This window comes from Crotalus tigris, unplaced genomic scaffold, assembly GCF_016545835.1.
Source record: "Crotalus tigris isolate CLP2741 ecotype Arizona unplaced genomic scaffold, ASM1654583v1 scf7180000017993.1374955, whole genome shotgun sequence".
Taxonomy (NCBI): Eukaryota; Metazoa; Chordata; class Lepidosauria; order Squamata; family Viperidae; genus Crotalus; species Crotalus tigris.
The window spans coordinates 33,354-101,808 of NW_024096760.1; the positions used below are offsets into that span (position 1 = coordinate 33,354).

The following is a 68,455-nucleotide window of genomic DNA, read 5'->3' on the forward strand; positions in this document are numbered from 1 at the left end:
TATTTATGTCTAGGTGGTTTTAAAAGCATTTCCTCGAATGCAGGGGGAAAAACAAACAAACACAGCCCCTTTTAAAACCCACAGCTGGTTTTTACCTTTGTAAAAAATCTAAACACACATATTTTGCCATTTGTACCCTGAATAAAATTTATTCTGCCCCCTTCCCACTATAGCAAAAGACAAGGAATATTAACAGGAATTAAAATGCTCACAAGAGGCAAGCAGCCAACCAGGCTCACAAGAGGCAAGCAGCAAGCAGCCATGCCTGTCTGTCTGCTAGTAAAAAAAAAGAAGGGGTAGGCCTTGTTTGGGATGTGCCCGGGCATGTCATGCTCCCCGTGATCTGGGCATGCGCGATGCTCAAGGGCGTGTCATTGCAAGGGGCAGGGGAGTTTGCTCCCCCTGATCTGGGCATGCGCAATGCTCAAGGGCGTGTCATTGCAAGGGGCAGGGGAGTTTGTGCGGGCAGGGACATGCCCGGGCATGTCATGCTCCCCGTGATCTGGGCATGCGCAATGCTCAAGGGCGTGTCATTGCAAGGGGCAGGGGAGTTTGTGTGGGCAGGCCTGAACAGCTAGCGATTTAACCCCAGCAGTCTTTTGAAGATGGCAGCCTCTGATGGAGATTTGTTTGATGTAAATTTGACCCCCAAACCACCCAAGCGTGGGCGCAGAATAAGAAAAGGACCTGAGTTATACAGTTTCATTGAAGAGAACAAACTTATAAAACCTTGTTATTGCAGATTCTGCAAAACATCAAATGGTAAGTAAATATATATATATATATATATATATTAAGAAAACATTATTTTGATTGGTTGAAACAGCTAGCCTAAATCTACCTTATTTCATGCTTTAGAAACGGCGGAGTCTCAAAATGCCAGCATGCACCAGATTCTGAAAGCGTGTATTATTAAAATATTACACCACTGTTTAATGGGGTGTCTACAATCAGATGAAGACCACGTGGATGGTACCAGTGAAACAGAACATATTAAAAGCTTATGCTTTAGACTTTCTATGCCTCATGTTCTCTGGATCATCATCAGTATTTCTGACAAAATGAATAACTTATATTTCACCCAGGGTTCCCTTGATGAGGTCAAGACATTCATACAGCGCATCGAAAAGAGCAGTAAACCACTGTCATTAATGTCAAAGATTGAATCTGAATTGCCATTGTCTCTGAAGAGGCTCATATGCCAAAATGTAACAGAAATTAATTACAAGAATCTCTTAATGCTATGAAATTTATAATAAAATGGGTTTTACAAATCACATGAAATATGTATTATGTTTTTCTTTTGCTGACCCCTGTTTAACTTTGGCAGATGTTAAACACAATTTAATCAAAACTCAAGGGGTATTATTCAATTGGGTTTTCCTGATGAGGCAGGGCTGGCCAGATTTGCAAAAGTTGTGAAAAACACACCTCCTCTGATGTGATTAAGTTGTGACATCACCAGCATATACAAAAGCAGGGTCCATACTGGTCTAGTCACATTTGCTGGTTTCTGGCATATCTGTACCTCTGGAGCCATTTGATCTGCTAAGAAGACCCTTTTCAGAATGGAAGCCACTATTGTAAGTAGTTTTATGGCTAATTTTTGAAACACTTAGATGCAAAATGGAGTTTTAGAATATTCTTGTCTGCTTGCTTGTTTGACTGATTGATTGTTTTATTTCACTAGAATGAATTGACAGACTCAGAATGCTTGAGGGCTTATGAAGGTATTTGTCTTTCATACTTTCACACATTTAGATTCTGGTAAACATTTCTGCAACAAATCTGACCATAGGATTTCTCTTTTCCTTCAGAATGGGAGGATGACCAGTTATTCACTGATGTTGCTATTACTGTAGAGAACCAATTGACAGACTCAGAATGTTTGAGGGCATATGAAGGTATTTGTCTTTCATATTTTCATAACATTTTAGATTCTGGTAAACATTTCTGCAACAATTCTGAACATTGGGGGCTTTTTTTCCTTCAGAATGGGTGGATGACCAGCCATATGTAGACCTTACATTACCCCAGGAGCCCCAAGAGGCCCAGCCATGCACAAGCTACACAACACGAATGCTGTTAGGAGGTATAATATCTAGCATTTTATCCAACTACAAAATCATTAGTATTATTTTTTTTAGAAACTAAAGGGAGGGAGCGTTATTACATTATTAGGAATGTTGGTGATAGCCTTTTGTTTGTTTGTTTAACCAGAGCCGGCCTGCAAAAAAGCAAAAATGCATGGAGGTGGACTTCCCGCATCCCCAGCAGACAGTCATAAATGTGATTCCATGCCAGCATCTCAACCAGAAGGGGAGATATGTCATTCTACACCACAGCTACAAGCCCCTAACTCTGCAAACTCTCAGAATATGAACAATGTTTATTTGGATATGGTACAGGAATGGGAGAAGCCTATCAGGAATTTCAGGGCTGTGGAATATTATCAACGCTATAGATTTATTAATCTTGACCAAATCCGGTCTTTTGTAGATGCTATAGAGGCTGTTCATAATGTGATACAGCCTCTTTTGAATAATGTTGCTAGGGACATAGGTCCAAATGATTTTGTTCAACTCCGGCTGGATGCAGAGGGGTTAAATCATCCTCTCTTTTCTCTCAGGAGGAATATCAATGATTTAAATGCTGAGGATTTTCTGACCGGTATTGAAAATCTGCTGCAAAGTAAGGCCGAGATATTGTGGGGGGGTGATTTGCAATTAGTGGTTACCGTCGTGAAGAACAAGGAGGGGGGAGGTCTTAGGAAGTTAAGCACTGTGCTGCTCACCAGAGTGCTGGAGAAAAAAAGGCAGCACCTAGTAGATTTCAATGTGGGAGGTGAATTTCTATGTTTTGCTAGCTGTTTGCTCTGGCTGATTGGCGGGGATGTTAGAAATCAAGAAATTATTACCAGGGCCAGGGAACTTCACAATAGACTGGGTGTTTCCACAGAAAACAGAATTGACTTTTCTCAGATACACCTCTTTGAAGAAGCTTTAAGGGTCACTATAAAGATCTTGTTTTATATGCAGGACGGTTGGCGGTTTTTTGTCACAGGTAGCCCCCAGCAAGAAAAAATAGTGTTTATATTGTTACACGACAAGCATTATTATGGCATCAAAAATATCAAGGGCTTCCTGGGTGAACGCTATTTCTGTAAATTCTGCCACACAGCCTACCACCACAAATTTAGTCATGGCTGTCAATATATCTGCAGAGCCTGCCTCACCCAAGAATGCCAGCAGGTGGTGGGGGAGAAGGCGCGCTGCTGTAGGTGCAAAGAGTTTTGCCGGTCTAAGGTGTGTCTTGAAAGACACACACAGCTTGCTATGGAGGGAAAAGTAGACTGTAAGAATAAAGAATATTGTGAAACGTGTGGGGTTTACGTCTTTAGCCCCCACAAAAAGTGCAAGGAAACCAAGTGTGGACAGTGCTCTGAGAAGGTTGAAAGCTTGGAAGGGCATTTATGCTTTCTAAATTCGTTGGACCGGCCGCAAATTGGCAAAAGATACATCATTTATGATTTTGAATGCTGTCAAGAGACAGGCATCCATATACCTAATTATGCCTGCGCCAGGGATATGTTGAATGATGAGGATGATAAAGATGTTGTGAGGTGGGATTGTTATGGTGTTAGATGCCTGGAGCAGTTTGTAAAGAATTTTATAAATCATAAGTTTAAAGGATGTACTTTTATCGCTCACAACTCCAAAGGTTATGATGGGTACCTAGTACTGAAGCAGCTGATCCGTGAAAAGGTTAAGGTTCAGCTTATAAATCAAGGGGGGAAACTTTTGTGTATCACCCTGCCAGATTATAAGATCCGGTTTATTGATAGCCTCTCATTTTTGCCCCTTAAATTAAGCAAATTACCCAAAGCGATGGGGTTTCAAGGCAGCAAAGGATATTTCCCCCACTTGTTCAATACAATGGCCAATCAAGACTACGTGGGGCCACTCCCTGAAATCAAGTATTACAGCCCTGAAACCATGATGCCCGGGGAGAGGTTTTATAAGTTTGTTCTCTTCAATGAAACTGTATAACTCAGGTCCTTTTCTTATTCTGCGCCCACGCTTGGGTGGTTTGGGGGTCAAATTTACATCAAACAAATCTCCATCAGAGGCTGCCATCTTCAAAAGACTGCTGGGGTTAAATCGCTAGCTGTTCAGGCCTGCCCACACAAACTCCCCTGCCCCTTGCAATGACACGCCCTTGAGCATTGCGCATGCCCAGATCACGGGGAGCATGACATGCCCGGGCATGTCCCTGCCCGCACAAACTCCCCTGCCCCTTGCAATGACACGCCCTTGAGCATTGCGCATGCCCAGATCACGGGGAGCAAACTCCCCTGCCCCTTGCAATGACACGCCCTTGAGCATTGCGCATGCCCAGATCACGGGGAGCATGACATGCCCGGGCACATCCCAAACAAGGCCTACCCCTTTTTTTTTACTAGCAGACAGACAGGCATGGCTGCTTGCTGCTTGCCTCTTGTGAGCCTGGTTGGCTGCTTGCCTCTTGTGAGCATTTTAATTCCTGTTAATATTCCTTGTCTTTTGCTATAGTGGGAAGGCGGGCAGAATAAATTTTATTCGGGGTACAAATGGCAAAATATGTGTGTTTAGATTTTTTACAAAGGTAAAAACCAGCTGTGGGTTTTAAAAGGGGCTGTGTTTGTTTGTTTTTCCCCCTGCATTCGAGGAAATGCTTTTAAAACCACCTAGACATAAATACCTTTTAGAAAAAAATATCTTTTAGAAAAAAGGGGTTAAATGCAGGCTCTGGCTGCCTTTCAGGGGCTTCTTTTTCCCCAGCTTTTGAGGCACTGATTTTTAAAACTCCACAAAAATTAAAAGCATCGTTAGGCTAGAATGATTAGAAATAAAAAGCCTTTTTTTATTTTTTATTTCACAGCTCCCCAAAGTAGGGCTTGTTTCCCAAAAACACAGGCCTCTGCTAATTATTCACTTAGCTCTTTTGGGTTTTGAATGTCCATAGAAATAGTCTAGGGTTAACAGCTCCCCAAAGTAGGGCTTGTTCCCCAAAAACACAGGCCTCTGCTAATTATTCACTTTACTTAGCTCTTTTTGGTTTTGAATGTCCATAGAATTAGTCTAGGGTTAACCTAATCATGTACCCAGAGGATTGACTGCCAATCTTGATGGGATTAGGCCAAAACGTCACATCCGGAGGGTGGGGGCTGAGCACGTCACTTCCTTTTAGGGCTGTGCCCTGTTGACGTAATCAGCACGTGGGTTTGTTTACTTTGATGACGTCACTGATCAAAAGTGCTGATAATTTTCATTAAAAAAAGGTATACACTACTTCTACTATTATTTTATGCCTTCTAGCGGTTATAAGAGCCATTATAGTTGCTTTGGATATTGGTTGCCATAATGTTGTGTGTGTGAAAAGGAAGGAATTATTTTCCTCTTTAAGGAAAAGGTGGAAGAGAAAGGATCAGAAAAAGGAAAGGAGGTGAGGTTGTTGTGCAGGAATACAAACTAATTTGAGGGCTAATCCACATGGAACTCCATTTCCATATGTCCTGTTTGCCATCGTTCGCTCCCTAGAGAATAAAATGGATGATCTGAAATTTGAGCTGGCCATGAACAAGGAGTGTATATCTGAGGTGGTGGCCCTTTGAGAGCTGTATGCAATGAAATTTCATTTTGATGTATGCCAATTGGTGTACATTCAAAGTGACAATAAAGTTGTTGTTGTTGTTGTTGTTGTTGTTGTTATTATTATTATTATATACTGTTTTGAACTGAATTAACTGATACAATCACATTCACATAGTCCTTGACTTACGATTCGTTGCTTAATGACTGTTCAAAATTCTGACAGACCCCTCCCCCAAAGGTATTTACGATCCGGATTTGAAGTTCCATGGCTACTCACCCTATGGTCATGTGACTATATTTAGGGTACTCGGCAACTGGCCTATATTTATGGCTGTTTGCAGTATCCTGCAGCCATTATAACCATGATTTATATTTTTGCTAAAAACTGGTGCTTACTTCTGATTGTTGGTAAAAATGCCCCATAGCAAACAATGGTTCACTTAATGACCAGCACAAAAATGGTCATTAAATCAGGTCACTCACAGAAGTAACCCACTTTACGACATCACAACTTACCACCGTAAGTCAAGGACTATCTGAAGGAGTTAAAACCTTGGACTCTTTTTCCATTGAGGTTTAGTGGAACTTTTTTTTGTTGAAAATCTAGGCTAAACAAAGAGAAAGGACTATATGTGGGAGAGAAAGAGGTCTGATTTTTGCAGCCATTGTTAGAAATACTGGGGGATGATAACTTCATACAAAGAAAATCTGTATAAAATGTTTTATAGATGGCACCTTTCACCAGCAAGATTAGCAAAAATGTTTAAAAATATGTCAGATAGATGTTGGAAGTGTAAACATAACATAGGCACGTATTACCACATTTGGTGGACATGTGGTAAGGCAAAGGCCTATTGGAAAAATATACATATGTGGTTAGAAAAAATATTGGGTGAACAAGTGGATTTTAAACCTGAATTTTTTTTACTAGGCATTATGCCTGAAAAGACTAATAAGCAGAAACTATATTTAATTTTACACATCACTACAGAAGCGAGAATAATTTTTGCACAATACTGGAAGAATGAAGGACTGCCATCAGAGGAAGAAATAATCAGGAAAATATTGGAATGTGCAGAGATGGACAGATTAACTATGAGGTTGAAAGATAAAGAAGATACAGACTACTGTCAAATTTGGAATTTATTTTATTCTTGGTTAGAGAAGAGAATGAAGGATTAGGAATTGAACATGTATTAGCATAGCAAACTCCAGACAACTTGTTGATTGGAAAAATTAACATATGTTGATGAAAAAAAATTAATAAATTTTTTTATAAAAAAAAATAGAAATACTGGGGGATATGTTCTACTGCAACACTGCCGATACACAGATTGCCCTCGACTTACAGCAGTTTATTCAGTGACTCTTCAAAGTTACAATGGCGTTGAAAAATGTGACTTATGACCATTTTTCACAGTTTGAGGTGATCAAAATTCAGATGGTTGGCAAGTGGTTTATATTGATGACCATTGCTGTGTCTCAAGAACATGTGATCACTTTTTGTGACCTTCTGACAAGCACAGTCAATGGAGAAGCCAGATACACTTAACAGCCAGGTTGCTAACTTGCCAACTGCAGTGATTCACTTAATAGCTGTGGCAAGAAAGGTTATAAAATGAGGCAAAACGTACGTAACAAATGTGTCACTTAACAACAGAAATTTTGAGTTCGGTTGTGGTCGTAAGTCAAGGACTACCTATACTGGAACGTCAACTTTCAGGACCTTTTGTATACAACCCTGCTCACTCATATATGTAGTTCCCATTAGATGTAAAACAAGCTGCCAAATAACCTATTCTTTTCTTGGCCTGCCATTGTATTTTTTTTAAAAAAATATTTTCGCACAAAGAGAACATTCCATCAACTGAACCTTCACACATGGTCTTAAGTGTTCCAATCCAGACTTAAGTTCATAACCCCCTCCTCTACAGTTTATAAGAACTAGGCCATAGTAGCAGAGAAAGGGGGGGGGGCAAGATTGCTTTGAGAAATATGGTGCCACAGTGCCCTCGTGTGGGACTTTTCAAGCAATTCTTGGCAGCCCTGTTAAAAATGTTATATAATAAATCTAGGATGGGGTGGAAGAGTTTGCACAAAACGTTGGGTGATCTTTTTTACTGAACCAATATCTCTTTGTCATTAAACCACATACACACATTTCTCATTCTGGCAGAATAAAAAACAAAGTTTTACTCTATCAATAAGCAACTATTTTATGCTGTATTTCTAAAGACTGTCTCAGCTAAGAATGGGCAGATCTCTCTATTTTGATTTCTGCCTAGTTCTTACTGTTTTGACTGGAAGTTGATTTTGGCCTAACTCTTTGGCCTTTCAAGGACAAAGGTTGTTGATCAGTTGGTGAATGCCAAAGGCCCAAGTAAATTATTTCTCTTTTGCAGAGTAAGAGGAGAGGATCCTTTTGCTACCACAGGGCAGTGATTTGTTTGTTATAGAAATTGTAGAATATTTCTATAGAAATTATAGAAATGTTGTTCTCCACATTTTTAGATCATTGAATCTTTAAGTTGCAAGGGACAATTTAGGCTATCACGTGTAACTCCTGCTCAGTGCAAGTTACCCCAAGTAAAAGAAATCCTACAGGCATCTTTCTAGCTCCATGTTTCTCAGCCTCAGTTTTGATCTAATGCAGTGTTTCCCAAACTTGACAATTTTAAGGCATGAGGACTTCAACTCCCAGAATTCCACAGCCAGCAATGCTGGCTGTGGAATTCTGGGAGTTGAAGTCCACATGCCTTAAAATTATCAAGTTTGGGAAACACTGATTAATGGACTGAAGGAGAACACATTAAACCCGCATACTGCATGTATCCTTGTGCTCTTTACTTCTAGACCTGTTAGTTTCAGCTGTCACAGCAAATATAAGAACTCCTCCTCCTCCTCCTCCTCCTCCTCTTCCTCTTCCTCTTCCTCCTCCTCCTCCTCCTCCTCCTCCTCCTTTTCCATTTTCACCTGTGAGGTGAACTAAGCTATGAGAAAATGACTATCTAAAATTTATCTCACTAGCTTTGTTAACTAAGGAAGGCGTAGAACTCCCAACCTTCCAGTTTCTACTCCAGCGTCTTAACCACCACACCAGACATGTCTATGGATATTCTCAGTCATCCAGGTCACTGTTGACCCAAAGGTGCTTTTTCAAGGGGCAACTGGACTTTCTTTCTTGTTTTTCTTTGAATACATTTTGCTTCTCATCCAAGAAGCTTCTTCAGCTCTTTCGCTTCAGCCAAGAAGCTTCTTGCATGAGAAGTGAAATGTCTTCGGAGAAAAACAAGAAAGAAAGTCCAGTTGCCTCTTGAAAAAACATCTTTGGGACACCATACCAGAGAGGTTCTCTTTCCCTTGCTCCCTGCAATCTTTTCTTCAAAAGGCTTGTTGCGTTACTTGAACGCACCCCCTCCCCCAGTTGCTTCTATCCCTCCGATCTGGTTCAGCAAGATGGGAATGCTGCGGGTGCCATCGGCCAAGGAATGCTGGTTGTCTGGGCCCAGCAGCTGTGCCTTTTCTACTGCAGCACCTGCCCTATGGAACATTCTCCTTGTGTATTTTGATGTTTACATTTGAGATTGGAATTATTTAAATACATTTTAAGGTTGCTTACTGTCCAGAGTCACTTGTTGAGATAGGAAAAGTAGCCATACAAATTGAATAATTAAAAAGTAATTCTTGCAGATGTTTTATTACCAGACTAGATAACACTATCAGATATTGGTAATGAAATGTTTGTGACAAAACAACCATGCTCAGAGAGCACCAAAGACAGTTCAACCCTGAGCTACAAATATTCTCTTCTACTGGTACAATGTGGCTATGTCAATTAAGTCAACAAAAGTTAATTTTTAAAAAAATGCTGATTCAAAGAAGTACACAAAATACATAAAAATACTGAGAATGAAACCACATATTTTCAAGTAATGGCTGAATAATTGATTTGTATAATAGTTTTATTACATTTGTTCATGTAATAATGTAACTATCAGAGGTATCTTTATGTAAATGGGGAAAAGCAATCACTGAGAACTCCGGAAATTTCTGTACCATTCAAAATGTTTGTCCAACAAAGTAGCTGAATTAGTGATAAGTTCCACCCATCCCAGAGGACAAAAACAATTGGTATAAAATTGGCTTTACATAGTTTAAAAAACAAAGGAAAGGCGTATGCCTGTTAGCCCTTCAAGTTAGATCAGATCAAGAGGCAGGGATAGCACAAATTCTATGTATGTCTATTATAATAAGATCTTCAAAATTTTGAAAACCTGGCCATATTGAAGTGGGGTAGTTTCAAGTTTTTTCTGATACTTCCTTCCCATGAATGTGCCGAGTTGCTCATTTCTTCCCTGTTAACAAAGTCTAATTCCTAAGAATTTCTCAAGGAAAAATACCCCTCCCCAATCTATTCAACCCATTGGACATCCAAGAACTGGGGCTAGAGAGGCCCTCTAGATCAAATCTCTATATGATTCTAAATCTTGCATGGTGTTCTGCTGATCAATATCTTCCAGAGTTATGGGTAGCATAAAACGAAAATAGGAGAACAAAAGGGGAGTGGGTGAGTTATATATGACACATTGAATTCCTCAAAGTTAGGACAAGTTAAAAATATTAAATAAAATAATTTGGGGCATATGGTTGCATTATAAAGTCAAATATATTGGCATGCTATGAAAGAGCGAGTTAGTGATCAAAATGTTGAACCAAAGCAAGGGGGAATTTTGCTTCAAATCCTTACTTGCTTAGCCATGGAAATCACTGAATAATTATCAGATAGTAACCTGGAAATGGGATGGAGTTAGGGTAGGAACTAGATGTGGTTGTAGGCTGGAAAGCCAACAGTGAAATCCTTAGATGAATCATTAACTTACTAATGGACCTGGGATATTTTCCAAAATAGAAGTGGCATCTTTTCCTGATTTAGACTGAATTTTGAGGGGCATCCCAGTAGCGGCATTGTAAAAAATTAAACTGTGGAATCAGATCAAAAAGCAAGTTTGATTGAGTTTACATTTAATTGGATTATACTCCAGTAATTTAAAAAATCTCCCTCTTTCAACATTTTTAAAACATCACAATTTGGAAATTTTTGGAACACTTGAAGATGTATGTGAAAGGTCTACAGAAATGAAGAATATATTATGATTATGGTTGTGATGATTTTGCAATAAGATCCAGTCTTCCTATTAAATCCAGGAACAGTACCTCTCTGAGAATAGAAAAATAGGCTTGCAAGACTACACCTTTTAGGCAACATGGCAAAAGAGAACAATGGCTACTATTTAGTTCAACATATCTGGAGGGCAATCAGTTAAAGAAGATTAAAATATAATGATAGTAGCAATATTTTCATATTATGATAAAACTTTCTGGTTCTACATTCCTTTTCATTAACAAGGTCAAATGATGTGAAGATCAAACTACATTTTTTCACTATTTTGTGACTTGTTATCGTATTTGGCAAGGAACCTGGGCCAAATGTATCCAGTTATCATGTGAAATAGTAGACTGCCTGTTGTCCTGTTGTTACTTTTCAAAAGGATGTTTCAAAAAAATACATATATTGTTCCACCATCAAGGACCAAACTCTTGTGATGGTTTTACAAGTAATACCATGACAGGACAATGAAGTAGCCACAGGAAACAGTGATATATACATTTCTATGTATTATATTGTGGATGAATGTATACTCAGTAAAAAGAAGAGGCCTGCCAATACTAAATGTTGTGGTTATTGTTGTTGTTGTCGTCGTCATCATCATCATCATCATCCCACTGTAAATTGTCAGTATTCATGGGTTTGTAGCTATGATTGCTATAAAAACTCAGGCTCATTTAGGGCAGCAATCTTCAAGCCACATCCTTCAGAAAATCCTGCCAACATGCTGAGATAAGTCCCTTGCAATAGTGGATTGAGACCTGAGACTTTTGAGTTATATAGTAGAACTGATATAAATTGTTATATATGTCCTTATTGCTTTGCTTAAATATTTGCTTGTCTTTTAGCATATGACAGATACAGTGTAAATATTCTGAATGGACTGATGTCCCTATTAAGCCAGCCCAACCAGAAAGCTTCATAAGTGAAAAATTATTCATGTTTAAAAACTCTAAAATGTAATTCCTGGCTATATATTGAGCCCAATCAATACTTTTCTGAGATAGAGAATAAAATACTAGCACAGATGAGCTATAATACAAGATAAAGTCCTTGGCTGTTTTTCATAAGTATATAATATGTGTAGCAAATGTCAAGAGTACTGACCAAGGTCTCTGTTTTTTTTCCTATATTCCTGACTCAGCAAATTTTCCCCATGTTCCTGGCTCAGCAAATAAATAATTCACATTATCCACAATATTTAAAAGTATTGGATTGGAAGTGGGGAGACTCAGATTCAAGTCACCTCCAGCCATGAAAATTCAATGAGTCAGACAGATTCTTTCAGTCAAAATAAACAGATATGTGAGTAGGAAGGTAGGTAAGTAGATACAGAGAAACAGGCAAACAGACATGGTGTTTTCCCCTTTACCAAGGAATTCATTCAGAAAGTCAGCTATTACTGAGTCTTGAGGTAAAATCTAGGATTATGCTATGTACATTTATGGCAAGCAAGATCACTTGTTCATGTAGTAATAAAATGGAAGGATGAAATGGCACATTCTCTCATTTTAAAACTTGGTTATTCTAAAATGCTAATAATAAAATAAAGGTAACTTGAATCAATTCTCTGAAATTTGAGTCAAGGAAAATAACAATGATCATTAGTGGAGGAAAATCAACAACTTGGGTTACACAGAGTACTGCATATTTGCAAGGTTACCTGGACAACTAAGAATGTAGCATTGTTCTATTCCGTGGCACATGAATGAATTCCCAAGTGACTTAACTCTTTTATTAAGCTGAGGAGCATTTTAGCTTAGAATATTTATTACATTTTAGAATATTATATGTGTATGTGTTTGTGTGGGGTTTTTTAGCTGTAGTTGTTCTGTTCTCTAATGTCTGTTTTTAGTGATTCTGCTTCTTGGCTACACAACTTTCTTATTTTTATCTCCATTCAGATCCACACTAATCATAATAGAGAGATGTTTGATCATATTCTCCTGATTTATGGTTTTATATTACTCCAGCTTCAAATGCATGCACAGAACCTGGCAAGAGAGAAATGGGCTTTAGCCAGCTTGAAATGGGCATCAGCAGGCTTAGAATTGAATTGTTTTATTGATGGTCCATAATAAAGCTTCATTTGAAGATATAATTTTGACTGCAAAGGCCCATCTGATTTCACAAGTGCATGTTTATCCTAGCCATTTTTATCCTCTGCACATAGAAGCATTGTAGCCGATATTCATATTTTCAGTGAGAGAGGAGCCCATTTTTAAAATTTCAGCATGATTTTTAAAGAGAAAAAAAAAATCTTTTTAGTGGAACTAATTTTCTCTAGAGAAACGCTTTTAAAAACTTAACTCATAGAAAGATGGCAAAGTAAGGTATCATCAAAACATTCTTCAGCCAAATGAATATCTGCAAATACTTGTCAAAGAAACATATTTGTGCTGATACCACATCCCTAAGTGACTTGAAAAATCCTCTTGATATGTGTAATTGTGAACATGTGAGATTAAATGTATACAATCTTGGCAAATTTAAGACCTGTAGACTTCAACTTCCAGAATTCTGAGCATTGAAGTCTATAACTCTTAAAGGTTGGACACACTCCTGATGTATACGGAAAAATTCACCACAGATTAATACAAATATCTGTAGGCATGTGTGCAAATACCTGCACAAAGTGAAACAACCTTAACTGCTTTATAAATCAATATTTTTAGCCCAGCAGAGATGGTGACAACGACCAAATCAAATTCTGGTGTTCCCTATATAACTCCTATAAACAAGTTTCTTGAGTGTCAATGCTCCCTATCCTTCTATCTCCACCCACTGCTTTTCTTTTCAAATGGTTATTTTTTTATTGAAAGTTTTTACAATTTTACAGTAAAATCCCTCTCCCACTACCTCCCTACCCTCCCAAAAAACCCTCCTCCCCTCTTCCCAGAGCTGAATACAGGGTTAACTAAAACTAAGAATACAAAACATTTAAACTTAAGAAAACCTCAAACAAAAATTACATTAAAAAAAAGAAAAAAAATCCAAAAAATATATATAATAAAAAATAATCTTAAACTTTAAACTTTAAACATAAATTATTCAAAAACTAAATAATATCTTTTAATATCATACTTATACTGTATAAAGTTTATCCATCTTTTCCACACCAAGAGATATTTCTCTTGTGATTGATCTTTCAAGTAAGCCAAAATTTTTGCCATTTCAGATAAATAAGAGACTTTAAAAAACCATTCCTCCAAAGTAGGCAAAAATTCCTTCTTCCAATATTGTCCTATCAACAACCTTGCCACTGTAATTAAATTTAACATTAAAATAATTTCTTTATCATCACAATCAACAATAATACCTAACAAAAACAATTGTGGAGTGAATTTTATCCTTCTCTTAAAAATTTTTTGAATATTCCACCATATCTTTATCCAAAAAGCTTTTATACTTTTACATGACCACCAAATATGATAATACGTTGCATCCAAACACCCACATCTCCAACATTTAGGTTGCAAATTTGAATACATACGAGACATCTTTTGTGGATCAAGGTGCCATCTATAAAACATTTTATAAAAATTTTCCCGTAAATTTTGAGCTTGCGTGAATTTAACATTCCTCACCCAAATTATCTCCCATGTTTCTAATAAAACCGGCTCATCAAAATTTTGAGCCCATTTGACCATGCAATCTTTAACTAATTCTGTTTCTGAATCCAATTTGATTAATACATCATAAATTCTTTTTATATGAGATCGGCTTTGATCTTTAATTTGTTTCAACAAATTTTCATCCTCTCTAATCAAACCCGCTTTATAATCTATCTTCCACCTTTCCAATAATTGTCTATACTGAAACCACGAATAAATAATATTTTCTTGTGTTAATTCATCTATATGTTTTAATTGCCAATTCTTCCCATCCCAATTAAGTAATTGTTTATAAGAAATACTATCCATCTTCACTCCTTTCCTTATTCCTTCTATTGCATGCCCCGGGATAGCCCATAATGGAATTCTTGAGTCTATTCTATAATATTTCTTCCAAACTCGAAGTAAAGAAATTCTTAAAATATGAGACTTAAAAGCCCTATCCACCTTCTTATTATAAATTAAATAGACATGCCATCCATATAATAAATCCCACCCCTCCAAAAGGAGTATATCTACATTTGTTAAATTAATCCAATTACTAATCAGTGTTAAAACCACGGCATCATAATTTTCAAGTGATTATTGATGTGGCACTGTGGCAGCCATTTCATGAATGGACAGTCCTGATTCTCTCAAGGTAGCCCTAATAACCCATGAGATGCTTATAAAATTCCAAATATAACCATTTATCAAAAACAAACAAACACAAAAACTGGGGAATCACTAGATTAGTGAATCCAGTCAATTAAAGAGTAATTTCCATTCCTTCCATAATTATCTCTCCTGATACTACATAATTAACATTATTAAATCCACAGGAGTTTTTAAAAAGGTTCTATTTGAACATAAAATTAATAAAACATATGGATGTGAGCAACAGGATTGGTCTGGATGCCTGTCAATCAATGGTAGTTTCTTGATTTGTTAAGTATTAGGTATTTACCATTCAACAGACTATTTTTACAGTATTAACCACAATTTAATTAAAATTAAAGACATTGCTAGTAGCTCTTTTTTTCTATTACTGAAAGTAAACAGCGTTTCATTTACATTGAAATTCAGAAATGAAAATTAATGCTCTGTTCCCTAGTGTATTCTCAATCAGCATTGGCTCCTCCACCTGTTTTCATACCTGGTTCTATCATGTATGTACAAATCTTGTAAATATCTGAACAGATCTTGTATTGAAGAACCCAATTCAGAATATTGATTTTTTGGACCCAAACAAGTAATGCCCGTTTACTGAAAGATACTGGTTTCCTCAGTGTTTGCTCAGGGGAGGAGAAAGAGAAAGAGAGGACAGTCAAACTACAATGTAGCTAGTTTGACCTATGTTTTACTATATACTATGTTTATTCAAATATTCTCCTACATCTTCACATGTCAGGATAGCAATAAGAGACCAATTAATGAAAAAATGTGATAAGTGATTTAGGTGTGTGTTGGCAGTGTAAAAAAGAAATGAGAGAGACCTTGAACATTCCCAGTTCCTTAAACAAGTTTCCAATCCAGTCAACCTAGTGAATTATAACCATATATTATCTGATGGATTTTTTTTATTAACTTCTGGGTTGGTTCATTCTGAACTCAAAGTTACAAAAATTTCAACCAAACTACAGATGAACTGTATGTATTCAGAATGAATCAGCCCAGAAATAGACCTTGATAAAAATACCTAATGCTAAATATTTCTTAACAGGTATGGATACTATCAGTACATATCTATTCTAATTATCACTCTGTATGGTGGTTGTTTGGGCTTCAGAAGAAAAATAAGGAAGATATAGAAGCAAAAGAGAAAACAAGTGGCTTTGTGATTAATATTTATTAAGCTGCAAAAATGCATGTAGATAGATCAAGAAATAGATTAGATAGATGATGATCGAAAGCTATAGAAAGATAGATAGCAAGCATTATCTTTAAAAAGGCATCTTCATTTCTTTTAAAATAATTGCCATCTATCATTTAAAAAGAAAAGTATTCTCCTTTGGGATGAATTATCACTTTTAGTTACAACAGACAAAATCAGATAATTGACTAAAATTATATCATAGCTTTGATTTACAGAAGGGATACATACTGAATATTCATTACTCCATTTGCTCATTTGTTCATATCTGAACTTTTTCCCACTAAAGTCATTGTGAAAATCAAATCAACAATATAAAACATGGTGGAAATAACAGTGCTTAAGAATATGCATCAGCAAATAGTGGAAGCAATAAAAAATGGATAAACAAAGCAGAAATGAATACATGATTTTTTAAAAAAAGATATTGAAGGACTCTTTTCATGTGTGTTTCAAAATCTTGCAATTAATCAAGTTGACTGCTGCTATAATTCATACCAGATCCTGAAGCAGGCTCACTGAGGTGGATAAGATTTTATCTTTTGGAATGCTCCATCATATAACATATCACAGTTTCTTGTACTTTGTTGCTCTGGAGCAACCGAAAAGGAATACATTGTACAAATCGTGCCTTTATCAAAAGAAAGAAAAGGAGAAAGGGGGAAAAAATTAAGATTCCAAATATGATCTTACACTTTTATGTATTAGAACAACACAACATTTGGTGCACCATAACAAGATTAAGCTAAAGGCATTTTGGGGCCAGATATAGGGCTTCAAATCTCCCATCACAGGCATTGTCATGCATGGCACCCAAACACAACCAAATTACTTTCCTTGGCAGTGAAAATATCTTTTAACAATACATTGGAATTGTTGTATTATATTCTTGCTGCACATTCATGATTCAGCTCAACTCTCAGCAAGCTTCTAACTGTTGTCTAACTGTTGTCCCACATTGCTTATTCTAAGTTACTTGAATAGACATTCAAGTGACATTGGGCCATTCAGATGTTTTGGATTCCCATTGCCATAATATCCAGGCAGCATAGACAACAATTATGCTGGTGGGAGTTTATGGGCATTAAAGTTAATAATGCATGGAAGGTATCAAGAAACAGTTTTTCTTATCACTGATATCCAAGATGTTTCTTTAACAAAACATGCCAGGAATTGTCTGGTTACAAAACCGGGGGATTTTCTACATGCAAAATATGTGATGTAAGCTAGAGATCCTTCACCATTATAGTGTTATAAACATTCAGATGAAAATCCATAGTCAATATGGATTCAGCGGAGCACCAAAAAGATCTAAAGTTTTCTTCAGTATGTCATAATACAAAATGTATTATCTAAAGTAAGAATGTGCAATCACTAGTCTCTGTATCATTCATGGTTCTCAGCTTTTTTTTTTTACAGGCAACTTAATTTTCAGATTTTAAAAAAAACAGAAATAAGAAGCAAGAGTTGATTTTAATTCTGTGACAGGATTCTTCACAAATCTCAACAATTCAATGTAGTATTTGCATGGCCATATAAAATCATATAATATATGGGCATGCCAGTGGTCTTCTTCCTGAGAAGACTAGTTTTAGAGAGTGAGTTACTGAAGCTAAAACTGAGGGTAGGGCAGGGGTTCTCAACCTTGGCAACTTTACGACTTGTGGACTTCAACTCCCAGAATTCCTCAACCAGCAAAGCTGAAGTCCACAAGTCTTAAAGTTGCCAAGGTTGAGAACCCCTGGTAGAGCGTCAGTGTCTCATATACTGCTAGCTAAAACTCAGAAGAATCTTTTGCAGCTTTTCAGATTAACAATTTTTTTAATTAACAGGCATGAGTTATAACTTGCTTCAACAGATGTGATCATCATCATCATCACATTAGGCCTTTTAATAAAATGCATTAGTTGAAAAAAATGCTACCAGACTCCTAATTTTGAGCTATAATAGACTAACACAGTACAAAACTGCTGCCAGAATAATATTTCTCAACCTTATCAAGTGGAAAAGCTGTGGACTTCAACTCCAAGAATTCTCCAGCCAGTTTTGAAGTCTTCAAGTTGGCAAGGTTGAGAAACACTGCTAGAGGAAAGCACTATATTTTTTGCAATCTAATTCAAATTCATAACTGGATTACCAAGATTTCATGGGCTAAACATCCAAATGTTTCATCACCAAGTGTAACATATCTCAGTGACTCTTGTGCAAACTCTTCTGCTGCTTTGGTGATCAAATTAGGCTGTTTATGCATGATCATCGGAGTAGAAACAGCAAAGGGAGTCACTGCCTAAAATAAGGAGAAAAAAACAGTCACAGTTTCACAGTTTCACATTCCACAAGCCCCAATCTATTCAGTTGATTTAATTCAATGCTTATTGCAAAAAGAAAAAAAAAAGAAATGTAATTACCTGTATCACAATTCCTTTTGACTTATATTCTGCTTGAAGTGCTTTGGAAAATGTGTGTACAAAAGCCTAGGTAGAATTACAGAGAAACAAAGGGACAGTTTTAAAGAATATTACATTGCTTGTACACATTTATGAAATTATTTTGTAGATCTGAAGCCTGATTTCATTCAAGGCCCTTTTTTAAAATCTTTCCATTTGTTCTTCCTATCACTATTTGGTGTCATTGCTGAATACTGAGAATATAGAAAGTTGCATCCAAATTTTGTTCAGTTAATTCAGATATAAAAGACCCCTTGCAACATATCCAGGAATCCCAATCAGAAGAAGGCTGCCTATATAAAAAATTGTCATTCTTTCCCTCTAGTGAACTGGAAATTATTTTTACAACTAACATGTTCAGGTATTCCAAATGAATATTTGAAAAAAGAATATTAATTTAATAACTGGAACAGGTAAACAGGATTGCTATCATAATGGGGAAGAAAGATAAAATGCTCAAAATAAAACTGACAGTTTACCCAATTCTCCCCCTCAGGTTTTGGACAAATCATATTTGTTTCCTGGTAACATTTTTAAGTAAATTGGGATTAAAATAAAAACACACTTTAGACATAGTTTCTGCCTTTTCTTAGGTCTTGCTTAATTTGTGCTAGCAGACTAGTAAATGTGTACATGGGCTGATGGGAAGTTGTCCTATGTTCCTGTTTCATCATTCATGGGAGAAAAAAACTTTCTGTTTGGTCTTCCAGTTTCTTTAACATCAGGGCTCTGAATAACCTTTGCAGAGTTCATCACAATGGAAGTATATGATGTCTGATTTCAACTTTTAGAAATGGCAAGTATTTTTTTAATATCATGAAACCAATAACCATAGATTAAAAACTGAAGTACAAAAAAAATTAAAGTCATACCTTAGATGCAGAATAGATTGCATATAAAGGACAAGGAAAGGTGCCAATGGCTGATGAAAGATTAAGAATTAGACCTTTTTTTCTGAAATGTAAATTGAAAATAACTTTTAGGTATCTTGCATGCACTAAACTAATACACTTACTCAGGTTTCATAGATGCCAGTACTTACCCAAGCTCAATTTTCTTAGGAGATTTATGGCATTTCATTGAGTTAATAAGTACTTACCCTTACATAAGACAAAGTCTGCAAGATCCCTGTCTTTCATTTGATGTCTGGAGAAATCCACCATAAAAAAAATCCTGCCAGGGGTTATATCAGGGGTTCCCAACCGGGGGTGCGAGACGATATTCCAGGGGGTGTGAAAACTTGGGTTCTCAAAATTATAGTGTATATGCATAATTCATTGCCGTTATTTTGAACTTTTGTAAGGGGTGCAAGAATATATCAGAAGCATTCCAGGGGCGCAGGATATAGAAAAGGTTGGGAGCTGCTGCTGTATATCCTTCAAGGCCAGCCTGCAAACTGCTAGAATAACATTAACTAATGGATTCAAAAGCTGGTGAATTTATAGATCATTAGCAGGTGCAGTTGCTTAATGTATGGACAGAAGAGAATTGCCACGGAACATCCTTTCTATCTTATTGGATGGGCTGCATACATTGACCCTGTGATATGGCCTAATACAGGGGTAGGCAACCTTGGTTCTTTTATGACTCATGGACTTTAACTTGAAGTCCACGAGTCATAAAAGAGCCAAGGTTGCCTACCCCCGGCCTAATATCTGGTTTGTGATTATGACATTCTCTGGAAAATGGTGTAATTTATGCCAACCAAAATCAGCCCAAAGTTCATTAAAATCAAAAAGCTTCCCTGAGGAAAACAATAAATAAATTATAATCTGGAAAATTGCTTTACCTTGCCACCATTTGTTTCAAAATGATTCGTGTCATCTAAAAAAAAAGAAGTATAATTAGAACTAGCCCTCACAGCTTGTTTGAGACAATTCAAGAAACATTGGCAATTTAGGCACCACAATGCCCTAAACAGTATATACTGATGTCCCAAATTAGATATTGACTGTGTGTGTATGTGTGTGCGTGTGAGAGAGAGAGACTCCCCCCCCTTTTCTCTTGAAATAAAGTACTTCACCTCCTGAAAACAATCAAAGAATTGTTGAGTCAGAATGTCCCATGAAGGAGGTAAATGCAAACTGATTGTCAAATGCCCAAAATGCAATCACATGACTGGGCTGTGCACAGCAGTCATAACTTCTAGGACAGACCATAAGTAGCCTTTTTGAAATTCATTGTAACTTTGACTAGTCGTTAAACAACTGGTCGTAAGTTGAGGACTACCTGTACTCTCATCAATTCAAATGTGCCCTCCACCCTAAAAAACAGGGGTCTTCAAACTTGGCAACTTTAAGACTTGTAGACTTCAACTCCCAGAATTCCTCAGCCAGCCAGGGCTGGCTGAGGAATTCTGGGAGTTGAAGTCTACAAGTCTTAAAGTTGCCAAGTTTGAAGACCCTTGCTAAAAAACATGGATTCAAGTAGCAAGAAAAACCTCTTACATCTTTTTAAGTAAAATAATGAGAAATGATAGTCAGAGTTTTCCATGAATGTTTCCAGATAACGCTTTTGTTATGCAACTATTGTCTACTTATAACATTCAGATTTTCTTTCATATTTTTGTTACTAGAAAGAAAAACCAATTAAGTGGGGAAAAAACAAACTTGCCAATGTGGGAAGGTCCAGTTCCCTATCTCTGCTGAATGGTATTTTTGACAATTTGTCCAATCTAGAATCAAAGGGCCTGTTTAGAAATGCTTATAGCAACCAAAATATTGTGCATATTTTGTTGGTTTGTACCAACAAAAGGGTTTGAACAAATATCAAAGCAGCAGCTGTCAGATTCTGTTTAGGGAAAAAAAAAACATTTGACATCCTTTAAAGATGTTTGAGATAACTTGTAAACACAAAACTTAAGCAGCTTTTCCTGACTGCTCAAAAGGAAATGTGATAACAAAGCCTTTACTATTATATGATCAGCTAAAGCTGCAATGAACATTACATCAGTTCAAGTTATGCTGCTGTCCCAAATTGCTAAGAAACAAACCCTAGTTTTGCCAGGAAAAGAGTCAAGAACTAAATGCTGCATTATAATTCTTCTAGAAGGAAGGAAAACCAGCCAGTAATCTTTCTGCTGAAGTAAAGCTATTGTTCACAGATACGCAAGAACAGTCTTATTAGTGCCCACTGGCTAAGAAAATTGACCCTCATGTTTATATAAAACAGTGGTTCTTAACCTTTTTAATGCCGCAACCCCCAACCGGTCGTAAGTAGAGGACTACTCAACCGGTCGTAAGTCAAGGACTACTCAACTGGTGCAGCACTGTTTGCAGAATGGGACTTTTGGCGGGCTCAGCAGGGCAGAGACAGCCTGGACAATTCCTATTGGCTTTTGAAAGCCAATAGAATTAGACTCTATTCAAGAGAGTCTATTCTATTGGCTTTCAAAAGCCAATAGAATAAAAGGGAGTAGCACAGCTAAGGAAAAGGGGGAAAAAATGGCGGACTGCATTGTTTGGCGACCCCCATGAAATGGTCGTTCGACCCCAAATGGGGTCCCGACCCACAGGTTGAGAACCACTGATATAAAACATTGCCGATTAAAGGTAGGGACAAACAATTTTTCTATTGAAGGAGACATGTTTAAAAACAATCCAGTCCTTTTGTATGGAGTTTTGAGGTGAGGTACAGGTTTTAAGCCTGTTGGTGTCCCAAAGCACTCATTTTGTTATAAAAAGAACACAGTGAGAAATGAAAGTCTGAAAGTCTACACTTTCCTACATTGCCTACAGCTAAACAATAAGCAAGGATACTAATATACCTGCTTTCACATATTTACCACTAAAGTTGTTTTGCTTGTATGATGTGATGGGAAAGTAAAATGGTATGCCTAGCTTTAGAAATTTTGTTTTGCTATCATGCAGAAGTCATATTCAGTTTTGGTTAGCCTAGGTCAAATATGTCAAACTGCTGGCCCGTGGGCCAGATGCGTCATACCGAAACCGCACCCACCCCATTGCTGGCACTGGGGAAAAAGTTGCAATATGTCACGCGATGTCACATGACATTGCAAATTTGACATGCCTGGCCTAGATGGTTACCCATTCTGATGTCATATGTTTCAACATCCAAAGAGGAAGGGAACCAGCATACAGGCAAAGTGGAGGAGCAGAAAATCCCTGGGATGCTAATGAAACAACAGAAGGAGAAGAATTGAGTAAGGACCATTTTCACTCTATGGATGACAAAGAGTTGCAACCCAGCAACTTGGGGAAGGCCAGACATTGTCAATATCTATGTTTCTTTGCATTCAGTTCAAATGCCATGCCTTACTTTTTGGCAAGCAAATGTAAGAGCTGGTCTGGTCTGTGATACATACCTTAGTGACAGACATGATGTTGCAATTAATGAGGTCCTGTTGAGAATAACACATGGATTACATGGCAGTTGTGCTGATTTGAAGAAAACAAGATGCTCAGAAAATTCAGTTTGGCCTCAGTTTCTAGAATGAGATATTTAAAAATCTGTTCCCACCAGGGCCACACGAGCTTTCCTATTTCATGAGGATTAATTTGCTTCTACAGCAGTGTTTCTCAACCTTGACAATTTTAAGGCATGTGGACTTCAACTCCCAGAATTCCACAGCCAGCAATGCTGGCTGTGGAATTCTGGGAATTGAAGTCCACATGCCTTAAAATTGTCAAGGTTGAGAAACACTGTTCTACAGGATAACCCAAACATTATTTAACTAGATGGCTTGTCTGTAGCACAAGTCAAGCTTCCCCAGCCGGACATTTTTCCTTTCTATGAAATTGATATTTTGCTGCAGAAATAAACATCTTGACTGCCTACGATCCAAAACAACCCATTACCCTTCCTCAAACATCCAATTGTGTCCAGAAATGCATGTTTGATGCTAGTCAAAATGTCAGGCAAGAACAGGCAAATGTCATGCAGAGTTCAAGCTAACTATTATGTTTTGCCTATAATACAAGAATCTCCCCAGACTGGAAGTCTTCTCTTGGGAACAAATAGATAAGGCTCCAAGGAAATCAGGGGGAGTCAGTCCTAGCCCTTTGGCAGTTGTATAGTAAATCCAGGCTTACTCTGCACTTGAACTTTCCTCCCTGCCAGGTCAAGCACTTCCTGACACAAAACTTCATAAAAAAATAATTCAAATGTGAATCAAGCTTCAATCAAATTTAGAAAACTTGTTTATTGGCTACCTATTCAACAAAATTTAGTACCGTATTCCAGAGAAAATGGGAGATGATCATGATAGAAATACTACCTGAAACATTATTTAAGCCCTGATAAACAAGAAAAATTTTGTGAAGAGGCTCAAGAGACTCAGCCTTGAACACTGGAGTATAAGAACGAGGGGTAGTAAAGCACAGTTGTGCTTACAATACTCTGTGTTATAGCTCATCTCAATAAAGTATAATTTTATCATCCCCGTAGAGTTAATTCTCTGGTCTGGTCTATGTAGTGTGACTGATACTACATTTTGTATGAAAACACAAATACATGATCTTATTACTATTATAGAAGAATCCTTACCTCATCTTTGTCTGGAATATTAAGAAAATGGCACGGAAAACGATTAGGTAGCATTCCAACATTGTTAACTAATAAAAAAGAAAAAAAAAGCAAATTAGAATCATGAAGTACAGGGGAACCATTAGAGCCTCTGGATCACATGCAGCCCAGAGTCCCACTCTTTTGATCTCCAGAGCTCCTTGGCTCCTAGATTGTATTGGTATTTTTTTAAAAGCAAAGCTCCATTTTTCTCGGCTGAAAAATGAGAAAAGAGATCAAACCATTTATGCCCTTGCCTTTGTTTTTAATGAAATAATAGGTTCCCAACCCTGACTGAAGATGCTTTTTTTCTGAAGATAAGAGAATACACAGAATTCATTCACAGATAAACACGATTGTTGAATGCTGTTTTCTAATAACACTAATGTCAAATCAACCAGGTCTGTCTGATGAAGACAATTTAATGCTATGTACATTTAAAGGATACAATGTTTTGTTGAGTAATTTATTGGGATGCTTTTCAGACATGATTCAGGCTGAGCTGTAGTACCAAGCAGCATTGGTAGCATAGGTGGATAACTTTTGGAGGGCTCTGGATGAGGGTGATGGCTTTTGATACTATTGATCTTGTTGAATTGGCTCCAGGAACTGGGAGTGGAGAACACTGTTATGCAGTAATTCTCCTCCTTTCTCCGTGGTTGGTAGCAGTCAGTGCTAGTGGGGGAGGGGGGGTCCAATCCTGGGCCCCTATTATGAGGGGCACTTTATGACACAAGTCTCTCTCCCTCCCCTCCTTTCTAATTTCTAAGAACCCACTGGGAGAGGTCATTCCCCAACATGGGATTTGGTATCATCAGTAAGCTAATGTATGGATGATACCCAATTATATATTTCTACCCCATGCTGGGCAAGTGATACTCATCAGATGCTGACTGAATGCCTGGAGGCTGTAAGGCTTTGGATGGGAAGAAGTTGCCTGTGACTCAGTCTTAGCAAGTTGCAGTGGGATTTTGGACCCTCTGGGTCAGAAGAACAGAGACTTCTAATTCTCCTGTATAGGTAACACTCTCCTGTATAGGGAAAAGGTAAAAAGGGCAACTGACAAAAAATGGTTTTTATTAGTATCCCCAAATAGTACCACTACTACCAAAATAGTAGTTAAAAATCAAATTATTTTCACCTGTCACTGGTTTCTTCTACTGAAGGATGATTTTTAAAAAAACTTCTCAGAGTTCTAATGTTCAAAAATTGGTCACATTTAACTAATTCATAAAAAAGAAAGTCTCCTTTGAACCAGCTTAATTTTGGGTGACTTCATTTTTCCATTTTTGGTTAACTTACCCAAAATCCCAATTTCTAATCCTTGAAGGTTTTCTTCAATGTTTTCATATATGTCATTTTCTGTGAAGTCAGCTTGTATGATTTTCACAGTTCTCTTAGTCGTTTGTTCTGCATGGAGGAGAAGGAGGAGGTTTTATATTAATTTATTTCCCCCTATAATTGTATTAAGTTTAAATAGATTAAATCTATGAGGACACCAAAATAGGGACCTTATCTGGAATATTACATCCATTTAAACATATTTGGAGCCAGTTTATTGCTTATGAGAATGGCAGAATCACTGGAAAACAGTTACTATATGACTTAGTATCAGACATTCAATTAATTCATACCCAATGCTGGAAGTCACAGCAGCTTCCAAAATTTATTGTAACTTTTATTAAAATTTATATCTATTTCAGTAAAAACTACACAAATTTTGTTTACCTTAGAGGTTAACAGATGAATTAGCATATAAGCTTTAGTATTAAATGTTGGTCACAATCCTTAGTAAGCAAGACACAAAGGGATCATATGTTGTGCCATGAATAAATCAATTTTTGTCTGCCAGCAATTTTTCTATTAGATTCAGTAGCATTTGCTTGAGGAAGATATAGTGAATCATGGGACAAGATTACCTCTACTGCTGTTGCAAGATTTCTTTAATGGATGACATGTTAGTTCAATAAAAATAGCTTTGGGTCAAAATAATGCATTCTTTTGATCTATTGATCACAATGACATTTGAAACATAATATATATCGTTCTCACTTTGTGTCCATTTGTTCAATGGCGCTGAAAAAGATTTATGACCTGTTCTCAAAATTGTGGCTGTCGCCAGGTCCCTGCAGTGACCTAATCACAATTCAGGCAACTGGCACACATTTATGATGGTCACAGCATCCCACAGTCGTGTGGGTGTGTGTGTGTGTGTGTGTGTGTGTGTGTGTGTGTGTGTGTGTGTGTGTGTGTGATCACCATTTGCAGCTTTCGCAGCCAGCTTCCATCAATTAAATTCAATAGGGAAGTTGGCAGGAAGTTGCTAGTTGTGGTCAAATGATGTTGCACTTAACCCACAGTGATTCATTTAATGAACTGCTAGTCCCACTTGCCGAGTGAATGTGAGGATTATTTGTACAGGAAGCCATGATGGGTTCATTTAAAAAAAATAAAATCGAATTCCACAATTGCACATTTGAATTTAATTGAATTAAGTCTGCCATTTCTACCCATGCATTATCCTAGAACGTAAAGCTTTCTGCCTGTAGTATTAAACCAGTGTTTTTTTCCTCTATTCCCTTCTTCCAAATTAACAGTCAGTCTGATTAAACTTGAAAGCTTCCCCATTGTTTTGTATCATTTTTGCTTCATTGCAATGAAGAATTCTTCTGCTGTGAGGCTACAATGTGAACATGAGATACCTTGGGCAAAGCTCCTTCTTGTTAGATACTAACCAATTTCCAAGGCTACCTTCTCCAAGTTTTTGAGTGACCGACTTATGAGAACCACATTTAATCCGTGCTTGGCAAGCTGAAAAACAAAGTTCAGCAATATTTAAAATTTTATGCTGAATTAATGGACCACCTCCTATGTGAAAATGTGTACTTTATTTAAATGCTGTAAATCCAATACTACCATTAAGAAGAATGAGCATGGGAGGTTGTGGGTGTGTCTTTATATATTTACTGTGTAAAATTTAATGAAGAATGGTTACAGGAACTGGGCATGGCTAGTCTAGTGAAGAGAAGGACCAGGGGAGACAAGATAGCAGTGTTCCAATATTTGAGGGGCTTTCACAGAGAGGAGCGGGGTCAACCTATTTTCCAAAGCACCTGAAAGCCAGACAAGGAATATCAGATGAAAACTGATCAAGGAGAGATTCAATCTAGAAATAAGGATAAGTTTTCTGACAGTGAGAACAATCAACCAATGGAACAGTTTGCCTCCAGATGTTGTGGGAGTTTCATCACTGGAAGCTTTCAAGAAGAGACTGGACTGCCATCTGTCAAAAATGGTGTAAGGTCTCTTGCTTGGCCGGCGTGGGGGGGTGTTGGATTAGATGACCTACAAGATCCCTTCCAACTCTGTTATTCTAATTCTAAATGTTATTCTAATTCTAACAATACATTCTTTTTATATGATTTCATGGAGAAAATTAATGTGGTTTCTAAAAGTCAAAAATATCTCTGCATATAATCAATTAATCAATCTTTGTATGATTGTGTTACAAAAATGATCTCAAAATTCTCTTCTCTGTAAACTAGAATATAAAAATAATAAAGTTGGAAGGGAGCTTGGAGGTCATGTAGTCCAACCCCTTGCTCAGGCAGGAAACTCTATACCATTTCAGACAAATGGCTGTCCTGTCTCTTCTTAAAAACTTCCAGGGTTGGAGCATTCACAGGTTCAGGAAGCAGGTTGTTCCACTGATTAATTGTTCTGTCAGGCAATTTCTCCTTAGTTCTAGGTTGCTTCTCTCTTTGGTTAGTTTCCATCTGTTGTTTCTTGTCCTGCCTTAAGATACTTTGGAGAATAGCTTGACTCCCTCTTCTTTGTGGCAAACCCTGAGATATTGGAACACTGCTATCATGTCCCCCCTAGTCCTCCTCTTCATTAAACTAGGCATTCCCAATTCTAGCAACTGTTCCTTATATGGCAACCATTCCTTATATCCAAGACTATACATATTATTGGGTGACTACCCAAAATAATTTGCTTTTTAACCTTTTAAATTTTGTAAAGCTATTTTCTTTCCTGGTTTAAAAATATGGTGTCATAAAACTAATGTTAGATCTACACAAGAAGCATATTTTCACTGGTTTTCACTGGTTTGTTGTTTGCCGTGCTTCATCACATATAGATCCCAGCTTCCTTCAGCTGGAATGGCAAAATTCTGTGCAAACAGGTGGCTTTCATCTTACCTCCTGGAATCTGATGGCATGGAAAGCATCTGATGATACTATCAACTTACTGGCAGAGAGCTCAATTCACTTCCTGGATAGCTAGATTTGAAGGCATGCTTAGTAATGTCCATAGAAAACTTTATCATGCAAAACACGGTCTGCTTGTATCAAGTTATTCTAAACCTAGATAATTATTGTAGGCAATGATTGCCCTTTTATTGAAGTAAAGATAAATAGCATATATATACTGTATTCCTGTTCCTACACAACAGGGGACATGATGGCTCAGAGGTTGAAGACACGGGCGCTGCACAATAGGGTGAGCTTCCATTCCTGCCCCAGCTCCTCTCCACCTAGCAGTTTGAAAGCATGCAAATGCGAGTAGATTAATAGGTACCACTTTGGTGGGAAGGTAACAGTGTTTCATGAGCCTTTGGCATATAGCCATGCTGGCCACTTCACCACAAAAAATGTCTTCAGATCATGCTGGCTCCCTCAGCCAAGAAATGGAGGTGAGCACTGTGCTCTAGAGCAGTGTTTCTCAACCTTGACAATTTTAAGGCATGTGGACTTCAACTCCCAGAATTCCACAGCCAGCAATGGCTGTGGAATTCTGGGAGTTAAAGTCCACATGCCTTAAAATTGTCAAGGTTGAGAAACACTGCTCTAGAGTCAGACAGGATTGGACAGGGAAACCTTTACCTTTTACCTCTTATGCAACTTGATGGAAAAGAAATTAGCCGTTGGAAAAGAATCCAATGCAAGTAGAAATTTAGATGAATTCTCACAGATAGGGGCAGGGTTAGTTTATGTTATCCTTTAGCAGTGTGGGTGAATGGCAAATCTTTCACTCTGCCACCCACCATCCTGCCAGTCATCTGTAGCCTCTCTGGTTCTCAGATGTCAATTAAATCTGAAGAAAAGGGGCATTTGTTTTTTTTCTACCACTCAGGTACATGCACGGGCATGTACCAGAGTGCTAAACAGATTGGTGGAATGATATACAACCCCAAATACCATTACTGTAGCAGCAGCAGCAGCTGCTACCCCCTTATAACTATAGCATTAGTATTTCAGCAATGAAGTAAAACTAAAACAAAAACCTGACACCTCTTCAGAAAGGAAAAAAAATATTTCAAGAAGTTGGAAGAATAATTTTGGCACAGTATTAATGATAAACTATTTACACAGCACATTAGAATGTATTCTAAACTATCTGAGCCCAATATAAACATGAAATATATGTTTACCACCTCCAATGAGTAGGCTCTTCCAATTCCACCTCCTGCTCCAGTGACCACTAAAAAAAAAAAGAATATAATGTTTAATTATCTTATTCCTTTTATAACATCTTAATATGTATATATTTTCCTCTCACTTTCATCTTTAGACATAAGACATGTAGGGGCCTAGCAAATGCATTTGAGCTAATTTATATTAGAACAAAGTTTTTTACTACATTAGTTTTGAAATAGCATGGAAAGCAGCAACTGGGGAATTTGGTGATTTGGTTTTGTTATAATAATAATAATAATAATAGTAAAGTTGGAAGGGATCTTGGAGGTCATCTAGTCCAACCCCCTGCTCAGGCAGAAAACCCTGTACCATTTCGGACAAATGGCTGTCCAGTCTCTTCTTAAAAACTTCCGGTGTTGGAGTATTCATCACTTCTGGAGGCAGGTTGTTCCACTGGTTAATTGTTCTAACTATCAGGAAGTTTCTCCTTAGTTCTAGTTGCTTCTCTCCTTGCTTAGTTTCCACCCATTGCTTCTTGTCCTGGCTTCAGGTGCTTTGGAAAATAGCTTGACTCCCTCTTCTTTGTGGCAGCCCCTGAGATATTGGAACACTGCTTGTAATACGCATCAATCAAGTTGCTTGTTTAAAATCTCTTTAAATTGTAGTCCAGGGCTACTCTTGATGGAAAGTGGAAAGACCAAGTGAGATTACTCAAAAGGCTGTACTTTAAGAGAGTTTGAAATTAACTAAAAATAGTAACAGTCTGGATATCAAAAGTCAGAAGGAGGTAAATTATTACTTAATTTCTTGGACCCTGCTTTAGGAAAATATGGACCCAGTAAAATTCACTGAAAATTCTTCACTTGGACATAATAACAGATCTAAGCTAGGAGCTGTACAGTAGTATAGAAATTCCGTGCATAATTAAATTCATGCAGAGAAAATATTGTTTATAGAAAATATAAGAATAAGATATCCAATCATGATATATCTAAAAGTAAAAAATCTGTTCATTTTCACTGAAAAATAAATATTGGTGAATTTTATGGGATTTTATATAGACATAGGAAATAATATCTGCATAAATGCTCTAATGTTTCTTAATTACCAAACATCAGAATGTGATGCTTTCAATAAGACTTGTTCCTAGGGGAGAGCACTTAGGATTGCAAATTAATTTCACAATGCTTACATTGCTTATATTTGTTTCCTTCCAAGAGTAGCAAAGTTCCATACAATGCAGAAAATTGTAAGAGATTAGGAAAAAGAAAACCTGAGGCAGTTCAGCAATCATAAGCCTAGTACAGTTGTGATACAATCCTACCAACCTCTAATAAGATAAGCTGTTTGTTTGTTTTTTCTTCCAAGGATACTTGCAGGTTCAAATGAGAAATTAAAAAAAAACCAACCAGTGGTTCTCAATCTTTTATATCTTCTCCATCCAATCCCTCTAACAAACAATCTAAATCCCACTACTGTAATAAAAATGATCATCTCTTCCCAAGAATGGCAGTTATATGTTTACAGGTGATCTAAGATAATTATTATTAATGGTTAAAATTCCAATCTTATTCTGTTATGCATCCCACCATTAAAGAACTACACCTAGGCAATAGAAAATTTATCTGCATGGACAACATGAGGACAGCTACAGAATCATACTGGAATAAAAATATACACACGCATACACACAAAATAGCAATTGCATTCTTGAAAAGCATAACATTTAGTATTAAAAATATTATGGAATTGCATAACACAAGCAAATAGTCCGTTTGTAACTCTCCATGCCATTACTTGCCCATTTTAAACAGTTTCCAAATAAAGGAAAATAGTGTTCTATACTCTGCAGTAAAAAAGAAAATGAACAATGTCTCAGAACAATGAAACAAGTTCCTATTTCTCAAATTTTTTTAGAGATAAATGATATGGAAAACTGACTTTCCAGCACTGAGCTAATATCTTTCCCCTCCACATTGGCATATAAGAATAGCAAAGGTGCCTTTACCTGCCCATTCTCCCATTGAACGAAAATAAGATGAAGGCAAAATATTCCATATGTAAGGAAGAAAATACTTCAAAAACCAAATGCACTTTAGCAGGAAAATGGAACAACAGATGCCCCCAAGGAGAGCAAGCAGCAGCTGGAATTCATCCATGAGAAATTGATAAATGGAGAGGTTGGACAAGTGTTGAAACGGTCCTCTCTTTCTTCCAACCAACAACTGCTTTGAAAGCTGAGCTGGCAGAAGAGAAATAAATATGCCCAATCATAACTTCTCAAGTCATTTGAATCTTGTTCGATGGAATACACTCAGAATAATAACAAAATGATGTCTTCATCCTGTTATGCAAGAGTGTAGAAGACAAACAAACCAAAACATTAGTTCCAGAGCCAACTTGATAATTTTCTTCTTTTACAAAAATAACATGATGTTTGGGCTTCTTGGGATGAGCTCACTCCTAACATATGGACGCTGTCATGATGTCATCATCATCTGAAGATGATGATCTGGTCTATCGATTTGTTACTGAGGGTCACTGTTATCTCCTTGTTTATAAATGCATTAACCCTATGTAAGATTTTTATATATCATCATTGAATTTGCAGTTGTTTCTGGCAGCATGCTTTAATAGAGACAGAGCAATCTTCTACTCATTAAATACACGAGGTAACAAATATAGGATTGCAATCCATATGTCACCTTTCCTCCAAATGGAATGATAAGTAGCATTACTGTTACTACTAGTATTATTACAACTAGCACTGTGGATGAGCAGCCAAATGGACAGGAGCACAGTAGAGAATATGAATTTGTTTATTATTATTTATGAATGTGTACAGAGATGTGCATGGGTGTTTGTGCATTTGATAAATTAGCTCAGCTCTCAAACAGCATGGATAGTATGGAACCCAGAAATCCACAGTTGTTTTCTTACCAGCATGGACTTATTATGAGGAGGGCCCAGAGTGGAAAATGGGCATCAATTTTGATACGAAAAATAATATTCTATTGCCTTGCCAGAGCTTGACTTACTGATAACCTGTTTTCAATTGATTAAAAACCACAACCCCATACACAATGTGGCAAATCTGATCATGGATTCCCCCCCTCCCAAATAATGCTTATCAGGCTCTTTTCCCAAAACTGGACAAGTTCTAAATATGTGGATTTCATTTCCAACATTTCTAAGCAATGGCCAGGCTGTCTAAAATGGAAGACCACACATCTGGAAGTGGCCAAGATTGGAGAACATTGTGCTAGGCTAGTGTTTCTTACACTTTTCTCTATCAGGACCCCTTCCCATTTTTAAAAATAATAAAAAAATAATGGAGAATATGTTTTGTTTTTTGTTCGTATGAGTTATATTTATCTATATCAGTATTAAAAATTAAAATTGATGCATTTGCTGCCACTACTGCTTCTCACAATTATTTAATGGGACTTTAATATTGTATTATTTTTCAACATAGGCTGACAAATAATTTTGGATACCTGAATCTTGGGGAACCTCCAGAAATCATAAGACCACTTCCAGATTATGAAATTTAGCAAGAAAAGGTGAGTAGGTAGAATGTATGGACCCGCAGGATGCTTGGAAATACATCCCACCCAAAAGGTATCGTCCCAACAAAAAACCCACTAGACTGTAGTTGTAGCATTTCAATATTTTTACAAATGTTTTAATAGGTAATGGTGGTGTCCAAGTTGCATTCTTGTAAATAAATACAATTTCTTTTGATTTTCCAGTGTTATAAGTCTTTAATTAAACAGTTTAAAAATATTGAATTCAGGTGGGACAGGAAGGCTGATAGACAGCAAAGGAAGTTTCTTTGGGGCATATTTGTTTTGCCCTGAATGCTCCATTGCCTGCAAATGGTGTGGATAAATTGAGTAATTCAGGTTACAAGTTATATTGTTTTTGGCTGCTACTTTGTGGTTCCTTTCAAGTAAGACTTATATACCACATTGTCTTGCTTCCTTCGTGGACTATACAATAGGTATGTATTTCCTGCATATAATTGCAGATGAATTTAAGATACAATGCAAAATCTAAATAGACTTTCAATAAATATGTTTATAGAAGAATATTTCTCAGGAGCTTATTCTAGCAAATAGAGTTTTGTATAAAATTAAGCTAGCATAGTCTTCTGAAGGATGACCTTCCTACACAGAAAATAGATTACATTGTAATAAAGCGTCTAAAACAGGATTAACAAAGGCTAGCATTCATAAATTCACTGCCTTGCCTATTTAAACAATGTAAATCTCCAAGCTATTGGTTCAGTAAGCGTTTGTTATATTTGCAAATTTTCTCACCATTTTGGTTTGAAATCTGTGCAAAGGTTCCCTACCATGTTCTATCAGAAGAAATACAACATTATCACAGTTCAAAGATGAAAATAATCAGTTCCTGGGAAACCAAATACCCTCAAACCACTCTATTTTGCTAGCATTGATCTGGAGCCTTAACTGAAGCTTCTTGATGATCTTGTAGAGCATATTGCAATAATACAATCCAATTACTGAACCAATCTTTTCTGCTGCCTCAAGGTTTGGGAAAAAAGCACTTTGACAACTGTGAGGAAAAGCCTTACATTTTGTCTCATTCTGTTATTTCAGTTTAAATTTTAAAAAGTGGTCCAAGACACTGACTTACATTTCATTCACTCAGTAACAATGAAGTTATGCTTTACAACAAGTTCCCAAATTAAGTTTTCTTTCATGTAATCTTCTTGCTATTTAGGAAAGGCATTAAAAACATATAAAACCTGTCATGTTTATATGTGATAACAGCATCCACTTGATGTATGAATAGAAGATGCTAATGGATCCGTTTATCACAGTGTTTCTCAACCTTGACAATTTTAAGGCATGTGGACTTCAACTCCCAGAATTCCACAGCCAGCATTGCTGGCTGTGGAATTCTGGGAATTGAAGTCCACATGCCTTAAAATTGTCAAGGTTGAGAAACACTGGTTTATCATAAACCCTCAAGCCTGTAATTCTGTGCCCATTACTCTGAACAAAGTAGGGAAAGGGGTAATTTTTTCATGAGCAGGATTACCCTGTGAGATCATGCAGGCCAGACACTGAAGCACATTTAATTCTATGCTAATACAAAAAGCTTTCACATGGGAACACCCTTTCCTCCATAAATTTCTTTTAGAGAGTGTGAACTATCCTTTAAGAGTATGGTGGGGCAGTGGTTAGAGTGCAGTATCGCAGGGAAACTCTGCCCACACCCTGGCATTAGATCCTACCAGCTCAAGGTTGACTCAGCTTTCCACCCTTCCGATGGAAAAGGATGAGGTAAAATGAGGACCCAGATTGTTGGGGGCAAGATGCTGACTCTGTAAACCATGCAGAGAGTGCTGTAGTTCAGCATGCCCCGATGCTTGTTATGGATGGCTCATCTGAGTTTTCGTAACATTTCACAGTTACGAAATTGATGGTCAAACCATGCTCCATGAACTTCACTAGCAGTACTCCTTTAACATCTTCACATTTGGCGGGATTTTCTATTATCGTGAACCAACACTTCCGGTGTGGTGTTGGTTCACGATAATGCTCACCCGCACACCGCTAGATGCACCCAAGAACTTTTGAAGCAGTTCCGTTGAGATGTTTTTGATCACACACACACACACACACACACACACACACACACACACACACCCTATAGCCCAGATTTGGTGCCGAGCGACTACTACTGAGGAATTTCAAACCTTGTAAGATGTTATGACAACTGCCTCAATTTGAATGGCGATTATGTTGAAAAGTAATGTAATGTTGCAGTTTTTGAATGTGTATAATAAAAGTTCTGTATCTGCGCGGGTCTGTCATTGATAACCAAATGGAGGTTTATTTCTGAATTTCCGTTGTATAAGTCTAAGTACTACTGCTATTGTTCATGCTATCCTGGCAAGAAAATGTTCTTGAGCCTGACGTTCCTGGAAGGATTCAGACTGTGAAAGCTTCCTTTGCAGCTGTGCAGGGCTCAGATTTTAAAGAAAAAGAAAAATACATTTGGGAAGGACAAGGTCAGGGAACTGAGGGAAAGGGAGCAAATGACAATAACAGCATTGCAACAACGTGATTCCAGTTCTGCCAATTTTGTACTTGTGTTGTGACTATCTTGTTTCATCCTCTTCTGAATAAAAGAGATGGTGAATAAAGGATATCTGTCAAAGTCACCATGCACCATCACTGTATGGTTCTTCACAAGAAGGTATCAGCCAATGGAAGAGGCTGAGACTTTCTCCCAAAGCTTGTTTCTGGGTATTGAGCTGAATACTGCCACCACATCTATGAAGGCAATGTGCCATTTTCCTCATGGGACATCCTGGGTGTATGTATGAGTCAACAATGTTAAAAGGGAGATTCCAGTGGGGAAAATGTCAGACTGAATGTCTCCAGAAATGCTACTGATGAATAGCTTGGTACACTATTTTGTCTTCTCTTTCAATTACAGTTTCAATATACAGTATAATAAGTTTGACTCAGTCTGGTATGTGGTGGATGCAGTCAATATATGTAAATAATCTAGTTAGTATTACATACTCCCAATGGCTTTACTTTTTCTTTTCTTAAGCAGAGAGATAACTTTAGTGGTTTCCAAAAGACAAAGGCTCAGCTAGGGGTGTCTTCAAGACAAAGGTCTAACATTGGCATACAGCCGGCATTGTCACTGCTCATACTTTGGGAAAAGTGACATCTGATATCCCACCTGGATCTTTTGGAACGGACAAGTAAAGCAAAATACCACAGTTCTTTTTTCCTTTCACTCTCTTACTTTTTGAGCAGGTTTTCCCATTTTCTTTCTTACCTTCCATAATTTTCCATTTTAGGAGAGCTAATTTTTCATCTCAAGAACAATGCCTGGAGATTTAGAAAAGCTGGGAATTACACTCTGTAACTTTTATTCTTCTGTTATTCTTTTCCTATTCCTATTCTCCTCCCCCCAGGATGCCTTTATAGGGCACTGCATGCCAAAACAACTAGCCACAAAGACAGTTTTTCCCTCCATGCCATCACTCTGCTAAACACCTAATTCCCACAGCACTGCCTTATGCCAAAAGATATTTACTCATGTAGTCGAGCTGTATTGCTATTATCCTTCTCATCTTTCCTATTGCCTTCTTCCATTGGTATCTTATGATTCATCATTTTGTTGTTTGCATCTTAGGATTTATGATTGTATCTTATTCATGATTTATCACTTTGTTGTTTGTATGTATACTGTATGTACCAGAGACAAATTCCTTGTGTGTCCAATCACATTTGGCCAATAAAAAAATATTCTAAATTTTATTAACCTCACACTCTTGTTAAAGCAAGGGTTCTTATGAGTAGTTTAATTTATGCCCAACATAGTATTAGCCGGCAGTCCTTTGCACATGGATTATCTGATCCTAGCCATGTTAAAAAAGGAGTGGGATTACATTTGTCCCGTTTGCTTTTCTAGTTGAGGATTATACTAGTCCTGAAGCTTCTGATTATGAATAGAAACACATATTGCTAATCTCTGATTAGTAATAGTCAGTATTTGAGCTTTTACTACCTAAAAGGAAACTACACTGGAAGTCAGGTAGATGAAACCATAAAATCCCAACAGTGCTAGAACCAGGCAAGTAATAATTTCAATCTTAATAAACCAAACTTCCCCTGTACTTTTGTGTTCCAACATGTTATCACACCATTACCAGCTTGGCAATGCAATTTAGATGACATGATTATTGGCTTCATACCGATTAAATGTTTGAAGAATCCCATTGTTGCACAACATATACTATAGAGTGGACATTTTTCCTGGCAAATGGAAAAAATCTATACAAAGAAAGCGTATTGACAATGGATGCAGCCAGACACACCCACACTTATTCATATTTATTCCCTTCCCTATACAGGTAGTCTTCGACTTATAACAGTTCATTTAGTGACTGTTCAAAGTTACAATAACACTGAAAGAAGTGACTTATGACTGCTTTTCACACTTATCACTATCCCCATGGTCATGTGATCAAAATTCAGCTCCTTGGCAACTGACTCATATTTATGACATTTGCAGGGTCCCAGGGTCACGTGATGACCTTTTGCAACCTTCTGACAAGCAAAGTCAATGGGGAAGCCAGATTCACTTAACAATCATGTTACTAACTTATCAGCTGCAGTGATTCACTTAACAGCTGCAGCAAGAAAGGTCACAGAGTGGGGCAAAACTCACTTAACGAATGTCTTACTTAACAACAGAAATTTTGGACTGTTATGGTTGTAAATCGAGGACTACCTGTATTCACCCTTTATATAGCTTATTCACAGTAGGTATTACATATTGTTTCTATTAAAAACCCATTTCCCTCTACTTTTTTGGTTTACACTCCTTTTCAGTCTAGTTATCCATTAGCACCCACCATCTTGCTCTTCCCCACTTCTATGCAACTCAGCACATAAACAATTTATCCACTTATCTTTTATTGAAAGGGATAATACAGCTTCTTCCTGGTTTTCTTACCTTCATTTTTTGTAGTTCGGGATTAACCTTTTCTAATGAGTACATTCTTTGTATTCAGATTCTCCCTAAAAGGTGTCTGTGTTTGTACACACACACACACACACACACACACACACACAAACAATACTCACTTTCATTTATCATTTTGTCATTATAAATTTTTAAAAGCCATAAACAAATCTTTCTTCCATGAGTTAACCAAGTCAAATCACTCTTCTTTTTGAAATAAATAGCAATGCTTTCATATTCAATTATGTTTCTTTTCTCCGGTTCATGTGGGCTAAATTTATGTATTTATTAAGTACAAAGTGATTTACTTGATTGCCTTAGGTCACCAGTGAAAACATTTCAATACCGTTTAAGTTGTTTAGAGTAGACTGCAATATATCTACCATCTGTAATTCTGAAGTTTAGAATAAGGGTAACGAAATTAAGTATTAGAAGAAATGTTTTCCAAAATTTCCCCAGAAGAAACTCTGAATACTTTGCAACAGAGATAAGATGTAGAACCATAAAGCTATTAAAACTAATTGTTCTCCTTCCATAAGAAATGATGAGAATGTAATAACTAGCTCCAGTTTAGAAAAAATACTTTCCAGCGATTCACTTCACTATTTGGGTGAACTGCAATTTTTGGTATATCTCTAGCAATGGATATTAAAAGAAGTATAATGCCAAATAGTCCATAAAGGAATAAAAACCAACAGAAACCAAATATGAAACTAGAGAGTGATGTGAATGAGTGCAGCTGTTGATTGCAATCCCAAATTAAGTGTTTGTCTATAGCAGGGGTAGGCAACCTTGGCTCTTTTATGACTCGTGGACTTCAACTCCCAGAATTCCTGAGCCAGCTATGCTGGCTCAGGAATTCTGGAAGTTGAAGTCCACGAGTCATAAAAGAGCCAAGGTTGCCTGCCCCTGGTCTATAGTATTAAAATGTAGCTGTTCTGACTTTTTGTCCTTCTGCTTCAAATTAAAATGTGGCTAAATGTCCACTAAAGGGAAAATCCACGTCTTTTTTTTCTTGGAGTTAGTTACAAGCTGCAGATTCCCAAGAAACACCCAATGACATTTATACCTGAGGAAAATACAGTTACCCTGGCTCTTTCTTGCTCCACGGATGACAGCCATCAACGGGACACAAGTGAAAGGTGCTATCACTGCTATGCCATCCTAGGTCAAACACAGCTATGTAAGTGTAAGTGTATTAAATAAGTCAGACCTAAGTATTCACAACAGAGCCAATAGGTAGGAGAATGATCAAAATCTGGTTCCTAATTCAGTGATCACACTGCATCATTCTTGTTTCAGGTAGCCACTTAGGCAAACACAGAAGACCGCCATATATAGCTTGTCCTCAATTTATAACCGCAATCGAGTCCTAAATTTCTGTTACTAAGCAAAGCAACTGAGTTTTATCCCATTTTACAACCTTTTTTTGCCACAGTTGTTCAGCGAGTATCTGCGGTTGTTAAATGAATCACACGGCCATTAAGTGAATCTGGTTTGGCTTTGCTTGTCAGAAGCTGGCTGGAAAGTTTACAAATGGTGAACATGTGACCCTGGGACAATGCAACAGTCATAGATACATGCCAAATTTTGATCATGAGGATATTGCAACATCCATAAGTGTGAAAATGGATCATAATAAGCCACTTTTTTCAGCGCTACTGTTAACTTCAAACGGTCACTAAATGAATAGTCGTAAGTCAAGAACATCCTGTACTGCAAACGTCTCTTTGTGTGTGTGTGTGTGTGTGTGTGTACACAGTACACATATGCATATACATTTAGAGGGTGTTCCAAAAGTCAATCCCGCAGATAATTTATTATATAAATTATATTAAATGTTCAAATTGTTTTTTCCTCTAAACACCTCTTATTCATTTGACACATGGCCTTCAAACATTCCTAACAATGGTAACATTTTCTCTGAAAAAACGAAATAAAATTGATAAGCCCTATTGTGATCGGCCTATGGAGCTGACTTTTAATACACCCTGTATGTGTACAAATCTTTATGCCAGATCAAAACTACATGTGATAACACTTTACCTTAACAAAGCCTAAAGATGCCAAAGAAGATTGCTGCTCAAGCAGGCTTTTTCCAAAATCAACAGCTAATACTCTATATTTTAATATTTTACATCCATGATAATTGCTACCCTGCTCTCAGCCAGTCTTCACTGGAAATTTCTTGTTTTGTCTCCTTGTCTAGAACAAAGGTGGCCATGAATATCTGCATCCTTATGGTTACACATATAGTATAACTACTATAAAGGGGGAAAAACCCACATACTTAGTCAGTTTATGCTTTCCCAAAATAGTTCTTTTAAGTAGTTCTATTACAAAAATAGGGACTCATTTAAAACAATGGTTGAATCAAAGCCATTTATTTATTTGGTGAGTGGCCATAGATCGAAACAATAAAAAACACACCAATAGGCCAGTGAGCATAATTTATTACAAAATATGTCAGCTTGGTATCAATTCTTCATATTAAGTAGCTTTATAACTGTAAGATCCCTTTTCAAGGTCAGACAGGCAAAGACAGAAAGAGCAAACATCCTACACATCAGGCTCTTTGAACAGCCTGCTTTTTGACAAAAGACATAGAATTTATTATGCTTGCCAGGATCCCACGTTCTGAGCTGAGAAAACTGGATGGCAATGCCTCTCCTGGCCGTTTCTGACCAGTTCTGAAAGACTTAGCAATGAAAAACATATCACTGAAACCAGCACAAGCAACTTGATGCCATGGCATTTCCTCATAACAACCCAACCTAAGCAGGTAAAACTGCATGTAGTTCCTTCATAACTCCTTTGAGCAGCAGTTTTGCGGGTGGAAAAATATCCTTTAGTACAAGGGTGGGGAACTCTGGCCCTTTTATGACCTGTGCACTTCAACTCCCAGAATTCCTGAGCCAGCATGGCTAGCTCAGGAATTCTGGGAGTTGATGTCAAGTCATAAAGGAGTCATAGCTCCCCACCTCTAGTCTAGTATAAAAAACATCTGTTTCATGGTACCATATTTTCCGGCGTATAAGACGACTTTCTAAAGCATGCAAATCGGCACCGAAGTCGGGGGTCACCTTATACACCGAGTCGTCTTATACATTGGAAATTACGGTAGTTTCTGGTGTATAAGATGACTTTCTAGGCATGCAAATCGGCGCCAAAGTTGGGGGTCATCTTATATGACGAGTCGTCCTATACGCCGGAAAATACGGTACATTAGTTTTTTTTTCTTTTTCTCTTTTTTAATTCCTATGTTATATAGCAATGTTTCTCAACCTTGGCAACTTTAGGATAGGTGGATCCTAAAGTTAAAATGGGTGGCAACCTTAAGCTTGACTGGCTGGGGAATTCTGGGAGCTGAAGTCCACCCATGTTAAAGTTGGCGAGGTTGAGAAACATTGTTATAGAGGGAAGAGAATCCAGAAGCCGCTAAAAAGAATTTTCACCATCTCTAACTATAATTTAAGTACTTCTAGAACAGTGATGGCGAACCTTTTAGAGACTGAGTGCCCAAACTGCAACCCAAAACCCACTTATGCATTGTCGAGTGCCGGGTGGGTGTGGCCAATTGGGTGGGCATGGCCAATTGGGTGGGCGTGGCTGCGGTAGTAATGGCAGATTGGGTGGGACTAAAAAGTTCAATCAATCAATTCCAATTTTGCAAGATCTTTTTTTTCCCCACAAGAAGTTGAAATTGACTGATTGATTGAACCTTTTTTTTTTTTTTTTGCACATGGTGGCAGAGGCCTAAAACGAAAAAGTTTTATAAAACCCAGCTGAAGGCCTAGGACTGGGGTGACGGCATGCGTGCCCACAGAGAGGGCTCTAAGTGCCGCCTCTGGCACCCGTGCCATAGGTTCGCCACCACTGTTCTAGAAGATCGCAAGTGACTTCTCTCTGTTCTGTTGGTCATTCATGGCCTTTTGTACTTAATTCAACAGCTGAAATTTGGAAGATCCAATGATTATAAAACAAGATACAAAGAAGCAGTTTTTGATTTCACAATGATATTCATGGAAGTCAAGAACCAGACACTAATTGGTAGCCTGTAGTTGCTACTTTAGGTACAGATTATGTACATTCAATGTGTAGATTATCAAATAGGCAATGCATTAGAGGTCTCCAGATGCCACAAGAGGTCCAGACACTGACAAACTGGTGTGAATGTTTATGAGGTCATAGTTGGCTTTTAAACAGAATGGATAGTTTTCTGGCAATTTTCACTTGACTCAGGAAGACTATTCCTGCCTCTCCAAATGACAATTGGTTATATTTCCTGTAGATTATCAAGCCTGGTGGAACTTTGAGAGATGGACAAGCCTCATAATTCAGGCTGGCCATGAAGAGTACAGATCTTTTTAAGAATTGGAGGCATATTCAAAAGACTGGTGAGTCACCAATATTTTGCAGTATACAATCTAGAGCTAGTCAAAACAAAGAAAATGGCTGGGATCCATAAACACAGGCAAGGCAGGCAGTGTTATATTTATTTCAAAATCTAGGGTATCAATAAGAGGGCTGGATTATTCAAGACTCATTTAATTTAGCCAATCCCATTGATTCTCAGTAAAAATTCATTGGCCTCTGCCATCTATTACAAAACTTGCTACAGTTAGTTTAGATTACCAAATACATCAGCAATCTACTGGTTTCTACTTTTGACTTTTGATTTTATTTCCAAAATGGGAGACCAACAAATATTTGTTCTTTTCAACTTTCTAGCAAAATTTTGTTACAGGCTAATGCTACTGCAGGTTTTTTTTTTTCCACACACGATCTGAAGCCTGGTATAGACATAGCCTAAACAAAACCCACATTTTATATACCCTGAATATTCTTTTTTGGATTTTTAATCATGAACAATTCTTGGAAACTCAAAAATTTGCAAACTATTTTCTGTACGTTGAAGATTGCTTTAATATGGCAAGTGAATTTTCAGGTGCATTTTTATGTGTTTCAGTTATCATCTTCTATCAAAGGAAATATTTTTGCCTAGTTGGCATCCTTAGAGTTTTTCATGTTGTTTGCTTCAGTTAGCTCTTGGAATCTGGAGTTGTTTTTTCTTCAGTTATGGGGGGACAATTAGGATTGTCCTGTCCCCGTATTGCCAAGAATGAATATCTCAGGCCTCCTGCCATGCTAGAGGAGGAAAGAAAAGAATAGACATAATAATAAAACCATGAACTTCCTTGAGACTATGACATCCTTTCAAAATTCGCTTACCTGATATTGAGTCCAATGAAGTTCAACATATTAAATATGTAATCTCCACCAAATAGCATGCCAATATAAGCAACAGACACATTCTATAAAGAAAAAGCAGTGTATGTAAATACTACAAATGTCCACTACGATAAGCTATAAAGCATGGTTAGCATGAACTGACTCCTTTCTCTTAAAGGGCTTCACTACTTAATTCCTCATTTTTTTATTGTTCATGTCTGAACCTAGAATACTTCCTATTGGCATCTATATTTAAACACAAAACATAGCTATGGCTTGTTTATGCCATCTTTCAGCAATGCTTTGCTGTAGCTGAAAGCAGAATATACTGCATCTGGATAACACACTTGTAAACAAGTAACAGATACAGTAGCTGAATTGGTAGGAAAATGGGAATTAGATACATTGCTACCAACCAAGCCATACCATTTCGTGCAAATCTTATCTCAAATATAAGGTAAGAACTATGAAGAAAGAGTCCTGATCTTGCATACTTCATGGGGAGTAGAAGATGAAAGATATACCATGCTGTTCTGTCCTAAGCCCTCTTCAGTCATTTATCTGAACATCTGAGAACTTGAAAGTAAGTAAGAAAGTAAGTGGAGAACAGGACTATGCTGGAAACCTAACCCCTGGATATTGAGCCAAGAGGCTCATATTTCTTTGAATGCCAATATATCTCACTGTTTGGTCTGCTACCTGGATCCATACTGTCCTCTATCTATTTTCAAACCCTTATGTCTTGATGTGGGACCCGATCTCTACTTGATACATCACTTGGTAAAAATGACTCTACAAATAACATTGGGCTGAATATAATTGGATAAATTATTCCTGGCCTTTTTAGAAACCTAAAGATCATCACATTTTTATATGTTCCCACTACACATGTAAGAAAATGTTTTACAAAAAGTGCTACCAAGACATTCATATACATAGTCATAGGTCAAAACTGTACTCAAGACACAGGACTGTCTTTTGCAGGTGGTTTTAACAGTACTGGGTTCACACATTACATGTGTACTTCTTAACTATGGATTATAGGTTAAAATTCTTAGCAACCTAGTTCAGACCTAGTGGCAAATTATAAACCATGCTATGCAACCTATAATAACTGGATTCATATATTATACTAAAGTCAAAATAAACAATCCATATTGACAGTGTAGTGCATGTGTCCAACTTGCCACGTCACGTGACATTTTTTGCATTGCTAGAGCTGGGGTGGGCACGGTCTCCATGCTGGCAGTTTGACACCCCTGGTGTGTAATGTGTATATTCAGCTACTATAACCAAATATCAACTCCTTTTGGTTACTTACTTTTATAGCACCAACTACTGCAGTTGTTAGAGCAGAATTATAATGGCTGCAGAGAACTGTAGAATACATCAGAAGAAACCTAGCATTAAAAACAAAAAAGGACTATGTAACTTGGTTTTCTGCTTTTTGTCAAATAAACAACTGATATATGCCATAATTCTATATTGACATTCACTACCCTATTTTATGTTGCGTTTCAGTATTTAAAATAGCCTAAACATAATCTAAAACCTGCTGCATTTGAAGATCTGATACAAAATTAGGCAAACTAAAACTGAGCTTCTACTGACTCCATCATTTTTATACAGCACCAAGTATCCTCTGGAAACTATCACCTGATTTGCAGGATTTAAAATGTGCTACACCAGGGGTCTTCAGACTTGGCCTTTTTATGATTTGTGGACTTCAACTCCCAGAATTCCTCAGCCAGAGTGCCTGGCTGAGAAATTCTGGGAGTTGAAGTCCACAAATCATAAAAGGGCCAAGTTTGAAGACCCTTGTGCTACACTATCAAGGGATTCCTGTTCTAATTTCATTGATGTGGCCAATGAAAATGTCCCAAAGCAAGCTACACTGAAAAAGAATCAGAGAGCATGTGGAAATTATTTTTGCTCTTTAATAAAAAGAGATAGTTCTTAAAATGTTGTGCAGCAGGATACAAAAGCTATACTATGAGAACAGAGCATGAATCATTGAGATCTTTCTCTTTTTAGCTTATCTTACTCTGCTAATTATGCAGAAGGATTTCCAAGATGCAAAGTTATGCCAGTCATTACTTGATTATTTGCCCAAGATCGTCTTACCCCAACACACAAGAAAGAAGAAACTGAAAGATAAATAAAGCGTTTGTCCACTGCTGGAAATCCGTGGCCTGTAAAAATAAAAAAAGATAAGATTTTTGATATATTTAGAGAGAGAAAAATTACCAATTATTTACTGAAAAATCCAATTCACAAAAATAATTGAATCTGAGAAAAAAAAATCTGCTTGATCTTTAGAAATCATACCAAGTGTTGTTCTGCTGACTTCCAACAGGCGGCACATCTTCATATTACAGATTTCCTTTTTCTTGTAAATCACTAATTATTGATTTTGGGTCTCTCTCTCTCTCTCTCTGAATTGCCAAGATGCGTGCCTGCAGATTCCCACAGACTTCACAAGTAGCCATTAAGCGCACATGGGATTGGAGGGTTTAGGTCAGGGGTCTTCAAACTTGGTCCTTTTATGACTTGTGGACTTCAACTCCCAGAATTCCTCAGCCAGGAATGCTGGCTGAGGAATTCTGGGAGTTGAAGTCCACAAGTCATAAAAGGGCCAAGTTTGAAGACCCCTGGTTTAGGTAATGTCCAAAGATGTTAGTTTAGCTAAGAAAAAGAATCTTCCTTCCAAGAGCTCTCATGCAGTTCCTTCCTCCCATTCCCAAACAATTGGTAGCCATTTAATAGTAGCCATGTAATCGCAGAATGAGCCAGTTTGCTGTAGTGTTAAGATATCAGGCTAGAAACCAGGAGATTGTGAGTTCTAGTTCCACCTTGCACCAGTCACTTTCTATCAGCCTCAGGGAGAAGCAATGGCATACCACTTCAGAAAAACCTTACCAAGGACAATGCAGGGATATGCGTCTAGGCAATCGCTGACTATCAGACACAAATGAACAGAAGAAAAAAAAATGTTGGAATGAAGGTTCCAAGAGAAATATAGTTCTTCTCGGTCAGCACCAAATATCAGTCAAGATAACTTGAAAGGATGGATGGATAAAGTTTATGGAAGACTAATATTTCCCCTTAATCTTCTGTTCTATTCCTAACTCGCCAAAACGAGATTTCATATCTTATACTAAACCACTACTTATAATGTTATAAAATCAATCGCCTCTTAGAGGACAAAATCCTACATTTTTACTTTATACGCAAAAGGATCCCAAACACCTATCATTCCAGAAATATAAATTTAGAACCCAAGCCAATTAAAGCATTATTGTACTCGATTCGTTCCTAAGCTCTATTTACCTGCTGGAAATCTCCAGTGAAAAAACTGATGAGAACTGTAGGAATTATCATAAAGTAGGCATTATAAAAAATTACTCCATATCTTCCCAGTTCCTGTATAAACAAATACATACGTTAAAAGAAATCTGATAGCTGATTACTTAAGAGTTCCTGAAGGATTCAGGACTGAGATATCTATGGTAACGTATGTAGAACCCAGTAAATTAAATGAATCATGAAGACTCTGTTTGAAAGGCATGTAAGCTTGGATAATATAAATTGTTTATCAAATAAGATTCTATGTGGAAAAATGTTAGGGGGAATAATTAGATGATAATGACTGAACTAATTATCCTTAACTAAAACAGAACAAAGAGCCAATAGCATGGATCTTTCCATATAAATGTCTACTCTGGTGGAAGCAATATGTATGATTAGAAGTATGAGGTACAACTATCAGAGTCTAGAATAGAAATTGGCTTAAACCATGATTGAAAACCCTTTTTCAAACGAATTATGACACTTGAATCCTTGATTGGCAATCGCATTCTGGAAGTTGGCTCAGGCAGGACAAAACTTAGTTTAATTTGCATTCAAATTCAGTTCAAATTACATTAATTAAGTATAATTTCAAGAATCAAATACTTGACCATATTTACTGATTTTCCCTTTAAAATGTCAATTTGTCAGCTTTTTAAAGCCCTGAGATCATAGCTTACATATTCCTTGCTTACATGAATCAGCCACAGCAATCAGCTACAGAACAATTTTTTAAGTTGACAGAATAGCAGTATTTAAGATATAAAAGTGGTTGAAACTTTCACAAAGATATTACAATAAAATATTTATGACCTTGTGAAAAGACAGTTATAAAAAGTGGTCTACAAATACTTTTTTTTTAAAAAAAAAAAAAAAGAGGTATTCCACTATATCAGGCTTTTTAAGAGTATTAAGAAAACTATACAACATCTAAACTTTAAGGTGACTTTAAAATCTATTTTTCCACATGTTAACCCACATGTTTAAAAAAAATGCAAAGAAGAACACATAAAATCTCTGCATAGTTACCTGAGGGTCAATTTTTTGTTTGGTATAAACACCATTTGCTGCTGTGAAGATATCATTGAGCAAAACAGAAACATAGCCTTCCAAGCCGAAAGCTAAATCTGATCTGGAAAATAAAATATGGAAAGAGAGACTAATTTAAATAGCATAAATTTAAACAATAGCTTTCTTTGCAGTGGACATATTCTGTCTACTCTCCAAGTTGTATCCATATTACAAACAAGAGATAAATTTGTAAGAACTCTGGGGTAAAAAAAACCAATCTAGTCTTGTTTTACTCAGTAAACATACTGAGAAAATTCAAAGTTTACATAAAAGTCATGTGGTCATTTTATAAAATATATTATGTATAAATTGGTTTGCCATTTAAAGTATATTTAGTGTGTGAGAATTTAATCAGACAACAATTACATCAACAGTAAAATATTTGATGGAGATGTTGAAATTACAGTGGGATAAGACATAGGACAACCTAATAGAGTAGGAATCTTACTATATGGAGCACAAACATACACATGAACATCAATAAATAATATTATAGCCTTTATAATATATAACAATAGCAATAGCATTTAGGTTTATATACCGTCCCATAGTGCTTTATAGCATTCTCTGGATGGTTTACAATGTAAGCATTATTTCCATATTGACCCTAAAAATCTGGGTCCTCATTTTACCAATCTTAAAGGATGGAAGGCTGAATCAGCCTTGAGCCCCATTGAACTCCAGGCTGTGGGCAGTTTGTCTGCAATACAGCACTTTAACCACTGTGCCACCAAGGCTATCTTTCATATTCAATTGCTTTCAAAATATACTTGTTCCATTTGGCAGGAAATTACTAGGAGCTGTAGTTCTCCCAGGCCTCTGCTATTAGTACTCCCCAATCTACCAGGACATTTTTATTACGCAATATAAAGCATGATTTATTGTGAGACCTTCAGTATAATTAACTCTGGACTCAGGCCATTGTGATTACAATCAGTGACTCCATCCTTTTCCTTCTGTGATGCACTAGAATAATTTCCCCAGTTGACTTCAAATTTTGAACTGCTGTACACAAGTCACATCAATTTATTTTGGATCATCTTTGTTTAAAAAATGTCAAAGGCATGTTAATTTTTGTGTTCTGCAGCACAGTCAACATCATCTGCAGATGATTTCCAGACCATTGTCATTGTTGATCTAGACCAGGGGTCCCCAACCCCTGTTCCGTGGACCGGCACCAGTCTGTGGCATGCCAGAAATTGGTCCACACAAACAAGCAAAGCCCTAAGCACAGGATGCAGGCAGTACATGAAACCACGCCCCCTCTGGTCCGTGGAAAATCTCTCTTCACGGAACCGGTCCCTGGTGCCCAAAAAGTTGGGGACTTCTGATCTAGACCACCTTTACCCATTTCATAGTTCTCTGAAAGTGCTATGATTACATCTCCCAGAACTTCCAGCTAATTGGCCAAACTAGCTGGGAACTCTGGGAGTTGAAACACCAACTATTTTTAGGGCACTAGGTTGGGGAAGGCTGCTACAGAAAACTGCAGTGTACAAATATTTTACAGTATCTACTCATTCATCCAAACACTGATCTACAAAGGAATATTATTTTTCACTGATGTTAAAAAACAAATATGGAGTACTAAAGGAAACTTTAAAATCTTACCCTGCTGCTATTAAGGCCCCCAAAATGATTGCAAACACACTGATTATAATGCTCAGGGGAAAGCGTTTCCTGTAAAAATAAATGATATCTCTCTAAATGTATATTCAAGAATTAAGACATTGAGATTCTAGAATGAGTGAGCCTTCTTTGTTTCACTTGATCCATAGGAGAACAAAATCGCCTTTTCATCCCAAAGGATTTGAACGAGCCTCTATATGTAGAAAGTCCCAATACAATTCTTGGTATATACGGAAAGAGTTGGAAAAGTTCTTTGTTCCAAAAAGAAAAAAAAGAAAAAAGGAATTCTTAATAAAGGATTAGACCAGGCATGTCAAACTGCCGGCCCGTGGTCTGAATGCGTCACACCAAAACCGTGCCCACCCCATTGCTGGCAATGGGAAAAAAGTCGCGATACATTGCACGACGTCATGTGACGTCGTGAGTTTGATATGCCTGGACTAGACAGTACAGAACTAGAGGGCCCAATCTGATATACAATAACTTCCTATAAATCCAACAGCTACCTATAAATCCAGCCTCATTCACTAACTAATTGGTCAGTCAAAATTAGTGTTCACTTTTATACCTTTCTAGAAATTAAGCAGTAATGTGGAACAACTTACTCCACAAATGCTGTCAAATTCTAAGAAGGGAAAAACACTGAGTTCAATAGAACTGATTCCCAGGGATTGAATCAAACACTCAGTTACCCAGAGGCAGCAGGCACTAAATAGATAATACAGCCTAGTAATCTCTGAACATTCTTGGGAGGATAAGCTGTTTTTAATATTTTTGAGAACAGAATATCTACATGGTTACAGGGAAAGTATTGGAGTTGCTAAAATGCAGCACAAAGAAAAAGACAGAAGAAGAAGACAACAAAGATTTTGTATTCAGAAGAAGAAAGAGGAGCAAGGGCAGGTTTACTAGATATTCTCTTCAGAAATATAAACAAGCACTGCAGTAGATGGTAGCAAAGACATAACAGAAAGCTCTTTGCTGCCCTCTAGGGGCCATCTGAATTTTGGCAAGCCAGAACTGGTAGGGCAGTGGTTCTCAACCTTTTTATACGGCGACCCCGGTCATAAGGACGCGGCGCGCATGCGCGGTGCCGCCCCATGCGCGGCAAGCATGTGTGGCACCGCCCGCTGAGGGAAAAAATGGCGGATCGTGTTGTTTGGCGACCCCCGTAAAATGGTCGTTCGACCCCAAATGGGATCGCGACCCACAGGTTGAGAACCGCTGTGGTAGGGTGAGGATAGGAAAGAGACAAAGTAGCTAAAAAGAAGGAAACAATGAAGGTAGCCAAACAGAAATCAGGAAAAGGGTGACTTAGGTGAAAAGCCAAAAGGAAGAGCCAAGAGAAAGAATGGGTTTGATCAAAATATCTCACTACAGGGAGTTAGGAAGAAAGGCATGAAGGAGAAGAGCTGCCTTGAAGCAAATGTTTGGCTTCAGATTTCTATTATTCATAGACAGGAAATTATGTGCCCAAATAATTTTAAGCAGTTCAAATTGTCTCTTCTAATTCTTATTAGTCAACAAAATACACTGGATCATTATGTGACCCGATAAACCATTGTGGTATTTCAGAAATGAGAGGCAAATACTTACCCAAGAATAATAATTTCCAGCAGTAATGTAAGAGGAATGGTAAACTTCCTCAGGACTGTAAACATTGGCAAGCTGTATTTAGAGAGAGAGAGAGAGAGAGAGAGAGAGAGAGAGAGAGAGAGAGAGAGAGAGAGAGAGAGAGAGAGAGACTAGTTTGTGTCAGTGGCAAACTCCTTCATGACTCATTATGTATCTTCATACTTTCATCCTCAGCTTCAACTGACATTAAGAATGCCCCTAAATAAATTCTCAGTTGCAAAGCCAAATGTCAGTCTGACTCCAAAGAATGCTTAGACAGTAGAATAGTTGGAAGTAAGAATAATTAAAAAAAAGAACAACTTTGGCATCTGTCTCATACAATTTGTTTCCAGTAATTTCCTTTTAATTTAGTTAAAATTAGTTCTCAAGTAGTCAGTGATATGGTATTTTCCACGAATAGCTATCTAAATGCTGAGAATCAAGGCAAATATGGAAAAGATTTTGGTGAGCCAGGTCAGAAACTAATAAATAGTCTTCTCTAACCTGGACTGGAAGCCCCCAAGCTGGGAAGGACTCCTACACGATCACTAAAGTTGAGCTGCATAACCCTTTCCATATTAATACAGAAGAATGTCCCAGTATTACTGTATTATATTAATAGATAATTAGAAATTCACCGGGTGTCTAAGTCAAATGCAAATTCTAAATACTTATTCCTAGTTATGAAAAACCCAAAATAATCACACATGAGTACACTAGTGTGCTTCTTTCAGAAGAATGTGAAATGACCAGTGCATGCCCAAGACAAAGGCTAGCAACCTTTCCAGATATCTCCACACAGCTGCATGCAATGATGCAGACATCAAACAAATAACTGGCATAAGCTTGTGAGACCAGCAAATATGAGGGTAGCGTTATGTGTTAGAATCCTAAATGCCATATTACTGAGCTATACCCAAGAGCACTGCTTTAGGTATGCTTCCTAGATGTACTGATGGAGATTTGTGATTCACCTACATATCTGTTAAGCAATTGGATGAGACTGGAGTACCATTTCAAATAAAACGGTTACATGACATGCAATTATCTATTCAGGCAGCAGATTCCCCAAACAATGTATTCTAACTACCCCACCCAATTTTTCACACAATGAATGGCCCACTGTCTAATCAATGTCCATTTTCAATGTCCATTTTCAGCAGTCAAAGATGAAGAACATACCAGTCACCAAAAGGGGAGGAAGAAAATGCCAAAACACAAGGATAGAAAATAGAATGGCTAGTTGTAAAGTTTCTTTACAGATATTTGTTCCTAAGTCCAACACTTACTTTATAAACTGATTTTATACACTGGAATGTCCAAAGCAATTCTTTGGCAAGATGAGGATGCTTTTGTGCAAAAATATATTCCATTTTTAACAGTCTTGGAAAAACAACTGAAATTTACAAAGGGTTAAATACAAAGAAATTATCAGTTTAAGTTTACTACCTGGTCATTACTATACCTTAGCTTGCCTATGCTTGATAATCCACTTATATGGTTTCCAATATAAATCAGAGGAAGTGGAAACAACTGTAATAAAATAAATGCACCATTCAGATTATGCCATTTCACTCCACTTTGGAAGAAATCTGTTCAAATCAATTCATAAACCATATAATTCATAACACCAATAGAAACAGACAAATTAGCAGGCCTTATAAAGGAACATCACTTGTTAGTATCTGATTCTTTGCATGACCTTACTCCTGCTTATATCAATACAATTATACTTAACTTACAAAACAAAAATATTGGACCCATCATAATGACAATGAATGAACATACATAATGTTTTTCTCTAAGCATTTTCTACTATATGTGCAGATGAAGATTATCAGTTAGAAGTACATTTCTTTGTATTCACTTGGGATTAATAAATATAAAACCTGTTTAGATTCCTGGTGACTATATGGCTATGGCCATGATGGTTACTTGGTAACAGTATGGAAATTGTTTTCTACTTCCTTCATTCAGTTTATTTTTCCCAATTCCCAGTTTTGTCAATAGTCTTGTGATCTACTGGTGATCCTCATTCCAGCACTAACAAGTCCTGTATTGTTACTTGAGATAAACCAAGTTTAGCTAAGTGCTGCCACCTACTGAGAACTATGGAGTTTTCTAATAATTGCATGGTCATAAACATCTTGGTTGTGTAGGACTGATCTAGAATCAAAACCCCAAGAGCTGGAATATTAGATTAGCAGAGGGGTTTTTTTCAACCAATTTATCTGGAGACCCTACTTTAACCCAAGCCCCACAATCTGCACTATTTTATGGGTTTGATCTTTATTCAGAAACAATGATTATTGTGCAATTCACATAGGTGCATAAGTGTTAACAACTGATTTGTATGTTACTGGGTTCATTTTAAAAAGGACATGATGGAAAACAATAATAATCATGCATGGAAAGAATCTAGCAATTCTACCATGCAAATTCCCTGTAAGGGTAAAATGAGTGGCAATGACTCCTTAATGAAGATAATTTGCAAGTGCCTAAAAGCAAATATTGGATCAACCAAGGAGTAGGAAGATTGAGCGATTCACACTTGCTCTTTTAAGCTTTCAAGGACAAAACTTTACATACAACAAATGGTGTCTCCTTTGAAGCTTCAGTCGGTTAAATAATTACATGAACTTTCAACAAACAAAGAGATAACTATCTTGCAGTAGGAATGCATGTCCTGTGGTCTCTCCCACCTGGCAGACAAGTTTGGGATGGCAGCCTAGGCTGAGAAAGTGTGGGCAGTCCTTTCACTTAGCAAAAGCTGGCTCCTTTGCTGTCCAGCTGGCATCCCTTTTCTAGGGAAGATCCTTGTTTTGAGCCAAGAAAGGGAGCTGTTTCAAGGCCAGGCCCCTTTGAGGGGTCAGGGGAGTTTGGCAGACATGAACAAAGAAGGCCCACAGCTGTTTCTTTCACCCTTTGCTTTGTCTCAGCTTATGTTCATCTCTCCATCTTCCTTTTCCTCTCACTCCAAAAGGGCCCCCATTCCATTCTCAGACTTTAAATTCTTACATTCTGCCTGCAAATACTTAATCCTTGGTGATGAGGGTTACTTCCAAAAATGCTAGAGTTTTCCCTTCACCATAAAATGTGTGCAATGTTTATGATGCATATTTAAAAGGGGTGGGGCTTTAACCCATTGATTGGGCCTGTCCCTTAATTTTTCCCCCATTGGGATATTTTAAGGCAGGGCTTTTCAACCGGTGGTACGTGTACCACTTGTGGTACATTAATGAGTGGCAGGTGGTATGCAGCCCTGCCTAGCCAAGTGTAGTGGGGGAGGGAAAGAGCCAGCACAGGCAAGGACTTGCAGTGAGAGAGTCTTCTGGAGCTGCAAAGGCCCCAGGCTCACTTCTGGCTCACTCTCCCCCATGAGAAAGGAGGAGGGGGGCAGAGACAGGAGAGCCTATAAAAGGAGGCAGTTTGGACAGGAGAGAGAGAGAGAGAAAAAAAGCAGCAGCCTTGGGAGGAGGCAGAGTTAGGAGAAGAAGGAGGGGGAGGGTGGGGGGAGAGGAGATCAAGCAGGCTGGACATGAGCCGATCTACAACTGCTGTGGCAGCCACCTGTGCTGGCAGCAGCAAACAGGCAAGAAATGCAGCGGGGGAGGGGTCACCCTCCAAGAGGAATGAAAAAAGGCAGCAATGGCTGGAGGTGAGACATGAAGGAGGGAAGGAGATGGAGAGTGGAAGGAGATGGAGAGTGGAAGGATTCTTATGTGCTTTTGTGACTTTGAAGTTCTGGGATTTGTGCAATGAGGGCTTTGTGTTCTTAAGGACTGTTTGGCAATTTCTATTTGGCTGATGGCTGATATCTCGTGTTAGCTTCTATTGCTCTGCTGTTGTTAGCTGTAGGTTTTGCTGAAAGGGATTTTGAAATATTTGTCTCCTGAATGGATTTTGCCTGTAGCATTCCTTTACTTGTGAATGGAGCCATTTGGGGAGGTTGCCTTAGCTGGCAGCCAGTACTTACATTTTTTTTTTCTTCCTTAAGTGCCGGCTGCACTCCTTATCTTCCTTTCGAGCCAGTAGCTAATTCTTAAAGGAGAATGTGCCTTTTTAAGCTAGTTCACTCAGCAGCTTGTCTTTTCTGTCTCTGGAGGCCTTTCCTTGTTTGATCAATATATGGAAGATGGAAAATATGGGGGGGGGGTCAAATTCTTCCTTCAGAAGGAGATGGGAATGAGAAAAAGGGAGGCAGGGAAGGGAGGGAGGAAAGGAAGTCCCGCCTTAGCACTTGGCCACCAGCAGCTCTGCCATTGACTTTGCTTGTCAAAAAGTTGCAGAAGGGGATCACATGACACTGTGACCATTATAAATATAAATCAGTTGCCAAGCATCCAAATATAAATCACATGACCTTGGGCATGCTGCAATGGTCATAAGTGTGAAAAATGGTCATAAGTCATTTCAGTGCAATTGCAACTTTGAACAGGTTTTTTTTTGGTCATCAAGTTTTTGACACCTTGCTAGGTGGTACTTGAATATTGCCATATCCTAAAAGTGGTACAATCAGTAAAAAGGTTGAAAAGCCCTGTTTTAAGGGGCACAAAGGGTGCCAAAAACATCTCTTAATTGGATCTGGATCACTTGTATGCGCCAACAGAATTTAGGAACATTTTTTTCATGGTAATATTACAACCCATGCAAGGAGTTAAGTCATTCTTACCTTTTTAGGGATGCTTTTGTCAAGATCAGGAAAATGAATGATTTTATTTAATTTTGACACATATAAGATGAGAATAGTGGTTACCATCTAAAAGGGAGAGAAAACAATCACATACAGCAGCAAAATAAAATTTCCATATGCAGCTGGGGTAGACTATAGATACTGCTGTTTTGAAGAAGACTTGTTTGATTTGTTTTTAATAACCCCACAGGTTTGCAAACTACACCAATGGACACAGAACTCCAGTTTGATCTGATGGATGTTTTCATACATTTTTGTGCTCTCCTTCAACTGTGAAGATTTCCAAAAAATTAGAGCATGCTTAAAAATGTTAATCCTAAAGTAGCATTGTTTACAAAAATAAAGAAAAATCCCCTCTCCCCAGAAAAATCTTGACCCTGCTCACTTTGTATCATGATGCCTATCTGTGTCTCTGAGATTCCAAAACACTAATATAGTTTCAGTCACCAGAACATGACCCATCCCTGTTACAACCTTACTTTATAAAAACCTCTTGAGATGGGCTTTAATAAAGAGAATTCTCTCAAGAGGAAGAAAATCATCTGCATTTCATCTTTCAACCACTGGAAAACCTATATTTGTAAATTGGAATATTTACCATTTAATCTCTTTTATCTATGAACATACCTGTCCTACTCCAAGAAACATTGGAGATGGGAATCTAGAAAGAAAATAAAAGTGACACTTATTTATGCATGCACATATCTGTGTGTGTCTGTGTGATTCTATTGTATATTTCAGTTTAGAAAGAAAGGTCATATATATGCAAACATACACGAATCAGAAGCTATCAAAATTTAAATTGTTAAAACTCTGCAACTTGTTTAAACAAAGAAATATTGGCTATCCAATGCAATACAGTCATGTATGGATTATTTGTATGCAGTTGCAATCTACAATGTGTATTTTGGAAGAAAATCAAGCCTATATTTCCAATTACACAAAATAATAGAGCAGGGGTATCCAACATTGGCAACTTTAAGACTTGTGGACTGGGAAATTCTGAGAGTTGAAGTCCACAGGTCTTAAAGTTGCCAGAGCTGGACACATCTGTAACAGAGTAACAAAATAATAAAGAGTGTATTTAAAAAAGCTATGGATATCAAGGGTATAAAAGACCATATAATAAAAACAGCCAGGACAATTCAGAAATAAGAAACCTGCAAGTGAAGCATCAGGCTATAAAGTGGCAAGTGTTCCCTAACAATCATGACAGAAACCCAATAACATGAATGTTTGCTGCTTATCAATTCTAGGAGTCTTCTTCTGCAAAGAAGCTACTCTTTTCTGTTCTATGCATGTGCCATTTGATAGACTTATTTCCTTATGCCAATCTGTTTCATTAAAAGCCTGCAGGCTCCATCTGCTGGGGCTAGAGTTAATATCACATTGCTTATCCAACCGTACTGGCTTCACGAGCCCTCCCACAGCACAATATACAATCTTGTATAGGATCCTGACTTGTCTGGAAATATGGCCTGGCTTGTAAGGGACTTGATCTTTGTCCATATGGAGTCCTGCTATCCACTCATCTCTGCTGCCAAACCTGAGGTCCTTATTCACCTGAGCTAGTTATTATCAGTTTTTTGCTGAATCCTTGCTGCAGGTGCAAGGTTTAGACTCTTAATGTGGATAGTAAATTTGGGGGGGGGTCAACGTATTTGAAATGTATTCATACAAAATAGCCATGTTCACACATCATACCGGTAAGTCATAAATCATGAATTACAACTGTCAACAATTACAGCAAATTCATGAGTTGTGGTAAGCCATCAAAATAGAAGATCTGGACACAAAATCTGGATACCAGATTAACTGCTAGATGGCCACAAAAAGTTAGAAGTATTTCTGGAGCTGGAAGTCCATGCACATACATAGTTTGGTGTGATGCACCCATATCAGCCTGCAAAATTATGACTCCAAAGATTTCTCTCTACTAGCCAAAATGCTTTTGTTTGGAGAAAAGCTGCTTTGTTTGTACATCGAGATATTTTTATTTGTCCACTGTCATTTAGCTGCTATAGCCTCGGTGTACAAATTCTCATCTTTATAATTATAATTAATTTTCAAATATACAACACAAATTACTTTCCTTCTCCTGGTTGATCACAGGACTCTGGGCCTGCATCTGAGATCTCAGCTATCCCACTGGAATTTATGTAATGGGAATTTCCTGGGAAAGATCTTGCCTCTAGGTTACAATAATAATATTGTAGACTGGTAATAAAATGGATTAATGTTTAATTTATTGATCTAATAAAATAATTGTAAAAATAAATAAAAAAAATTGTTTGAATCACAAAAATCATTACTGTTGATAAGGGATACACAGGTTATAAATTCCAGACAGCCACTAGATGGCAAGAAAGAATCCATTTATTGTAAACCTATCCACAGTATTCACTGCCATCAGCTAAATATTATAGCTCAGATCTGGGCAGTCAAGCCTTGGGCTAAACAACTATAATTGAAGAATGCATTCCCAATGTCCAATTCTCCTCTCCATCTGCTTCAACTGTATTATAAGTTGAGCAAGAACTTTGGAATCGGGACTTCGGAACCAGAATCTGTGAGACTACAGCTCGTATTTCCCGGGCTGCCAATCAAAACCACCTTTTAAAAATGGACCGTTAAGTTTAGGAAGAACTGGAGACAATCCTATCGAACTAAAGAAGTTCTGTACATTTCTCTTTGGGGCTGGGCATAAAAGTCCTCCAAAGAACGAGGAAGCAGAAAGATTAGCCCAAGACTCTTCAATAAGATAAGAAGCGGGAACCCGGCTGAAGGCGGGAAAAGAAGACGGCGCGCCATTCCAATCGCGATCGCGTTGCCAGAGGTTACAGCGTGGGAAATCCCTCCCCCCTCCGCAGAGAAGGGGACGAAGAGAAAAGAAGGCGTAGCTTTGACCAGTTGACAGTGGGCTGATTTGAAGGCCGACCGACCGTTGCCCAGCAGGTTCGCGCAGCACCTTCTTCCTCTGATCTCACCTGTAAACTGTCAGCACTGTTTTGTTTACCAGAACGATCAAGAAAGAGCAGGTCCCATAGAAAAGGGCGGAGAACAGCTTGGGCAGCGGAGAAGGGCCAGGGAGAGATGCAACCGGCTCCTGGTCCGGCATCTTGGCTTTCATTGTTTCGCACCTGTGCAACAGGTATCCACCTGCCGGTCACACGAAATGACATCCCCGCCAGCCAGGCAAAGGGCGACTTTAGCCCTTCCTCGCTAAAGGAAACGAGGCTGAACAGGAAGAAGCTTGCACCCGGCTTGGCTGTCTCCACCCACGCGGCTGTAACATCCCCCTCTTTCTTCTGTTAAAATGCCTCGGAGCCGGGGGGGGGGGGGAAGCTTCGTCTATTGGCCGACTTGTGGAGCTCAGAGGATCACTTTGGTGCGCTTTGTGCTGCTCTGGCTTTCCTGCTGTATTTCGAGCATGACATACTTCTTCTGTGCAACCTCTTCTCCAAGTTACCCTTAATATTTCTTTTTTCTTTTCCCTTTAATGGGTTTCTCAAAATACAGCTTTCCCAAATACAGCTTTACATTCCTTCACAGGAATGTAATAGATGGCTATAAGTAATTGAAAACTCTGTACTTGTCTTAATTAGAAAACTGGATCAATTCAGACTCTGAATGTAAAAGGATCATCCACATAATATAAAAATTCTAGTTCAAATATAGACCAATTCTGAATTGACTGAAGTTGGAAAAAAGTTCCATTAAAAAAAAAAACAATGTCTACATAGTTACTATTGTAAAAAACACAAATGCAGTTAGAAATTAGGAAAGCAATAAAACACAAAGCATCAGAATATCAGTTTATATTGTTGGTATCAACATTTGGCATACTGAATTACAAAAAATATTTGGAAATTATTCATTATTTCATTATTAAATAATGAAAATTTAAACTGAAGGGTTTATTTTCTTCAAATTTAAACTGAAGGGTTTATTTTCTTCAATCAAAATAGCTATCAAATGTTAAAGTATCAAAATAGTTGTTAAAAGAAATCTACAGGGACTTGTCCAGGAATTCAGGAAGAGTGAATGATATATCCAAAGCAAGGTGGATTTGATTTAAATCAAGTCAATTTAAATCACGATTTAAATTATGATTTAAATCACTAGTAAAAAGGCTTGATTTAAATCAACTCTATTTAAATCTTGATTTTTAAAGAGCAACTGTCATCTGTCCCACAGCAGCTCCTTCTCTGACCCGCTGTTGACTCACCAACAGTCCCATTCACTTTAATGGGACGGCTGGTGATGTGGCAGTGACACAAGGTGAGGGACATGGCGGGCAGCAGGTGAGTGGATGCCCGCTAACAGGCGCTGCCATGATGGATCTGAAATGACAGGTGCTCTTTAAATGTAAGGACTTATTCTTGCTGATTGTTAGAATCTTTAATATTATTTGCAAACAAAATGAAGGTTTCCTTTTTAGAATAATAAGCTGTCAGGTTAGTAAAACAGCAATATCAGAACTGATTTTAGGTTAATAGGTTAATCACACACACCATGTTTCCTGAAAATAAGATCTACAGCAAAAATAAGACCTAACCTGATTTTTGGAGGTGGGCCTAATATAAGCCCTACCTCAAAAATAAGCCTAGCTGGGACCCTGCCCAGTCCCACCTCACTTCCACAATGGGGCAGGAGTGTGTATCATACCACTGCTGCCATGAGGCAAGGCAGGTGGGGGAGAGGGTGGAGCTACCTCATACCTACTTACTTCAAGTCCCCATCCCAGTCAGGCCATTCCTTGCTGGGCAATCTTCCCTTTCACTCCCCTCCTGAGCCGGACTACCATGCTACGGAGGATGGGTAGGATAGATCTGTTCCCCCTCCGCCATGTTGGGACAGGCCCTAACTCGTCCCCCTCCAGTGGCACACAGCGGCAGCAAAGCGTTTCGCTGTCACTCCCCCCTGGCTCTGAAACAGTGGAGGGGGACCAGGCCTACCCCACCCATCCTCCATAGTGTGAGTCTGGCTTGGGAGGGGAAAGGGAAGATTGCTGAGCAAGGAATGGCCTGGCTGGTGGAGCCCTGAAATAAGCATGTGTGGGGTGTATGGAGCAGCTCCACCCCCTCCCCCACCTGGCTTGCCTTGTTGTGATGGCAGTGGCACGATGTACCATGCGCCTCCTGCCGCGAGTGGCCACAGAAGTGGGCTGGCAGCCACGTGGGCGCCTGCTGGACAGGGCTGTTGGTGCCACCACAAAAAATATAAGACATCCCCCCAAAATAAGACCTAATGCCTCTTTCGGAGGCAAAAATAATATAAGACCAGGTCTTACTTTCGGGGAAACACAATAGCTGGAGAACTACTCAAATTCTTTTATTTAATTAAAACACTTAGAGCCTGGTACAGATACATTTTTCTTCAAACAATCATACAGTTTGTAGTGTACATAGATTTGCAAAACAATGGGATAAAGAATATTCCTGAACTTTATGATTTATCTCATGGTTACTGTGAAATTGTGTGAATGCATCAATGCAGTACATGTTATCTCAGCTTGCAAAACTTGGATTCATTGAGTTTACCAAAAATGTAAATATTGCAGAATATACAGCTACATTACTAAGCTCCATTTCATGCTGAATAAACTAAATTATTAATGTATCTTAAATAGAAAATTATATTTAGATTTTTACTCCAAAAGCATTTTATTAAAAAAAATTGATTTAAAAAAATCTGATTTAAATTTTAAAAAATCCATTTTTTTTTAAAAAATCATCGATTATTATCCACCCTGATCCAAAGATTTCTACACTGCAATGAGAATTTATGTCATTACCATGAATACAGATGTAAAATTCAGGCAACATTTTATTCAAAGCTTATTAGAATTACAGCATTTTAACTCATGCCAGAAGTACAGCTTAATCATACATAGTAGAGAATTCTTGAACTTCCATTTTTTAAAATCCAACTTTTTACAAATGGTTATCTGGAGGGGGTTTTTTTTGCCCAAAGATGTATTTTATACATAATTGGTAAAGCAGCTCAATTTGCCTATAGATAGACAGAATGTGTTTTAAGTAAGTACATATTTTCAATATGCATTCAGTGTAAAGAAAATATTGAATTGGGGGAAACTTTGTATCAACAAACTATGCCTTACTTTCATAGCTGGGCAATATAATAATAAATTTACTTCTACAATGGCTTCAACTGGATTCCATGAAGTGCAAATGTCTTTCTCTATTGCTAAATCAGATTCAGAGAAAGCATCAAAGTTTACACTGATTTTCTAAATGCTTTAATATAACTTTAAATGTAGTTCAGAGGTCAAAGTTGAAGTGCTTTGTTTTAAGGGTGATGGTTTCAGAAAAACCTAACAACCCTCAAATAAAACTATGTCAAATGTATAAACTGCACTAACTTTCTGGTTTTATAGCCATTTGCCAATATTAATAAGTAATTATAGGATATCAAAGTCTAGTTGGAACTAGGAATGAACCATATATTAGCTTGGATCATTGAAAAAAAATATTTTGATAAATATCACTGATTTTATGTTCTTATGCCAGAAGCCTTGACTCTTCCTAAAATCAGATTATGTTAATCTATAATGCACTTGTACTCATTGTTTACACAGTTAGCAAGGCACACATCTGGCATATGATAAATTACTTAAAACTATTTCTAATGTATACCACTAGAACTTTTGTTTTCCTTTAAGTGATCAAAAGCACTAAGTGCTGTACTACATCTTCACTTAGGGAAAGAATATAGCCTAAACATCTCACACTTGTAACTACTGCTGAAAGCTACAATTAGTGAAAACAAACTTGGCATTTAAGTTTTAGGTAAATAAGGTGGCATCACGCAAAAAACAAAAAACAAAAACCCTATCTGCAGGAAAATGTTTTGAAGCAACATTTTAGTGTTTGCTAGTGAAATTCTAAAATATATTTAAAAACCAACGCTACCCTGTAAATATCTCCATGAACAAAACACAAATGCCATTGTTGCAGGGTTTAAGAGCTCTGACCCAAACCCATACTTGATGTTATTACAATGCCTAGATTTTGCAAGAGTAATCACTCGATTATAGAAGAGTCCAACAATGTGCAAATATTCCCATATATATATACTGGGAACACTAAGTGCTGCTCAACCAAAAGACCTTTAAGGTATCTATCCATAAAAGCTAAGTCAGCCTCCATGTCAGCAGTCACAGAGAGGATTCTAAATGAAATTCAACTATTCTGCTGTAAAATTAAGACATTCTAGCATATATCAGTAATATTAGATAAAATATCTTCAAAACAGCATGGTACATCACTGATTATATCCAATTTTTAAAAAATCTATTAATTTTCTTTGAATGTATGTACCATTATTTCCATACAGGTTTAGAAAGTGCTTCCTGTGAGAACTGAAACAAAGAATGACTGGCATCCCAACTTTAAACACCGTTTTTATGGAAGCAAATTTCACTGGTTGTAGTGACTTACTTCCATGCAACTGTGATTAAAAGCACCCTAACCTTGCAAATCTAGCTTTCTGTAAGATGATCATGTTACATACTGCATCATATAATCTCCTATTTACAAAATACTTTAAAAGCTTTACCATATAAAAAGTGCAATTCTTTTACCCCACTTTCTAGGGTAACAACATTCTTCATAAATTCTACATAATAGCAGCCTATGGAAGCCGATAAGGTGCTTAGCTTATGCCAGAAGCTAACTGGTTTAAATAACAAAATTCAGTACATTTTGTTAATCCACACTCCAGGTCTTCTATTACTGTCGCAGTGGGGCTCCAGCCAAGTTGGCAAGCTCAATGAGTGCCAGTGCCCCATGTAAGCGTTCACGCTGTTCTTGAAGGCGGCTACAAAGGGATGAATGAGCAGTATTTTTTTCCTCTTCTTCCTCATCCTCAGACTGAAGATATTCCATGGGATCTTGTTGCTCCTGGTCAGGCTTATGAATAGATTTATTTTTCAATATAGGAGTGCGTTGTTCTCTCATTTCCCAATACCTGTTAATAAAGATAAAACGGAGCATTAGAAAACCATTACTGAAATATTATAGTCAACTAGTTCCCAAATTAAGACAAAAATTACCTTGAGGTAATAATAGGAAGCTTTTATTAGCATCCTGGCCATGGTTGTACAGAATACAGAACTGTTGGTTAACAAGTGACTGTCCAATCTCTCTCAATTCTTAATGTTGCATTTTATATAAATACGTACTTTGTCAGCCATTCAGCAACAGCTTTGTTGTCTGCAGTTTGCTTTTTGTTCAGTCTATCTGTAGGTTCTTCTCGTCTTAATTTTGCATATGGATGCTTGGGGCAATGGCGGTTTGCATGTGTGAATCTGCTTATACATCCTTGATTGAAGAAAGTATCAGTCAGAAATATAGTTAGTCTAGCCTCCCCCCAAACAAAAACACAAGGAATGTCTCTGTCCTCGGTTAATTTGCTTTCTGAAGGAACACAGAAAAGTGAGATTATCCTTGAATCTGCCCCTTGCCAACTTATGCAGTAATTTTTTTAAACTGTATTGCTGAGAGGCTATATAGCTATTCATGGCGAAACATAGGATACTTAGTTCTACTAAAATAAGATGAAAATTGGGATATTTTGTTGGGTTATTTTCAAGACTGTTATTTACTGAAGTTTGAATAAAAGCAATTTTCTCATAACTCACCATTTTCTGCACAGACAAAAGGCTTCTCTCCTGTATGGAGACGCTGATGTGTTTTAAGTTGCCCACTCTGAACAAAAGCTTTCCCACACTCTGGGTAATCACACAAATAAGGTCTTTCACCTAACGGGAAAAAAATAAAAAATAATCTCTTGAGTTTCTTCCAGGAATTTCTTGCATAAAATATACTAAGTTCTTATTTTGCTAAAATTTGCCTGAGGTATGTTACAGATAGACCTCAACTTACAAACATTTAATGGCAGTTCAAAGTTATGATTGCTCGAAAAACCCACTTATGACCTGTCCTCGAAATTACAACTGGTGTACTGCCTTTCCTGTCACATGATTGCAGTTCGGGTACTTGGCAACCAGCTCATATTTATGATAGTGGTCTACAATCTCCCTCACTTCTCACAGGCAGTCATTTGGGGAAGCCAGATTTGCTAATGAGTGTGCAGTTCACTTAATGGGACTCTCTTAACATGATAAAAAGGGTTGTAAAAATGAGTCTGCTCATGTGATGACTCGCTCACTGACCACATCTTTTACTGACCAAAATTCTGATCCCAATTGTGGTTATAAGTTGAGGATTATCTGTATTATTTTTAACTCTTTTCATTAGTTTAAAAGGATGCTAAAAATTGAGACAGCTCAACTAAAGTTTTTTTTGTTTTTTTTTTGCAAGTATGCTGTTAGTTCATTTTCTAATCTGGACCATTTAAAGACTTTTTCTGTAAAACAAACTTCCTATCACAGCATCTTGAAAAATTGTTGCATTTATATACAAAGATTTCTTAGCAAGAGATAAAATTCCAAATTAAATTTTAAGGAGTGAACAGAATAAATTTCATGAAAATTAAGCACATGCATTTAGTTGAAAAATTAAATATATATTAAGCACAGCATTATTCATTATATTACTATAGGGTTTATAAGTAGCTAGCTCTTAAGTAGCTGAACATTTTAAGGAACATGAAGAAATTCATGGGATTATTGCTTCTCCCTATCAATGGAAAAACATAATCCACATGACACCCTAATCCCAATTCATATTATTTCAAAGTCTAACAAAACATAATATGGACAATACAGATCTTAGTCTTCTGAAGCAAATAACTTCTCATCTATGATTGTTCACTGACAAGTCCCATCTTATTCAAAATAAGAATTAAGTTGTTGCATAATTGCCATTGCATGACAAATCATTCTAAAGTAGTCAGTCTAATGAGATATATTGTTTATCCAGTCCACTTACCAGTATGTGTTCTTTTGTGTGCCTGCAAAGACTTCTCTCTTGGGAAAACTCTGTTGCACACATTACAACGTATCCTGCTAGATGAATGCTCTCCCTCACTTATTAGATCTCGGACTGTCTCTGCTCTTGGTCGACCTCTTCTAATCCCATCCTAGTAAATTAACAAGTCTATTAACAATCTACAACAATGATTTTTGTTTCTCACAGTACTATGCAGAAAGTGGACAGGTGTGTGTGCGATTGAGAAGAAAAGATGTCAGTGGTGGCGAACCTATGGCATGTGTGCCAGAGGCGGCACTTGGAGCCCTCTCTGTGGGCACACACACCATTGCCTCAGCCTCGCCTCCTCCCACGGCCCCCTCCTCACCAGTAGCTCTCCCAAAGGAGAGCTGCCCCTGGGCACAGCCCATGCGAAGCAGCATAGCCAAGGACATGGTAGCCAGGCAGCAGGGACAAGACTCTGCCCTTGCGCCCAGATGATGCTGTGGGGCATGGGTGAGGGTGTGGCCATCATGGCACTGCTGGGCTCCCTGGGAGATCTGTGGCAGGGCAGAGCGGGGACGGGTGGTTTTGGGGCGTCTCTAAAAGGTTCGCCATCACTGACATGTCTTAAGCCATAAAGAGCTAGTGAGAGCATTATACGGGCTGCACCCCTAATTCAGGGGGCTTTTATTCGTTGAAGGCACTGTACATATAAACCTACTTTAGTCCTTGGGATGCTAAAGAATCTGCAGCCCCCTTGACACAGTACTGTTTTACGTAAAATGCTTTTAAAATAAAATAAAATGTAATAAAATAAAGGAACTCTGGTCGAAATGACACCGCTTTTTGTCCCCCCCCCCGGGTTTCCTCAGAGGGAACGTTCAGGGGACGGCAATTACCGCACCTTTTAGTTATCCTTTAGGAGAAAGCCCACCCACCCAGAAATAAACGAGCTTGTGAAAACTGAAGTAAAATAATCACAAAATAAAGACCAAGGGGGAGGAGGGGTGGGGCCAAGGGCGCGAGCAGCACGCGCGCGCGTTACCTGCCTTGCCAGAGTGCCTTGCGCGCGCCGGCGCTCGCGGCCGACATTTAAAGAAAAGGATGTTTTTGGCGCGCGGAGGTGTCGTCATTGAGAGGGTGAATCACCCGCGGAAATGACTTAACTGCAACCCCGCGAGACGCTCGCTCGCGAGGGGCGGAGGCCCTCGGACTCCAAATAAGGTTCCTTTTAAACCGAAGCCCTTTTCCCTCAACCGTCGCTGCCCACGCTGTCCTTCCCACATCCCGCCGCCTCTCGGGCTCGCTCACCCTCAAGTGCCCGTTGCTCCCAGTACCGCTGTCAGGGCTCCCCGCTTCTTCGTCTTCTCCGGTGGAGCGCTCAACGGCACTTCGGAGTCCGTCGCCGTTGCCTCCTCCCTCGTGGAGCGGCTGAGATGCGGCGGGCGGAGGACTGAGGGTGACGTTGTGCGCATTTTCTCCCCAGCGCCATGGGTAGACCATGAAGTCGCTGAAGCCCGGACTGGTAGGGATGGGTGGCGGCGGCACGGGCACGCGGGCGGGATCCTCTCTGCTGGCGAGTGGCGGCTTGACTGGGGTGGTTTTGATGACCGAGACCAAGACGCGCTTCGGGGAGCTTCCCGAACACAAGATAACAGGCGGAGGGCCCGGCAGCTCAGACATGCCGCGTCGGTCCGAGATTCTTGCTTCTCGATCCGCGGTTGCCGTTACCTCCTGTACCCCGCGGGTGGTTTTCTTAGCTTTTCCTTTGGTGGCCGAAAAGAAACGCCTCAGGTGTGCATGATAGGAAGACTCGTGCAGAGGCCAACCCCGTGCAGTGTCTGCCCGGCTTTCTGAAGCAACCGCGGCTACTCACCATCAGCAGCAGTAACCCCGACCACCGCTACCGAGCCCTAGATTTTCCCGCGTTACATTTCGCGCCTGGGCGGAACCAATCGTCGAATCGGCTATACACGTCATTGGAGTGACAGACTCTTCCAGCCAATAATTAAGAGAGGCAGCGCCTGCCACCTTCAGTCCAAAGGCGGACCGCTTAGAAAAAACACACACTGGGTGTGGCTTCGGGGTATGCGGGCTCATCCATTGGCTAACATTTTATGACAATAGCCAACAGAATTCGAAAGTTGTCTGGGAGGGAGGGTCGCCGGTATTCATCAAAGCCGGCCTCCATCTTTCCTCAGGCGAGCGGTCTGGTTATGAGCGGTAGGACTTGGCTGGAGGGAGCATCTCTTTTGGTAGTAGTGAAATATATTGCAAACATATTTTTACAGCATACGTTTGGATCCAGTCTTTGGTTAAAATCTGCTCAAGCTCAACTTTCAAGGCGCGCTTTGCCGGGTACCATGTGATCTCTTTATCATGTGATGCATTTAAAGAGCAGAGTGCGGGAACAGTAAACATGAATTGCAACTTCAGAAGCTGTTCGGTTTACGAGAAAAGCCGAGTATCTGAAAAACGCTGGAGCGAAGTCTTCCGCGTAAACAGTTCAGATGTGCTCTGATCTTAAAATCTGCCTAGGAGCCCTTAAGGTTATCCAGTCTTTGAAGTGAGAGGTTTGACATCCTTTTGGCTCAGCTATCCACACTTACCCCTTTTTCATCCAGGCATTTTTAAAAGTTTTTGTCCAGAATGTGTCAATATCTGAAATAAGATCTAGCCATGCTGACATGTGCCCTGGTTATGTAAAAATTGGATTATTGGAATCTGTTCTATTTGGTGCCACTTTTGAGGAATGTTTAGAAACTGCAGTTCAGTCAATAAAAACAG

General features: G+C 38.1%; 3 protein-coding genes across 6 annotated transcripts in view; all 3 read right to left on the reverse strand.

The window, feature by feature from the left end:
* Nucleotides 1-15,349: 15,349 nt before the first annotated feature.
* On the reverse strand, nucleotides 15,350-31,963 carry HSD17B3 (hydroxysteroid 17-beta dehydrogenase 3). Its single transcript, XM_039346380.1, has 11 exons — nucleotides 31,665-31,963; nucleotides 29,674-29,720; nucleotides 26,972-27,047; nucleotides 25,539-25,646; nucleotides 24,219-24,286; nucleotides 23,038-23,073; nucleotides 20,503-20,537; nucleotides 19,586-19,667; nucleotides 18,675-18,740; nucleotides 18,404-18,553; nucleotides 15,350-16,897 (listed from the first exon to the last, which is right to left on the reverse strand). Exons 1-11 carry the CDS (start codon nucleotides 31,813-31,815, stop codon nucleotides 16,802-16,804), a joined length of 915 nt encoding a protein of 304 aa, XP_039202314.1. The 5' UTR covers nucleotides 31,816-31,963; the 3' UTR covers nucleotides 15,350-16,801.
* Nucleotides 31,964-42,881: 10,918 nt separating this feature from the next.
* Nucleotides 42,882-59,962, reverse strand: SLC35D2 (solute carrier family 35 member D2). Of its 4 annotated transcripts, none has more exons than XM_039346384.1 (12): nucleotides 58,910-59,962; nucleotides 56,397-56,430; nucleotides 55,749-55,835; nucleotides 52,542-52,609; nucleotides 51,059-51,130; nucleotides 49,445-49,513; nucleotides 47,792-47,894; nucleotides 46,745-46,837; nucleotides 45,539-45,606; nucleotides 44,736-44,814; nucleotides 43,415-43,497; nucleotides 42,882-43,330 (listed from the first exon to the last, which is right to left on the reverse strand). In XM_039346384.1, the coding sequence occupies exons 2-12, from the start codon at nucleotides 56,415-56,417 to the stop codon at nucleotides 43,225-43,227; spliced, it is 849 nt and encodes a 282-aa protein (XP_039202318.1). In that variant the 5' UTR covers nucleotides 56,418-56,430; nucleotides 58,910-59,962; the 3' UTR covers nucleotides 42,882-43,224. The 4 variants fall into 4 exon arrangements, with proteins under 4 accessions (XP_039202318.1, XP_039202319.1, XP_039202315.1 ...); XM_039346385.1 differs by having other exon boundaries at nucleotides 56,368-56,430; nucleotides 58,757-59,962; XM_039346381.1 differs by having other exon boundaries at nucleotides 58,757-59,958.
* Nucleotides 59,963-61,580: 1,618 nt separating this feature from the next.
* The window catches only part of ZNF367 (zinc finger protein 367), a 7,218-nt gene continuing 343 nt past the window's right edge, over nucleotides 61,581-68,455 (reverse strand). The window contains exons 1-5 of the mRNA XM_039346386.1: nucleotides 66,980-68,455; nucleotides 65,687-65,837; nucleotides 64,435-64,554; nucleotides 63,976-64,114; nucleotides 61,581-63,761 (exon numbers count right to left, since the gene is read on the reverse strand). The exon at nucleotides 66,980-68,455 is cut by the window's right edge and continues 343 nt beyond it. Of these exons, the coding sequence (XP_039202320.1) occupies nucleotides 63,524-63,761; nucleotides 63,976-64,114; nucleotides 64,435-64,554; nucleotides 65,687-65,837; nucleotides 66,980-67,351 (1,020 nt within the window). The 5' untranslated portion in view covers nucleotides 67,352-68,455 and the 3' untranslated portion in view covers nucleotides 61,581-63,523. The remainder of the gene's footprint in view (nucleotides 63,762-63,975; nucleotides 64,115-64,434; nucleotides 64,555-65,686; nucleotides 65,838-66,979) is intronic.

What these genes read in the sequence shown, in the direction of transcription:
- SLC35D2 (XM_039346381.1), bottom strand. Translation starts at nt 58,899, where the DNA reads ATGAAAGCCAAGATGCCGGACCAGGAGCCGGTTGCATCTCTCCCTGGC. An exon ending in TCAAGCATAGGCAAGCTAAG is followed by an intron (nt 51,131 to 52,541) that starts GTATAGTAATGA and finishes CTCTAAATACAG; the next exon opens with CTTGCCAATGTTTACAGTCC. An exon ending in CTGGAAATTATTATTCTTGG is followed by an intron (nt 49,514 to 51,058) that starts GTAAGTATTTGC and finishes TTATTTTTACAG; the next exon opens with GAAACGCTTTCCCCTGAGCA.
- HSD17B3 (XM_039346380.1), bottom strand. Translation starts at nt 31,815, where the DNA reads ATGGATGAATTCCAGCTGCTGCTTGCTCTCCTTGGGGGCATCTGTTGT. An exon ending in TTCAATGGGAGAATGGGCAG is followed by an intron (nt 29,721 to 31,664) that starts GTAAAGGCACCT and finishes TTTTTTTTTTAG; the next exon opens with TGGTCACTGGAGCAGGAGGT. An exon ending in GTTTAGCCCATGAAATCTTG is followed by an intron (nt 16,898 to 18,403) that starts GTAATCCAGTTA and finishes CTTTTGATAAAG; the next exon opens with GCACGATTTGTACAATGTAT.